Genomic DNA, 72,089 nt, shown 5'->3' with positions numbered 1-72,089 from the left:
CTTCTACCGCAAGGGACTTGCCTAACACTGTGTGCGAGCCATAGATGGCTCCAAGCACGCAACTAGCCTAAACTAGTAAGCTCAAAGATGACAATTGTGTGTCACTCACCGCTCTACGCTTGATGTCATGGAGGATTCCTCGCTACGAAGAAGAGGGAGCCGCTGCTGCACCGTGCTCAACCGCCTAGCCGTCGTCGTGCCGCCGCAATCCTCGATCACTCTCTCTCTCTCTCTCTCTCAAGCACACACACACACACACTAGTACACAAAGGAGACGAAGAAGGAGATGGAGCAAGAGCACTCTTCTTGCATTGCACAAATGAGAGAATGAGGTATTTTAGGTTTAGATTGACTTTTATATGGGCTTGGCCGTTCACATTTGGACGCCACACTTAGCCAATCTTACCCAAAAATTATAGGTTCTATTTTTAGAGTGCGCCTCTCATCGGTGATCACTCTTAACCATTCCTATCTGACCGACAAGCCCGGCCAATAACATATACACTACTAGCGGGTCAGACAAGCCCGGCCCATGGCTACATAAAAGGTGGTCGCTTGGTGGTAACAGTTTGTTTGGCCCATTTCAGACTCACTTCCCCTAGAAAGGTGGTCCATGCCAATCTCTTGGTCAAAGGCAAAATCCTTTGTGCCATGAACAATTCAAATTTGCATCTATAGTCATCTACATTGTGCTAGGAACATTTGTGTGACCTTCGGGTCTTGGACTAACTTGACTAAGTGTTGCAGGAACCGATCGAGAGGCCTAAAGACTACTAGTGAAGAAGACACAAAATAATTCCCAACTTTTAAAGATCTGTCAAGAGACCTAAAATATTAAAAGACACACATACACATAAAACATTGCATAAAAGACTGATGATGTGGCAGCTATACGGACGCTTGCAATTTGCGCTAACTACCACGTGATGATGCTCTATGGATTTTGCATATTGTACTTGCAATCTTGGACAGATTTTACATGAGCTTGTAGGTGCATATGATTTCTGGATTCAACTTCTTTTAGGGCTAAATCTTCTAGGGCTATGCTTTTGGGCATCCCTTGAACATTTGTAAGTGCCCAAAGGGCCACTCTTTCGTAGAGCATATGGACGTAGAGTCTAGGAGAGAGTTGAGACCCTCGTGAGTTGTACTTTGCAAAGTGTAATAATAAAGAAATACCGAAAGGGATTCCACTCATTGAGCCAGTGCATCTTGTCTTGGAACTCCGTCATGCCGCGTCAACTATTTTCTCTCTCTTCTCATTTACGAGTTGTTTTGAAGTACTAAAAGTGTTGCCAAGTGCATGTAGATGTACTTATCTCTGTGTTTTCATCCTATCCTTTGTCAGACGTGACTACATGGTATCAGAGCATAGCTTGCTTCCTTGCCCTTTGCAAATCGATCCTATCAGCATGGACGGAGCCACACTATCGAAGGAGGAAGTCCAGCTAGCCCATCCACTCAAAGGCAACTTGAGGAGACACATGCCCAATATGTGGTTTGACAATTGGTATATTAGGTGAACAACAAAAACAGAGGCCGACGGATGACAAAATCGACTTGGAAGCTTTGCACAACTATTTGGGTACCTTGAATCCTTGTGCTAACATTGTTATTCCTCCCCAAACTTCTCAGATATATTCTTATCTTCCCCCGACCCTTCTCAAAATCCCCCTTTTACCTCTTCACGACAGAGCTCTTGAGATGTCTCTTAATTTCTAGGGGGCATTTTCAAGCACATGGCTTCAGGAAAACGACCACATGTAGTTTCGTAAGCACCACTACCTCACCTTCTGCACGTTCACCCTATTTCCCACCACCACCTATTGCACCCTCCTATTCATTAAATGGGCACCATCACCATTACTATTATTACTCAACACCACCAGTGGCAAATTCTCGTCCAAAACCCTTTAAGGATGGTGGTGCTACAGGGTAAATTTTTCCCTTCTAAGGCGTTCAAGATTCTCATAATTCTCTCAAAGTCCTCCAGCAATTCAATGTCATGTTCAGTACGAGAACTCACATAAGAATGCAAGTTGCTACTAGTCACCTCTTTCTTCAAAGATAGTGCATTGACATGGTGGGCTGCCCTAACCAAGAAACCTTCCAGTCGCAAAACTTGGCATGATTTTAAACTCTCTTTCTACCCAAGCTTCCTTGATGAAACCTGCGAAATAGACATACTTGCAGCTTGGCCTATCCTTAGGATGTACCCCTCATATACTCTTCTAACATACAACCAAAAACTTTGGGACACTTATCTACCAGTTTCCACTTTTTGAGACATTACTTTTGCAGAACAAATTGGGAAGTACATTGTGGGTCTACCTTTTCCATTGCGAGATTATTGTATAGGGAAATGGTCTCAAATATGCGTCAACTTATGTCACATGCAAGAGTGGGTTATTATGAAGAAAGAGAACTAGTATTCACTGACATTACTACTCCTTCCTTGAAGAGAAACCCAAGTTCTCAATCCTCCGCCCAAGATACCCCACAACCGCGAACTAGTGCACACTTCTATCCAACGGCTGACTTTCGAAGTGATGGCTTAGTAGCGATTAGAAGGAACATGTTACAAATGTTGCCTTCACAACCATAGTTGTTGGGACTGCCCGCCAAACCCCAAGAACAAGAGATCACTCCCATATGAAAACTTAGAAAACAAGAAACCCTGACCCTTAGTTGGATTGACCGTCAGCACATCCAATGAACCATGTAAACCTATGAAAAAAATTAAATATCAAGATGCCCTTGTCCACTTTGATTCAGGTTCCATGCAAAACTTCATCTCCCCAAATTAGGTGCAAGTTTAGGTATTAAGGAATATGCCAAGGGATGCAGATTGAAGCACAAATGGCTAATGAAACTAACATAACACAACGACAGTACCAATGAGTGGATCACTTTGACTTCAAGTTCAGACATTTGCAAATCCAATTGGCTTTTACATTATGGATTTGGGAGGATGTGATGTTCTACTTGGCATGCCTTGGTTCTACAAGTATCATGCCCAATTTGACGCGAGAGAACGAACAATCCAATTGAAGCACAAGAACAAATAGTTATTGTTGGACTTGAATATTCCACCTACTCGAGGAGCGACAGCAAGCTAGAAATCAAAAATTGAAGGAGAGAACCATGAATTCCAAAATTTGTATGAATTTATGAATGGCTAATGATTATGATTAAGATCCAATGACCTTTTAAGGGCATTCACTAAGACAGATTTTCAGGTGCAACAGAGGTGTTTGCAGCTAACTTCTCTCTTTTATGTGCACGACCATCATGACACAAGAATGAATGACTGAGTGATCAATTGTAAGACTTTAAGTTGCATGAATGTATTGTAAGTTGCATGAATGTTATAATTGTGGACATTTTCTTGTATATTGCAATCGAGGATGATTGCTTTGACTTTAGAAGACGATATGTGACGGATTTTAATGTTAGGGTTTTGTATAACGAGGTCATAGATGCATCGAATCAATGTGTTCATTTGGCCCGGCCTAGACTCACTTTCCCTAGAAAGGTGGTCCATGCCAATCTCTTGGTCAAAGCCAGAATCCTCTGTGCCATGAACAATTTTCTCTATGTGCTAGAAAATTTGTGTGACCTTTGGGTCTTGGAATTACCTGACTGAGTTTTGTTGGAACTGGACAATAGGCCTAAAGACTACTAGCAAAGAAGATGCAAAAGAATTCCCAATTGGTAAAGATCCGTTAAGGGGTCTAAAATATTAAAAGGCACACACACACATAAAAATTTGCATAAAATATTGATGACGTGGTAGTTGTACGAATGTCCGCAATTTGCGTTCATTTCCATGTTGCATTGCTGTATGGATTTTTTCATTTTGCATCAGTAGGCTTGGACAAATTTTGCATGAGCTTTTACATGTAGATGCTTTTTGGATACAAGTGCTTTTATGACTAAAGCTTTTGGGGCTCTGCTTTTGGACATCCCTTGTACATTTATAAGTGCCCAGAGGGTCACTCTTCCGTAGAGCACCTAGACGTAGAGATTAGGAGAGGGTCGGACCCTCAAGATATGTAGTTTGCGAAGTGGAATACTAAAAAAATACAAAAAGGTGCACCACTCTTTGGGGCCAATGCGTCTTGGCCCCAGGGGATTCACTCTATATACAAAATGGGATGCCACCTGCGAGCGGACAACTTTGATAAAACCCCTATATACAACTCATATTAGGGAATAACCCCCCTTTCTACACTTATACAACAACCAATGAAGAAAACTATCATACCCCTATCTTACATATAAAATTTAGGTCTCACATGATCTAATTGAGTAAAACTAGTCAAAGAGTGTGTAGCATAGTGACTGGCAATGTACTAAGGAACCACTTATGTTGATAACTAGATGTAACCTTAATGTATCTTAGTTTGACTTTCAATCTATATGCCCGATCAACCTGCATTCTGGATACTCGTCCAATTTTGACCCATCCAAAGCTGGTGTAAATCAATCCTCGACCTGCTCCAAATCAGTCCTTATCTATGACCGACTTGATGCAAAATTTGATGTGTGACCTGAAAAAAAACTTTCCCTAAATTCATCTAAGTTATAGTGCATACCGGGGACCAATTGTTACAAGTAATCAACCCGGGTCAAGTTCCCCCCCCCGCTCTAAATATGATATCCCCCTCCCTTATTTTTAAGCTTGGGAGATAAATTATTAGGGGGCTGTCCCAAACTTATACGCTTATGCAACTTGTAAAAAAACCCCCTCCCCTACACTTACGTGGTGCAGTAAGTTTTCCATGGTGAATCCCCCGAGGTCTTGGCTCAAAACTCCACCATGCAGTGTCAACAATTTTCTTTCTTCTCTTTTACAAGTTGTTTTGAAGTACTAAAAGTGTTTTCAATTGTGTATATTGCAGTTATCTCTGTGTTTCCATCTGATCCCTTGTTGGAAGCGATTACATCTTGCTAAGGGGAGGTCATGGGTTCAAGATGGTGGAGTGCCACATGAGCCAAATTTAGAGCCTACTTGAATTTACATTTAGCCCCAACTTTACAAATGTGCATCGGTCGGACAGCCAACATCCTCCCAGTCGTAGATCCCATTTGAACGTGCTCGTGTGATATAGTGTGTGTGTGTGTGTGTGTGTGTGTGTGTGTGTGTGTGTGTGTGAGCAAAGAATATTACAATGACTACATTAATCAAGAATCAAGACATTGGGTTAGGAAAATTGATGCGTTCATGAAAGGCCATTGAGTACAATAAATAAGAAAATTCTGTAATTCCTTTTGCTTTTATCCATAACTTCAACTTATGCAAGTATTGATCCTTGTACCAGCACTCATCATAAACCCAAAAAAACATTAGTTTCTTAGTCTATAAACTGCAGATGTCATAAGATTTGTCCACACAAAGAGATAGATGATATGCAGGGACCTGGTTGGCCATGGTTGGAGAGACTTTTGTGGCAGCATAGGGGCCAAGGAGAATTTCCTCCAACCTGAGTGTTTGAGGATTCCATGTAGATGCTCTTAAGTAGCATAGAATGGGTGGGTCCATAGGAGAGCAGCTTGGCAATTTCTTCTCTGTTATGGGCAAGTGGGGTGATGGGGGTAGAAAAGAGAGGTTTGGGCACACCTTGCAAGGAGTGGGTACTTTATGCATGCGTCAGCATACTATTATATTCTCCATTTGATCCTATGATTTTTTTCTTTGGGTTTAATCAAAGCATTTTAAGGATTATTACTCCCAAGTAAATAAGGTAATGGTCCCATATGTAATGTCTTCTATGCTATCTTGTGTGTAAAGATGGCCCTCCTTCCTTCTCGCACTAGGATGTCCAGAGGGGGCACTAGGCCCCCAAAGGGACCTAGTGCCCACCATTGAGCATGTGCCAAATTGTTGGTATGTTGTGAAACTCGAATGTGGATTTGGCTAGATAGTTCTTCACTAATCTCCAAAGTCTGATTCTTTCAAATCCATTGGCACAAAAATCATGTACAAACCTTCTAATGTCTTGGGTTGTTGACTGAGGTGAAGAGTTGGAGAAGAGGATGGGTTTTATTTGGGATAATATTACTTTGTGTGCCCATCCAAATGGTCTATTACTACCTCTGTGGATGTATTTGAACACATGAATTGAAGAGCTATTGTCCTTGTGTATCTTGGTTATGTTTATCCTGCTATTTGTAATTTCAAGTTGCATGCTGAGAAAAGTAGCTAATCCATCTTTGAAGGACGTAGCACTATGATCGATTATCAAACGGGGGGGTAAATTGGGTTTTGGTTGAGGAAGAATGAATGGTGATGGCTGTTGACCCATAACATATCATCAAAATATCTGAATGCATTCTATAATGATGCTAATTTTGTTTATCGTGTGGGTCTTGTAGTGTGTTTGAGGTATACTCATATTCAAGGGAATGTAGATAAAGGTTGCACCATATTGGGGAACATGCCAATCCCATGGGTATGCCATTTATTTGTTTATAGGTGCCCCCATTGCATTGTGCAATCATGTTGTCTATGAGCCATAAGAGCTTGTTGCTTGGTGATGGATATGCCTTTCTTGTATTCTTGATTGGACCAATTACCCAATATAAAAGTGGATGGGAACCTATTGAAGGATATGTAACGCTTATGTGCTTGTTCATAAGCATATGAAATGAGTTGAGCTATCCTAGTATTTAGGCCATCAATTCCTTCATGGGGGATGTTTTCATAGCATTTCTTGATGTCAACCGAGAAAATGGTGGTAGCATCAGCTGGTAGGTTGATTACCACACCATATAGTGAGTCTACTATCCACCATGACTGGGTTTTAATATTGTGGCATAGTAATGCCTTTTGGTTTAGGTAAAAATATCTCTTCTTAATGAGAGGGATGCATGTTTTCAAGGTGCATGCCATGAGTAAGGATAGATCTGAAAAATAGCAATTTGCTCCATTAGTGATCCATCTAAAAGCTTATTTATGAGCCTTATAGTTGGCCATGAGGTAAGGGAGAGGGGAATGTTCTTAATGTGGAATCTCTCACAGGTAAGGTGTATTCTTTATAGAGCTTTTTCTTGGGTTTCATTGCGAGTGATGAAATCCGTTTCTACCAGCCTTTGTTTAGCTTGAGACACCATATATGCTTTACATACCAAGACTCAGTTATTAAGTGCTTTGTCTAAGCATGTAACAAAAAAGTTTTCTTTTATGTGTTTTGTTCCCAGTACTAGGTCTTGAATGTTTTTTACAGACCTTTGTCTCGCTATGTTGATGTGACAATAATCCCAAAATAATTTGATGGTATCTATGGGGTAGTCAATAGAAATTACCTTTTTAGCTAGCAAGGTGAGTACTAGATTCCATAGGCTTTCATAGGCAGCATAAGTACATAAGGGTTGGGTAGGTATGTGATTTAACCCCTTATGTAGGATTTTTTGAATGTATGGATTAAAGTCAATCAAATCATATCTAACACATGGTTGACTTCTTCAAAGAATCCCATAATCCCAGTGTACAAAAGCATGTGTGTTGTGATTCAAGACAAAAAAATTCTTTTGCATTGCATACCATGTCCTTGATGGATTCCAAAAAAGACCATCAAAAACATACTTGGTCAAGGTTACAATTACCTTTCATTTCCATTCCATAGACAAACAGACCAATGAAGCCTCTAATAGAAGGCACATCTAAATAGGCATTCACATATTTCAGTTGATATATTAGGTGGGGATTGATAGGTGGTTGTGGGGATAGCTGCTTTCTTCCGACTTCATCTTTGGTGATGACCTCCTGTCATTCAAAAACACAAAAAGTTTTTAATTGATTGGGCACATCCTAGAGTATATGTATTTTCTGCTACAAGCATTAGGTGGGTTTGATGTTGTGGTATGTATGGTAGATGTAGAGGGTGGGGTTTTGTTAGGAGTCAAGGAGGTTTGGTTGATTGTAGAGTAGCTGCCAGAAGATTCCAGTGGTGAGGCAATAGGGGTCCAAGAGGGAGTTGGGTTAGATATTTGGAGTTCTAACGGCGTGGTTCCCCACTTCTCCCTTGGGTGCATGTATCCAGCCTAGCCCTTTTTCCACCTCTATTATCTTGCCCTGTGGGAAGCACTGCCTTGGCTAAGAAAATTTCCAATTCTCCTCCTGGTGAGTTTGGTGGAGGTTGGCGGAAGAGAGCAGTGTGTTTGATGTAGAGTTTTAGACTTTCTCTATACATTACATGGATGAGGAGAGCCTTGATAGCTTCATAGCCTTCTGTGGAGACCCACTTTAGGAATTTGAGTGTTGATTTCTTTAAGAGTCAGCTGGGAAGAAGGCTTGTACCTTATGTATCATGATCCATAAGGCGTGGTCGAACAAGAGAACATTACCGTCCTTGCATGATTCCCGTATGAAATCTCACCCACATTTTATGAAGGGTCTGTGTATATTCCACAATTGGTTAGTGAAATACTGATTTCGACCAATTAGAGCGATCACTCCCATCACACGAAGTACACACCTTAAAATTTGTGAACATCTTTGGGTTTCAAAATTAGACATTGTGAATGGGCAGCCCATCAAGAAAGGTTCCAAAATATTGGAGGAGTTGGTGGTCAGGATTTCGTTTAACCCAAGTTTTGAACAGTTTTGTCTTTGTCATTCAGTAGAGTAAGCAAAAAACCTTCATTGATCCCCCGGGGGCTAACAAGGCAAAATTACCAAAGGCCCATACCTTTTGATTTGTGTCTTAAAGAATTACCTCCAGCAGGCGATCCGGTATGAAAAGGTCGGTGTATGTGTCTTTAGGGGGCGTGATCTTTTCCATAAGGGTATTATTGACAGCGAATTCATGCCTTATGACTTCGGATTCATCCGCATCAAGCTCCTCAGGGATTAGGTTGCTTTTAGTATTCATAGGGGGGGACAATGGGAATTCTGGAGCGCCTTGTAGCATGCTCCGCCTCAAGAGAGGGCCGTTCCTTAGCTTTTCTCCCATGCATCTCCATACCGCATGACAGAGGGGGAGTGCTCCCACCATTCTTTCCGTTCCCTGTGGTATCTTTCTCAAGAATAGTGTTGATGTTAGCTATCAACTCATGCAATCTAGAAACAGCAGCATGTGGATTTTCTTTTGCTATGGCATATAATCTAAGCCAAGAGGGGATATCCAAGACGGCTAGTAACATCATCTCACAGTACTCATCATTTTCTAAGTTATGCAGATCATGCTCCATAACCCAAGGATTGTAATGTTATATCCCATGTTTGCACAATTTCTTGCATGTCATAGGGGCTCATTAATGGAGTATAAACAAAGGGTTGTTGATGGTACAATTACCACAATAACCATTAGTATGTGTAAGCAAAGAATATTACAATGACAACATTAATCAAGACTCAAGACATTGGGTTAGGAAAATTGATGCATTCATGAAAGGACATTGAGTACAATAAATAAGAAAATTGACTAAGAAACTACTAGTTTTTTTGGGTATCTGCATAAATCATAAACAAAAAAAAACCCAATAGTTTCTTAGTCTATGGACTGCAGGTGTCATAAGGTTAATACACGTGTTATAGATATCCTAGAGGATATACAGGGACCTGGTTGCCCATGGTTGGAGAGACTTTTGTGGCGGAGTAGGGGCCAAGGAGAATTTCCTCCAACAAGAGTGTTTGAGGATTCCATGAAGATGCTCTTAAGTAGCATAGAATGTGGGTCCATGGGAGAGTAGCTTGGCGGTTTCTTCTCTGTCATGGGCAAGTGCGGTGATGGGGGTAGAAAAGAAGAGGTTTGGGCGCACCATGCAGGGAGTGGGTACCTTATGCACCCATCATCTCGTACTATTATATTCTCCATTTGATCCTATGTGGTTTGCTTTGGGTTTGGGTTTAATCAAAGCATTTTTAGGATTATTACTCCCAAAGTAATAAGGTGATGGTCCCACATGTAATGTCTTCTATGCTATCTTGTGTGCCTAGCACTATAGCCTATGGGTGTGTGTTTGTATGTGTGGAAGTGTAGCATGTGTGTGTGTGTGTGTGTGTGTGTGTGTGTGTGTGTGTGTGTGTGTGTGTGTGTGTGTGTGTGTGTGTGTGTGTGTGTTTTGGGGGGGTGTGGGGCAATTGTAGCTTGGCATGACCCAAATTTATGAGCCTACCTCAATTTACTTTTAGCCCCGAATTTACAAATGTGCGACGGACCCACATCCTCCCATTTGAATACGCCTCTATGATATTTTGTGTGTGTGTGTGTGTGTGTGTGTGTGTGTGTGTGTGTGTGTGTGTGTGTGTCACTCGCCTTTGTGAGTGTGGTGTTGTAGCGTGTGTGTGTGTGTGTGTGTGTGTGTGTGTGTGTGTGTGTGTGTGTGTGTGTGTGTGTGTGTGTGTGTGTTCCGTTTTTGTGTGAGTTGCCATGCAAGACCATTGCCTTAATATTCCCTAATGATGAAGAACAGCAAGATGGTAGAAGGCCACTAATGCGTCAAGATCATTTGCATGATGAGGATGTTGTAGCCAATACATGCGTAATTTGCCCACTACTCTTGCTCTCCTTGTTCGTACGGCGAGTAACAAAACTAAACGATCTACAATTTGGCGATATAAGCACGTGGAAATCACTCTTTATTATGCACTAGTGAATATAAGCTTTGACCAATTGCCCAAGGAATAGGGCTCTGATACCAATTGATGGTGCTGATAAGTAAAGTGATGAAGCTCCATAAGAGTTAGCACTAAGAGAGTTACTTGGTGATTATACATGCCTTTTGCCTTTCTTCTAGAACAACCTTTTGTCTATCTTATGGAATAAAGTTAGAGCTGAGTTCTGTGGGTCATGTGGCGAATAAGGAATCTTTGAGATACCTCACCAGACTCCTAGCCTGAGAATGTTCTTTGTTGATATTCATTTCCAAGATATTGCTATGCCAAAGGAGAAGCAATGTGGGATGAAATGCCTTTCTGGAGTTGAAAGAAAAATAATTTGATCTAATGTTCAAATCCAAAATTAGCCAAATAGTGTGTGATGTGCAACATAAATATCCACATGCTAGACTCCTAAATACTACGTTTCTCTAGTTTTTCCTTTGCATTTTCAAAACGAAACGCCTCGAAACGACATCTTGTTACTTTGGGACCCTCTTGTGAATACAAGCACCTAGCGGCACTCAATTTGCTCTCTTCTTCTGCCGGCCCATTTGAACCCAGCCTAAGATATGCAAGTGTCCTCTCTCTCTCTCTCTCTCTCTCTCTCTCTCTCTCTCTCTCATGTATTGGGCACCCATTGTATTAGTGAACACACATACCCCACACTTATCCAACTAGTAGCACTTCTCCAACTAGTAGCACTTCTGGATTCATTTCTCTCTTTTTTTGGTACTCAGACATGGCATAAAAATCACCCGTTTGTAACAGATTGGTGTCATGTGTCATTTTGGCCTTTTGACGACATTAATATATCATTTCATTTCACCCCCCTCTCTCTCTCTCTCTAGAGAGAGCCAGTCCCAAAGACAGATTATAGATTTCTTTTCACTAGATATGGGACAGCCAGAGGAGCAGCCATCACTACAGAGCTCAGCCCACACTCATTCGACCATTACCGGCACTCTCATCGACCGAGCACTCGAGCTACAGAGATCCGAACGGCCATGATTGAAGAGAGGGGCTACACAGCATCAACGAAGACTACAGTAGAGGATTCGAGCCATACTCTCTCGACATCCAGAGTGCAGATGAGGATGGATTCTAGTAGTAGTATCTTTGTTCTAGCTCTTTTGTACCCAAACATGATATTAGATTCACCATTTTGTAACAGACTGGTCTCATAGGTCATTTTGGCCTTTTGAAGACGTTAATATAACATTTCATTTCTCTCTCTCTGCTCATTTCTCTCTCTCTGCGCACGCGATATAGGTTGAAAGGAGTTCCTAATTTTAGTAAAGCCAACAAAAATTAGGCATGCCTCATGATTTTATCACTTGCTTTCCTTGTCATGTAAAAGCTTTCCATTTGCACGCATGCTTCATTGTGACAACATTGTCCATTTCACTTCAGCCTTGTTTTAGCAGCTGTCAAGCTTACAATCTGTTTTCCTTGTACCTGATGTCCCATGTTTTTTACATGCTTCGAAGAAAATTTGTCATAGTACTAAAATTTAATTTCAGGACAAGTGTTGGAACGCATAAAAACAAAATTTTATTATTACTCTTCCACATCTACTTCATGCTCCTCCACTACTATTTCCTTTTGTCATCAACTCCATGTTTTCATTTTACTTTAGTAATCATAAAAGAAATAGGACACAAACACATGCCAAAAATACTCAACAAGGGTTGACAACAAAGTTGGAAGATTCCCTCCATGCCTTCGACATTGTGCATTCTTCTATTGGAAATTGAATTAGTAGTTCAGTACGACTTTCAAAGGTTTAAGGTACCCGCAAGCCTAGAAGGACAAACCAAATTGTCCTCTGGACAATGATACACATTCACTTTCAATGCGGGTAGGTGAGGTCTACGAGGCTAAGGGCTGAATCTGTAAACTCCTCTTTGGAGATAACTTCTCTATGGGCTATTTCCTAACCTTCAAGAGGCACAACCAATGGAAAACCTATTCGATAAAGAAAAAACCTTATACAGTACTTTTGTGTTCATATACGCCTGGATCTTGTAAGCTCTTGAATGCAAGTATGGACTTGTAGCAGTGCAAGGGGTGCAGCTGCAATGCCTCTCAAAAGTCCCTGAAACAATGACAGGATAAAATCACCTTACAATCTCATCATATTCAATGCAACCCAAAAAACGCTTCCCTAATGTCTTGCAAAAGAACATCCTATTCAGAAAGGGCCAAAATTGCACTTTTACTCACAGCTGTGTAGTCTTGTGCATGCATGGTGAAGTTTGACAAATGTGGAACTTGCATATCAGCTTGTTTTGTTTCGTTTCCTTCTTCAACTGGCTCGCTTGACTCCACACTATTGTCAAGTAAAACAATGTGAAAAAGAGGCGTAAGTCTAAGAAAAAGAACCAGACTCCTTCAAAGCATGACAATGTGCCTGGTACCAAGAACTACCATGAAACAGGCCCAAAATACATATTTCTTAAAAAAGAATTTACAGTAGAACAAATGGTACATGCAACTACAGGGAGAATCGGCTCCCACTCAACACAGAAGAAAAGCACATTCCAATTTGATTGAACATGCTAATGTCATAGCTTCCAAGCTTTAACTTTTTGAAAATGATGTGAAATACATCAAGAAAAGTCTAGGAATATCGGCATTTAGCTGACACTGTTCACCTAGCAATGATCTGGAAAGCTACAGACAGATCAAACATTGTAACGGTTGAAATTCAGACAGGTCTTCACTTCAGCTTGGCTTACAGAAGAGTATGAAGAGGATGTCATCACGGCTTGGCACCATCTGAGGATGACAAAAGAAGATACCTTGGGCGCTTATTGCCAGAGCTTTTTAGGATACTTTTCTACCAGTCTCTTCTTTTAAGAAGATCACCTTTTGTTGCAGCCTACCCAAAGAGATTCAGCAATATTGCCTAAAACAAAAGTCTGACTCATTCCAAGACTTGCTCTCCACAACCATAACACTTGCCCCCTTTATAGTACTATGCACACTACTCTACTAACTTTGGGCCAGTAGGTTTCTTCTTTTGCTGCTTGCCCTTCTTCTTGTTACCATTACAAGAATGTTGTCCTATTGCAGTGGCCACTGGCTTGTCTAAAGCGTACGTTGGCATGCATACCAAAGCCTTCCTTGGCATGCCCAATGTGTCTTTGAATGGAGTCAGACTACTGTTTCAAGCAATATCACCGAATCTCTTAGGCCAAGGAGGGCCCCATATGTCTTTGAATGGAGTCGGACTTCTGTTTCAAGCAATATCACCCAATCTCTTAGGCCAAGGAGGGCCCCATATGTCTTTGAATGGAGTCAGACTTCTGTTTCAAGAAACATCACGGAATCTCTAAGGCCGCAACAAAACTGCTCAACCTGTTGCTTGAAGGTGATATTCTTAAAAGAAGAGACTCGTAGAAAAGTATCCAAAAACCTCTGGCAATAATTGCCCAAGGTACCTTCTTTTGTCATCCTCAGATGATACCAAGCTGTGATGACATCCTTGTCATACTCTTTTGTAAGCCAAGCTGAAGTGAAGACGCGTTTGAATTTCAACCATTTTGTAGGTGCTTCCTTGCGCAACAGTAGCGTAGACCACCATGTTTGGGCGTTATCTTTCAGATAGGACGGCTCCCTTCATACCTTGGAGGCCTCTGAGAAACGTCCTTTGAAAAGGAGATATCAAACTGTTGCAAGGGCCTGATGGGTAACCTTGGCATTCCTTCTAGCCAGATCACTATCAAACTTGATAGCTTGCCCTCCCTCCTTGAACTCTTCGGTCTTCTTGCCCCTTTTCTCGAGATGGTCGTACTAAGTCAGACGGTGTAAGGGTCTTCTCTTCTTCCCATGATATCCTCATCAGAACTGTCAGAGACTGCTTGAAGTGCTTTTTAAACTTTTTGTGGGATCTGCTTTTCTTGGTTTTCTAGCTTTTCTTGCTCTTCTTGTTCTTTTTCCACTTCCGGTGCTTCTGGTCCTCCTAGGTGGAGTCAGAGCTCTCTGAACTTGTCACAAGACAAAGACGATGAGGTAGGATCATCCTCAAAGTGAACACGCTTCTTGGATTTTCTTGCTTCCTCGAAAGTAGAGTTCTGACCCAAATAGCCAGGACAATCTGCTGAACGGGTCTTCTTCCGAGGACTCTCGATAGTCTTCATCTTTGCCAACCCTGTGCTCAAGGGCATCATCAAACTCTTCTTGCGAGTACAACTTCTGCTTTTCTGAACTCGGATGTGCTTTCGTTTTCATAGACGACTTGAGAGGTGAAAGGGTGGCATCACACCATCGTAAATGGACCTCATCAAGCAGGTGATACTTCAAGTACTTCACGTACTTCGGGTCCTTGGATTACTTGATCATTCTTCTGGCACAAGTGTCAACCTGCAGTTGACGCCGGTACTCCATCCCGTCAAGACCTCCGTGCAGGAACAGGCCAATCACAAGTTGGTAACGTGACATACCCAAACAAAGGAAATAGCCGAGACGAGGAGGGGTTAAGAGTTAAAACTCTAACCTAGAAGATTTGAACTTAGTGCATCTAGACATTTGTTAGAGATCAACGAGATCTGGATGTGATGGCTATGTGAATGTGACATAAATGTAATTCTAGTGCATCTATGATTCCTATCCAGATGAGATGACTGGATATTGTTGTGAGTGCATCAAACCTTACCCTAAATCAACTTACATATATTGGCCGAGGGGCCTAAAGCCTTATAAAGAAAGTAGCACCCATTGCGTAGAAAGTGGTGGCAAAACCGTAGGGACTGTCTGAAAATTGCGGAAAAATGCTGATGTGGCCGAGCTGTACGGACAGGCCTAGGATTTGCGCTGGCAGTTTTTGGGTGCAGAGCTTTTCAAGCAGCAATTTTTGGGAGTAAGAGCTTTTGAGGGTGCTTGTTTTTTGGGCCCCTTGTATCTTTAAATACAGATCCAGGGCCTTTCTCTACTAGATTAGCTTAGGAGCACCGCGGAGAGAGGACCCTCGGACATTGTACCTTTATGAAGCAATAATAAAGAAATATCAGAAAGGATGCCAATCTTTGGGGCAAGTGCATCTGCAAGCGGAACTCCGCTGCTTCTTGTGGACTCTCTCTCTCTCTCTCTCTCTCTCTCTCTCTCTCTCTCTCTCTCTCTCTCTCTCTCTCTCTCTCTCTCTCTCTCGTTCAAGTTCAGTTTAGTTTAGTTGTTTGCAATTTTCTCAAGCGTGTTGTTGTAGATCTTTGACTTGAGTTGTCCAAGTCTAGTACACCGGTATCAAAGCTTTGACGATTCCTCGTTTACCCCCTCCTCTAGCGACGAGTTCCACGAGGAGCAGTGGTGTTCCTTGAGTTGGGCTTCCATGGATGTTGATGGAACTCTTGGACTTTGAGAGATGCATGCTGTAGATTGTGTGCTTGTTCCCAAGTTCGTTCACTAACATCATAGCCTTTCCAATGCACCAAGTACTGTAACCTGCCACGCGAAACTCGAGAATCTAGGCTTTCTCGACCTCATATTCGTTATGTCCTTGAATCTCAACCGAAGGAGGTGGTTGTAGGGCTCTTCCTGGGATCTTAGATGTGTGACAAGGTTCTAGGACTGAGACATGAAAGACCGGATGGATTTTCATGGATGAGGCCAATCAAAGTCGATATGTGATTGGATTGACTTGACGGATAATTTTAAACGGGCCAAGCCTTCGATAATCAAGCTATTGACAGGGACGAGATGAACGCAGATCACGTCGGAGGAGCCACACTTCATCTCCTTCTTTGTATTTTGGATGTTGTATGCGATAGAGATCTGCACTTTCCTTATACTTGAATTGAGCTTCTTTGATATGAATTGTAAGTTCTTTGTGAATTGCAGATAATTGTTGTGTAAGATGAATACAGCTGGATTCTTGACTTGATAGTGTCTGTGGATATCCTGTTTGGGATGTTGACCATAATTAGCAAAGAATGGAGTGAGACGGGTGGAGGCATGAAAACTGTTATTATAGGAGAATTCTGCTAGCGGTAGGAGCTCGATCCAATTATCCTGGTGATAATTGATAGTACAGCGGAGATACTGTTCCAAAACTTGATTTACTCTCTCTGTTTGTCCATCACTTTGTGGGTGATTGGCCGAGGAGAGGTTGATTTGTACTCCGAGTAGCTTGAATAAGCTTTTCCAAAAGCTACAGATGAATTGTGGGCCTCAATCAGAAACTATGTCATCCGGTAATCCGTGATAACGATAGATATGCTGTAGAAAGAGTTTGGTCGTACCTTCGTTGGTGATGGTTTTAGTGATTGGAATAAAGTGTGTCATTTTTGTAAACCGATCCACGACTACTAAAATGGAGTCAAATCCTTGTGACAAGGGTAGCTCTACAATGAAATCCATGGAGATGGATGACCATGGTTTGGTTGGAATGGGCAAGGGATGGAGTAACCCATGAGGACGATGACAAGGAGCCTTTGATCTATTGCAAGTGTCACAAGTGCCGACATACTCCTTGACAAGCTTCCACATTTGAGGCCACCAAAAGTCATGAGATAGAAGCTCAATTGTCTTATTAACCCCAAAATGCCCTGCTGATAGAAGATCATGCCGTTGTTGAAGTACCTTCAAGCGTGTTGGTCTTGGCGGAATATAGAGATGACCCTTGTAGTAAATTAGTCCATCAATTTCTTGAAAGTCCTCATTAACCTCTTGTCCTTGTAGTTGTTGCAATTTGCGTCTTCACCTTAGAAAGAAAAGTAGAATCTTCAGGAGCTTGGCTCATGGTGGCGTTTAGCTTAAGCTGCTCAGGTTTCAACATCACTCACTCTTGTTGATCAAATGCTGCGTCGCCTTCTCTAGGTGCAAGGTAGGATCTTCTTGATAAGGCATCTGGCTTAGCTTGTTGACGGCCAGGTCTATAAGAGATAAGAAAATCAAACCTTGATAGGATACCACTCCACCTGGCTTGGCGACGATTCAAGACGCGGGATGTCATGAAGTATTCCAAATTCTTGTGATCTGTATAGACAGTGATATTATGAGGAGCTCCTTCAAGTAGGTGACTCCAAGTGTCGAAGGAGTCGATGATCGCTAAGAGCTCTTTGTCATGGATTTCATAATTGATTTCTGCAGCTGAGAACTTGCGGGAATGAAAAGCCACTGGATGTACTCAACCATCTTCTCCTACTTGGGATAGAATAGCGCCAAGGGCAAAATCTGAAGCGTCTGTTTCTAGGATGGAAGGCTTTGTAGGATCTGCGTGAATTAGAATGGGTGCGGTCGTGAAAGCTTGCTTGAGAGTCTGAAATGCTTTCGCGGCCTCTGAGTCCCAGACAAACTTATTATGGCCTGTCAACCTTGTGAGTGCTGTAACCACCTTGGAGTATCCCTGTATAAAGATACGATAAAAATTTGCAAATCCGAAGAAACATTGAAAATCTCTTACCGAGGTGGGTGTCTCCCAATCAAGGATGGTTTGAACCTTCTTCGGATCCATAGAGATTCACTTTTCAAAAATTACATAACCAAGAAATTCCACCTTAGATTGATGAAAAGAACACTTCTCCAACTTTGCATATAACCCTGATGCACGAAGCTTTTCAAGCAATAATCGTACATGGTGCTCATGCTCTTCTTGATCCTTGGAAAATATCAAGATATCATCCAAATATATTACCACAAAATAATTCATATACTCCCGAAAGATATCGTTCATTAAATGTTGAAAAACAGCTGAGGCATTTGTGAGACCAAATGGCATGACAGTATATTCAAAGTGGCCATACCTTGTCCGAAAGGTTGTCTTCCATTCATCACCTTCTTTGATACTGACTAGGTTGTAAGCACCACGAAGATCTATTTTTGTAAATATTATTGCCTTGCCAAGGCGCTCAAGAAGCTCTGGGATCAAGGGAAGGGGATAGCGATTCTTGCCAATATTCTTGCCAAGGCGCTCAAGAAGCTCTGGGATCAAGGGAAGGGGACAGCGATTCTTGACGGTGATCTTGTTTAGGCCCCTATAATCCACGCACATCCGGAGAGTTCCGTTTTTTTTTACAAAGAGTATTGGAGCTCCTGCTCGAGACTTTGAATACATTATGAACCCCTTTGCAAGATTCTCATCAATATTTTTCCGTAATTCTACCAATTCATCTTGAGATAGCTTGTATATTGGGCCAAAAGGGGGTTGGGTTCCCTCCTGAAGCTCTATAGCACAATCATAGGGTCGATGCTCCGGTAAGAGGTCTGCATTCTTCTTCTCAAAAACATCATTGTAATCTTGATATCGACGTGGCAATGCCTCCATGATTTTTGTTATCAACGTGTCGATTGGTGTTGCAAATATCAGGAAAGTTGGATATTTTTTGGCGGCACGCATGCAGACCTTGGCTCCAAGATATATAGGCCTATTATGACTTCCCTTCTTTTGGACTTTTCATGGTTCAATTCTTCGAGCCCTCCAATCGATGTCAGGATTATGTAATTCAAGCCACGGTAGCCCAATAACAATTGGACGCTTGGGCTTTGTATAATATTGAACGCTATTCTTGAAACATGCTCCTGCAATGTTACTTCTATGGGACGAGTTTCATACCTGACATCCCCTGAAGCAAGGGGACGACCATCAATGACTTCTACAGTTGCTGGATTAGACTTCTCCACAAGTGATATGCCTTGTTCTTTTGCAATTCTTTGTCCATGAAGCACGCCGTTGCACCTGAATCTAGTAATACTTCACAATCCATGTGCCTACCCGGCATATGGATCTTGACTGGTAGCATAAAACTTGGAAGTGGAATCAGCGGGAAGAAAGAGACCTTTTTTTGCTTGTCTTTTGTCCAACCGGTCGGTCTCTATTGGGGTTGGACGTCCATGTTTTCCGAACACGTTGAGGCCATTGCACCATGAACCTTCATCCTTCTCTTCCTTGGACACTGTTGAACTATGTGCCCCTGCTCTCCACAATACATACATAAGCCATTAATGCGTCGCCTTTGCTTCTCTTGGGCTGAGAGAGGTCGAAACTGTGCTGAATCAATTTGCATGGGCTCAATGCTTGATTCATGGCCCTGTTGACGTGTGTAGCCATTATGTGTTACTTCTGTTTGGGGTCGCAATGGTGCCCCAAGACGCCTCTCTTGTCTCCTCTCAAATAGTCGATTATCACATTCTATTGCTTGAGAGATGAACTTGCTTAGTGTGTGAACCTTTGGCATAGTCAATAAACGATCTTTTACGTCATCCTTTAATCCCCACCGAAATTGGCTAATGAAATATTCCTCATGCCAAGTCAGATCACAAGTGAGCTGTTGAAATTCGGATGTATAGACGGATGCAGGTCTTGATCCTTGGCGGAGATTTCTAAGTTTGGTTTCAGCAACCCTTGCTCTATCAGTATCCCCAAAGGTTGCAGAGAACTCCCGCACAAAAGCTTCAAAGTCATGAAGAAGAGATTCTTTTTCAAGTAAGGGAGCAAACCAAGAGAGAGTCGTACCCGAGAGGAGGGTCCCAATAAGGCCTACTTGAGAGGCATCATCTGGATAACGCTCTCGTTGCATTCGAATGAAGAGACGCACTTGTTGGAGAATACCTCTAAACTTTGATCTAGTCCCATCAAATTTTTCAGGCATGCTGACCTTCGGCTCCTTCTTATGTTGAATAGCTAGATCTTGCAGCTTGTGCTTGATGTGTGCTTGTCTCTTGAAGCTCTTGAATTTGACGTTGAAGATTTTGCAACGCCGGTCCCAAGATTAGGGGTTGCCCTGCTTGAAGTTGAGCGTTACTCTCACGAAGTTCTTATAACTGAGCTTGGATGCTTTGCAATGCGTTGATGACACCTTCCATCGTCGGCTCGGCTCCATGATGGCTTGAGAAGATTAAGAGATGGTAGTCTTGCCAAACTGTTATGAGTGCGTATAGAGCTAGAAGAGAGCAAGAGGTGGAGGATCCGATCCCTTTTCCAGCATCGCACATGGATTCTCGTAGTGAATCCGTGTGAAGAGAGAGTTGTTCCTCCAACTACCCTACTTCATGAAGATGAAGTCGGCCCCGACCCTAATGAGGGATCAATAGATACCAATGGATTCTCGCAGTGAATCCGATGAAGAAAGAGCTGTTCCACCAACTACCCAACTTCGTGAAGATGAAGTCAACCCAACCCTAACGGGGGATCAACAAATACAAACAGAACTTCCGACGGGAGGAAAGCGCATGTTACAAGCTTGGACACTCCAAGCAAGAAATCAATAGCAACACATAAACAAAATCTGCAAATAACTAAGCTTGGCACGGAACGGCGGAGTCCCATCCGAGAATGCACTGGCGACTGGCGTCCCTTATGGTATTTCTTTATTATTGATTTGCAAAGGTACAACTCCCGCTGGTCCAGTTCTCTCTGAGGCTTTGCGTCGAGATGCTCTCTAGAGACTGGCCCTTGGGCACTTACAAGGTATGCCCAAAAGCAGAGCCCTAAAAGCACTTGATTCAAAAGCTCTCACTCCCAAAAACAACTGCTCCCAAAACTGGCAGAAAAACCCAATGCAAAACGCATAAATTTGTACAACATGGTATGCGGAAATCAGCTTCAACCTTCACGCTTTTGTCAGTTTAGGCTTTAAGCCCCTCGACCGGTGCTCCGCAAGTTCTTCAAATTAGTAGGGGTTAGGTTGTTAAACGCTAACCCCTTAGGCCTCTCGGCCACATCTTTTGGGTTCAAATCTTCTGGTTTTTAAACTCTTAACCCCTTGTCCTCTTAGCCATTTCCTCACGCTGGGTACACCACGTCACCAACTTGTGACACTCCCCCCTTCTGAGAGAATTACAATTGCCCTCGATTACGCTTGCAAAATAGCTAAAGGACATAACTTTCTTCAATAGACACTGACTCTATATACCCATGCACTAGACTCCACAAATCCAGCACTTCTACAAAGACATCAATCACTGATCAATTACATTTCTGTCGAGGGTCTTAGATACAAATCATGATCATTGTAACCCATTTAGCAATCACATGCAGACCACGCTGATCTTTTCACGGATGACTTGTTCTATTGAATCTCATTGTTTACTATCATATTCATATCCTTTTTTTTCACATTCAAGCAAACCATGCCTCTGACCATCTCCACAAGACAGTTTATTTACAGGCATACAATTCACAAAATCACACACTGAGTTCACATTGAACATTGTGTTTTAAACATTCAATCTAGCCAGCTCATCTAGTTCATGCACCTAGACCTTTGTATGGCTGTCTCATCCTTCCAGAACTCGATGCGCCCAAATCACTGTGTAGCCATCTCATCCTTTCGGAACTCTTGCTGCACTCACAACAGTATCTAGTAATCTCATCAAGGTAGAGATCTTGATGCACTAGAATTTCATTCACTTAGGCATCACATCTAGATCTCACCGATCTCTAACAGATGTCAAGATGCACTAAGTTCAAAGCACATTCATTCTTCATCCACTGAGCCATCACATCCAGATTTCATCGATCTTTAACAAATGTCTAGATGCACTAACTTCCAATCATTCATCAAACAAAATGCTGCAGACATTTCATCTTTCTTTACATGTCTCTAACAACACACACATGAAAGAGCACATGTTTTTAGTTCAGTCAAGGAAATGTCCAATTTAGTGCACACAGTTCATAAAGTCATTCCGCAAAATAATGTCAGCTCGTTAGTACCCTAAAATCTCAAAGAGAGATTAGTGACTTTATTCATGTCACGTGACACATCCAACCCTATGTGTCCGTGGACAAGCTACAGCATGACCAGGGTTCAGTTCAGTCAAGTCAGTCTAGAATAGGAAGTGATCTGGCACTTTTGTGAGTCTGTTCACAGACCGTGCATGTCCAGGCCCTTAGATTAGATGCATATCCTCTGGTTGCACACATCATGACCATCAAATTTCCATCAGAACTCATCAAGAGCATTTTTACAGTGCATAGACCTATTTTTCCTATTTTTGACATTTTTCACTTATTATTTTTAAGTGACTTTTGTTGGGAACTAGGAAGGGCAATTTTGATAGCCAAGTATATAAGAAAACCTAGCGCTAGCACTTTTTGGCAGAAAAGGCAACAAGAACCCGGTGTTCATCAGGCAACTTCTCAGCAAGACTCCCCCCCCCCGGCGACAACTCTAGCGTTTTCACTCACTAGAAGGCCTAGCGTTTTTCATCAGATCAGCCAGCGTTTTTGCACTTGCAGATTCCCGGCGCCAATAGACAGCAGATCAGCCCTATCGTTAGCAAATTCCCCAGAGACAGCAGATTCCGAGGGTTAGCAGATTTCCACCCATGAAGCAGAATTCAGCCTAGCGTTTTTTGTTTGCAGATCAGCCCCAACGTTTGCAATTCCATCGCGACAAATTCAACCCTAGACTCCGCGAAGTTTGTAGTTTCAGCCCGGAAAACGCAGATTTCAGCATCTGCATTTTCAGCGCATCATCGCCATCGACATAGTCATCGACATAGAGTCAGAATTCAGCAGATAAAGATTTGCAGATTTCAGCCATTAGCATTCTCACATTTCAGCCTGTCTCGTCGTCGTCCTCATCGTCGTTGACATCGTCGGCAAATCCAAGCATTGTAGAGATTTGTGCAATCATAAGTAGACCGCTCTTTGCCATAGAGAGTGGGGCCTTCGGAGGGTTTGACAACGTTCTGGTGTCGTGTTCTTCTCTCTCTATCTCTCAGTCTCATGCACCTTCATTCACAGTGTTCACCACTTTGTTTGTGTCCAATGCAGTCTCTCACTAAAGGAACGGAAGGGTCTCCCTTCTGTAAGTAAAAGGAACCCTTGAGCACAGTTCGGAGCACTCATCTTGAGCAAAGTTCAACATTCACTTCCGCTGCACCTAGCAATTCAATCTAGGAAATCTGTGACAAGGGAGTGGAGTGACTCCCCTATTGTGCAGTCCACACCACACCAGATCCAACCTTGCTGATTCATCGCTAACTTTTGGCATAGACATTGCTAATAGCCCAAAAGCTTCAAGGTACAGCTCTCTCTGAAGAGAATTTGCGAGGTTCTCTTCCTCCATCCACTTTGCATCGAGGGCCAAAAAGTGCCCTTGACCAAATTATTCGGTGGACCTAGCTTACCTTTTTGTTCTTTTCTTGTGCCCATTGACCTGTTGGTAGCCCCTGTCCATGGCACCTCAATCTCGATGTGTGGAATTCTTTGATCTTCCAGCTGATTCCCTTTCCTTTCTTTCCTTGTGCCCTGGGACCTGTGGGTAGCCTCACTGTCCATTGACACGTCAGTCTCAATCGTCGAAACCCTGAGACGCACTATCATTTAATTTCTGTTCTTCTCTGGAATCCTCTAATGAACTTGCATCTGGTTCCCTTAATTCGTCAGAACCCTCGGACGCGCTACCATCTAATTCTCTAATTGCTCCAAAATCCTATGATGAGCTTTCATCTAGTTCCTCTCATTCATTCTCTTCACTAGAAGACTCTTGCCCTGGTGAGGTGGATACTATCCTGTCCATAGGATAAGTCAATGAGCCGGCATGCATTCCAAATCCTTGCTTAGCATGTTCCACAAGTCTCTGGAAAGAGTGTGACTTCTGGTTTAAACAATACTCTCGAATCTCTTTCGGCAAACCACAACAAAACCGCTCAATCTTGTCCCTCAAAGTAATTTTCGAAACGAAGACATTGGCAAATAAGTATCCCAAAACCTCTGGCAAGAGTCATCCAAGTCATCCAATGCATCTTTCTTAGTCATTCTACAGTGATGCCAAGCCATGATGACATCTCTTTCATATTCGTCTGATATCCAAGTTGACGTGAAAATTTTCTTGAATTTTACCCACGCGGCAAGTGCTTCTCTACGTAACAATCGAGTAGACCATCACGTCTGTACAGTTCCTTTCAAGTAATATGCAGCCCTTTGCACCTTGGAGTGTTCCATGAACCAACCTCCAAAGAAGGCGACGTCAAATTACTGTATAAACTCAAGGGCTCGATGGATGTCCTAGTAGCCTGAAAACATCTCAAACCTGATGGCCTAACCCCCTTCCTTGAACTCCTTGATCTTCTTACTAATCTGCTCATAGTCAAAGAGGACGAGCTCTCCTCCTTTGAACTGCTAGATGTCCTTCCATGCCTTCTAGGCTTTTTCAAAAATCTACTTTTCTTGCTTTTTCTCTGTTTCTTCCACCTTTCCTGATCCTCACTAGAGCTATAAGATGACAAACTGTCGGAACTCTCTCGTTCAAAAGAAAAATCTGAGTCATCCTAGAAACGAGCATGCTTCTTGGATCTGCTTGCCACCTTGAAACTCGACTTCCAGCCCAAATAATCAGGGAAATCCACCGATTTTCTCTTCTTTTGAGAGTGCTTCAAACCTTTCATTATCTGGTTCCTCTTCTTGTCAAGAGCTCTGTCCAGCTCTGCGAGTACAGTTTCCACTTTTCTACACTCGTTTGTCCTTTCAGCTTTCTTCCTGACCTGAGAGGATGTCACAAAACGATGACGTGGCATGTTCACCCGGGAAATTGAATATCCCAACTTATGGGGTCCCGCCCGATGGGACCCAAAGGACAATAAGACTTAAAAAATAAAGATTTTGCGTGGGGACTATTGACCTCTCGGTGGCGAGGCAAAGAAGTTGAAATCCAGCCCGGGAATTGAAGAGAATTGGGCATTGCCAAATTGGAGTCCAAACGTCAACTGCAAGTTGACACGCGTGTGAAATGATTGATGAAGTACTTCAGATGCCCGAGATTTGAGACACACCTAAACAATTATCCGACTCATAAGATTCACTCTTGATAACGAGAGGCCATTGATTCTCCTCTCGGGTCGGGAGGAAAGCTGAAAGGACAGATGAGTGTAGAAAAGCGGAAGCTACACTCGCAGAAAGAGCCGGATAGAGCTCTGGACCAAAAGACAAAGCCAGAGACTTCTATAGCAGTTGAAGAGCGTGGAAGAAACGGAAAGACGAAAGCAGAGCTCGTACCAGACTGTGTGGGGACCGATCCTGATCAGATGGATGAAAGTACTGAACTTTGCAGGGCATGGGGCAAAGTGCGAGACCAAGAAGCCCTTATTTTCTTTGATGGAGGAGCCAAGGCCAACTTTATTTCAACTGAATTGGCAGCTCGACTTGGAATTACGCCCGAAGAAATGGGGCCACAGGCCAAGGCTGTTCTAGCCGCACCCGGACGGGATGTGCCATTACACCTGTCATTTGCAAACTACGTTTGCATTCTCAAGGGTATTTAGGGCACAAGGACTTTTACATCATGCCTTTGGAAGGGTGTGACGTCCTCCTAGGACGTCCCTTGGTTCCACAAGAACAATGCCGTGATCGATTATAGGGCAAGGAAGGTCATCTTGAAGAATGAGAAGGGAAAAGAGATTGTACTTGATGTAAGCTAAGAGGCGAGTCCCTCCCACTTGATGAAATCAAGTCTTTCATCTTCTTGAAAGAATTGAACGATGATCAAAGGTCAAATATGTCTGACCTCGAAAAGGAACGACAAGAATTTTTGCAAGCTCAAGCTCATTGTTTCCTTCAAGGCTTACCAAGAGAGTTACCTCCTGTACGTCTGAAAGATCATACGATTGATTTGATTCCAGGCAGCACACCACCGAACCGGCCACCCTATCGAGTTTCGCCGAGACCTTCAATTTGTACAGCAGTTTGACCTCACCTTCTCTGGAGGATGGTTCACGAAACACTCCAAGATGCGAAGGGCGGCATCTTACTTGCAAGGAATTGCACAGACATGGTGGTCTAATCTGTTGTTACGTAGAGAAGCACCTGTGTAAGAAAATTTTCACGTCAACTCGGATATCAAATGAATATGAAAGAGATGTCATCACGGATTGGCATCACTTGAAAATGACTGAGAAAGATACATTGGATGACTACTGCTAGAGGTGTTGGGGATACTTATTTGCCAGTGTCTTTGTTTCAAAAGATTATTTGAGAGACCAGAATAGAGCGGTTCTTGCTCCATTCGAAGAATTATGGGACATGTTAAGCAAGGATTGGGGATGCATGCCGGCTCATGGACAAGACAGTATCCATCTCATTAGCGCAAGAGTCTTCCAATTAAGAGAACAAATCGAAGAAGCCAGTTAACAGATCATCATCGGGTTCCGGAGCAGTTCGAGAATCAGATGGTAGTGCATCCGAGTGTTCTGAAGCACTAAGGGAACCTGATGCAAGATCCTCAAAGGATTTCAGAAAAGAAAGAGGAAAACTATGAAAGAGCTTTGTCTCACTCAGCCCAACACACTACCTTATTGTCGCCAGTGCTGTTGGTTTTGAAGAAAGATGGATCTTGGAGAATGTGCATTGATTATAGAGCTCTCAATAAAATCACCATCAAGAACAGATTCCCTATCCCAAGAATCGATGATATACTCGACAAACTTCAAGGGTTTACTTGCTTTAGCATAATCGATCTGAAGAGTGGATATCATCATTGTCCGAATTGCTCTTGGAGATGTCTACAAGACAGTTTTCAGGACTAATTTCGTTTTGTATGAATATTTGGTGATGCCATTTGGCCTTACGGATGTTCCGGCTACATTCAACCGTATGATAGATAGGATTTTCAGAGAGTACCGATCATTTGTGGGCATTTTCTTTGATGACGACATCGTCTTCTCCAAGAGTGAGATAGAGCACAGACACCATCGGTTACAAGTTTCCAAGCGCACGGCAACATAAACTCGTTGTAAATGCTAAAAAGTGCGAGTTTTTCTTGCGAGAGAGACACTTTTTGGGACACATCGTCTCAGCAGAAGGTGTAAAGATGGACTCGGTCAAAGTTGAGTGTAACAAACTTGGACACCCCTAGTCTAGATTCTGTTGCGACACAAGAGAGAATCACTTTAAATACTTCACAACTTTAGAATCACGGTTCAATTTGGTCGACACGGCCCGGTGTAGTTCCATGCCCAGAGAGATTGGCCCCAAAGACTGACGCCCTTTCGGTATTCCTTTTATAATAATCTTTGAGCAAAGCACAACTCCCGTAGGGTCCTCGCTCTCAGACTCTGCGTCCAGATGCCCTGAGAAATGAGGCCCTTAGGGCTCTTTTATTCTTACAAGGGATGCCCCAAAAGCAGAGCCCCAAAAGCTTCCAACTCAAAAGCAGTTAAACTCAAAAATCTTTCCAAAAAGCAAGTAGCACAAATTACGGAAATATGTATTGCTACCATGTCACCCTGTCAACGCATTATGCAGAAATCCATATTGTTGTCGTACAGTCTGCCACCTCATCATCTGTCGGCATAATTTGTGGACAATCCGTACTATCTGTCCATGTCAACACATTTGCATGCCACGTCAGCACGTGTGTTTGTTCGGGTGGCTCTGCCACGTCACCAGTTTGTGACATTGAGACCATTCGTGATTGGCCCAATTTGAAGAATGTTCATGAAGTTCAAAGCTTTCTGGGCTTGTGCTCCTATCGGCAGTTCATTCGAAAATTTGTAGAGATAGCTTCTCCTTTGCATGTGCTCACTCAAAAAGGGGTTCCCTTTACTTGGGGACCGTTAGAGATTGCAGCCTTTAAAACTCTCAAGAAAAAGTTGACAATCAAACCAGTATTGGCCTCGATGACGAAAACTTTTATGCGAACAAGAAGAATTTTTACAAAGCTAACCAATATGACTTTCTCGAAGATAAAAGCAAGAAAGTCCGAGAGTTTAAGGAAGGTGGCCACTCGATCAAGTTTGATACTTTTTCAGGATACTCACATGCTTCGAAGGCTTTCTTTTATACAGCAGTTTGACATCGCTTTCGCAGGAGGACGCTATTCAGAGCACTCCAAGAATCGGAGAGCTGCCTCTTACTTTAAGGGGAATGCTCGTACTTGGTGGTCCACGCTTCTTTTAAACAAGACTGGGCCAGTTAAATGGCTGAAATTTAAAAAGCTTTTTATTTCTTCTTGGTTGACGCAAGAATATGAACGAGATATACGAGCTGCTTGGAACCATCTTCGAATGACCAAGAAAGATACAATCAATGCTTACTATGAAAGATTCTGGAGCTCTTTTCTACCCGCCTCTTCATTCAAGAAGATCTCATTCAAAGAATAGATTGAGCAGTTTACCTTGGGTCTACCTACAGAGATCCGAGATCACCGCTTGGAACAGAAGTCAGCTTCTATTCAGGAGTTGATGAGTCATGCGAAGCGGGGCTTTGCCATTCACTCTGGCAGTCTGACCTACCCCACATCGAGCTGAACAGACTTCTGGGAATGAAAGTAGAAAGAAAAAGAGCAACCCAGAGAAAAAGGATGCACGACCCAAGCTTACTCCTGAGGAGAGAGCTCGCTTCATCAGAGAGGGGAAGTGCTTTGGATGCAGGGAAATGGACATATCTCCGCGAAGTGCCCTAAAAAGGCACAGAAAGAACAGAATGATAAAGACGATGATAGGCCTGAGAGTTCAAGAGCAACTGAGGAACGTGGTAGAAAAGGCAGATAGAAAAGCACAACTGGTACCACATGGCGTGGGACCTGCACCGAATCTAATGAATGAAAGTACAAACTTTGCAGAATCAGGAAGCTCTTTTGAAGGAGCCAAGGCCAACTTCTTTTCACTTGGAATTGGCGGCTCGATTTGGAATTACGCCCGACAGACTGACGCCACAGGCGGAGGTAGTTCGACTGGCACCCGGATGGGATGTTTCCATTACACCGAGCATTGGCAAACTTCGTTTGAAATGACAGGGGTGTTCAGGGCACACGAGTGACGTTCTACTCAGGATCCCTTGGTACCACAAGAACTATGCGGTGGTTGACTACCGGGCCGAGAAAGCGACTTTGATAAATGAAGGGCTTAGAGATTGTACTCGATGAACTTCATATTCTTACTCATTCTTTTGGGAGAGAACTGAACGATGGATAAAGGTTGAATATGTTTTGACATGATCAAAAGAACGCCAAGATTTTTCTCCACACTCATGCCGATTGCTTTTCAGAGGGCCTGAAGATCAAACCATTGATCTGATACCTGGAAGCACGCCACCGAACCGGCCACCTTACCGTGTGAGCCGAGTACAGAATGAAAAGATTATGAACCCAGTGAAAGACCTCTTGGAAAAGGGTCTTGTCCAGCATAGTACTTCACCGTATTGCTCTCCACGTAGTTGGATTTGAAAAAAGACGGATCTTGGAGAATGTGTATCGATTATGGCGCTCTCAACGAAATCACCATCAAGAACACATTTCCGATTCCTAGGATCGATGATATACTCGACAGGTTACAGGGATCCTCGTGCTTTAGCAGGATTGACTTGAAGAGTGGATATCATCAGATCCAAATCGCGCCGGGAGACGTCTACAAGACAGCCTTTCGGACGACTTTTGGGTTATTTGAGTTTTTGGTGATGCCTTTTGGCTTACCCAATGCTCTTGCGACATTTAACCGGATGATGGATAGGATTTTTCGAGAGTACAGGCTATTCATTGGCACTTTCTTTCATGATATCATTGTTTTCTCCAAGGATGAGGCAGAACACAGAGATCATCTACTTTAAGTCTTTCACGCATTACGAGATCACAAGTTAGTGATTAATGCAAAGAAAAGTGAATTTTTCCTACCAGATATACACTTTTTGGGACACGTTGTCTCAGCAGGGACACGTTGTCTTAGCTGGAGTGCAACTGGACCCGGCCAAGATAGAGACTATCCGTGATTGGCCCGATTTGAAGAATGTCCATGAAGTTAGAAGCTTCCTGGGACTGTGTTCGTACTACAGGCGGTTCATACGAAAGTTTGCAGAGGTTGCTTCCCCTTTGCATATCTTGACACAGAAAGGAGTCCCTTTCTCGTGGGGGTCCACAAAGGTGACTGCCTTTCGGACCTTGAAAGAGAAATTGACTACGGGACCAGATTTGACTTTGCCTGCAGAAGTCATTTGAAGTATTTTGTGATGCTTATGGTCGTAGTCTGGGTGCGGTCTTGATGCAAGAAGGCCATGTCATTGCTTACGAGAGCCGATTGTTCTCTAGGCCGGAGATGACAGCACAGATTTATGAGAAAGAGCTTTTAGTGGTTATCCATGCTCTTACTCAGTGGCGGCATTACCTACTCGGAGCGGATTTTCCTGTCTTTACAGACCATCAGAGTTTGCGCTACCTTTTGCCACAGAAGCAGCTTTTGGAAAAGCAGATGCGGTGGGCGAACATCTTGTCACAGTTTCACTTCCAGATTGTCCACGTGCAGAGACAGAAGAATGTGGTGACAGATGCTTTGTCTCGGAAGCCGTTGGTTCTGGCTACATCATAGGAGCTTCGAGGATATGGTCGACCAGTATGCCACAGTTACAGATTTTGCAGATATTTTCACACGAATACGAGATGGGGAGACAGCTGGATACTCCCTTCGGGAAGGCTACTTGATCAGAAAGACTATGTTGTGCGTTACACAGCCGTTGCGAGAAAAGGTTATGACTAAATGCCATTGTCCACCTTTTACGGGTCACCGCGGCATTGCTACCACCATGAAGGGGTAGAGAGATACTTCTTTTGGTCGAGACTCAAAAAGGATGTGGAAGAGTTTGTGCGCAGTATGACAGAAGGTCAAGTTTGACAGGCATAAGGCACAGGAATTGTTACAGCCTTTACCCATACCCACCCGCCCCTGGGAAAATATTGAAATGGATTTCATTTTTGATCTCCCGAGAACACAGAATGATCACGATGATTTTCCGATTACATGGCACGTCTGAGACGATTCTCTCAGACAGAGACCCCAGATTTATGAGTTTGTTTTGGAAGGCAATTTGGGAGAATATTGGCATGCGCTTGCAGTTCTCGTCATCGTTCCACTTGCAAACTGACGGGCAATCTGAGATTGCCAATTCAGTGGTTTTAGATTTATTTAAGTCTTGTATCTCGGATCAGAAGACTCAATGGGAAAAGAACTTACCTTTGGTGGAATTTGCCTACAATAACAAGATACACTCTTCGACGAGAAAGACGCCATTTGAGATTGTTGAAAGTGTTGCGAAGGTTCCATCCTTCTCGAGCACGAAAGATTAGATATTGAAGCGGATGAATATTCGCGAGATTTGAATACGGATTTTGCCAAGGTTCACGAGACTTTGCAGAAGTCTCAAGAACGAGAGAAAAAGGCAGCGGATCGCCATCGTCGCGACTTCAAACTGAAGGAGGATGATTGGGTGCTCTTACGTTTTGAGAAGGCACGCCTAAGAAAGAAAAAGGGAAAGGAGAGGCTTTTTCCAAAGCTTAGTATGCGATACTACGGACCTTTCCAGATTATTGAAAAGATAAATGATGTCTCCTTCCAAGTTCCGATTGAAACTGCCAGATACTTGAAGGATTCACAATGCATTGCATGTGAGTCTCTTGAAACCTGTTAAGGGTGATGTGTCTGATGATGGGGAGCCTGATGAGCAACCCGCAGTGGAAGAAAACGAGGAGTGTCACAAAGTGATCACGTGGCTACGTGGCTACGGACAGCAGAAACCCTAATTTCTGCCAAAACCCTAAAATTCTTGCAAACCCTAATTTTTGCCAAAAACCCTAATTTCCGGAAATCGCGGAGGCTATTAAAAAAATTAAATTAAATTTTTTTAAAAAAATGAAAATAATGAGCGACGCAAATTTTGCTTTTTCTCTACAATATGAGAAAGACAGAGAGAATGCTTTTGCTTTCAAGTTTTGACTCTCTGTGAGAGAGAGAGAGAGAGAGCAATTGCTTTTGATTTGAAGCTTTTGGGGCTCTGCTTTTGAGCATCCCTTGTAACCTTTAAATTAGTGGTGAGGGCCTCACTTCTCAGAGCATCTGGACGCAGAGTCTGAGAGTGAAACCCTAGCCACTCTCTTGTACTTTGATTTGATTAATATAAAACGAAATACCGAAAGGGGTGCCAGTCTTTGGGGCCAATATCTCTAGGCACGGAACTCCGCCGGGCCAGTGTACATCTATTGTGATCTGTGACTTGTTTTGAAGTGGTTATTTGGTGCTGTCGCAGTTGATTCTTGACTTGGAGTGTCCAAGTCTGTTACAGTGGTATCAGAGCACGGCCGATTTCTCTTCTACAGGAAATCCGATCCCCGAAAAAAAAATTTCCGCGGCACCTATGGCTTTAGGCAATGATCAATCGACTCCCTCTGCATCTGGAGATGCGGGTTGGGATCAAAACGAAGATTCAGACAGAATATGGCCCGGCTCGGCCTACTCATGCGGAGCAAAGAGAGATGGAGCGTCGTCAATTGATTGGCGATGCAACAAAGATGATGCTCAATTTTGCCAAGGACCCGAAAATGGTAAAATATATAAACCAGATCTCTTTGCAAGAGGTACAGATGGAGTGGCAAAGAACCACAACACCACTCCCGAAACCCGCTCTCAAGAAACCTTCTGCCGCCAAGAAATATACGGAGAAGGAACTGGAGAACGTGGTTGATGCACGGATTGCTCAGCTTTTTGACGCGCAAAAGAAAGCCAAAAAGCACCGCAAAAAAGCAGAAGAAAAGCGCTGACTGCCGGGATATTTGGGTCGTCAATCGACTTTTGACAAGGCAAAGAAACAGAAGAAGCGTGTTCGATTTGAAGGAGTACCCAGTTCTTCTTCTTCTTCTTCTTTTGACAGTTCTTCTAGCTCTTCAAATTTGAGCGAAGAAGACAGAAAAGGTAAAAAGAGAAGCAAGAAACAAAGCTTTCGGAAGGGCAAGAAAAAGGCAAAGAAGGCTATATCTCGCCCAGAGACTGACAGGTCTACTGAGGACTCGTCTACAGACAGCTCAGATTCCGATAACGGAAACTTTTATGCGAACAAGAAGAATTTTTACAAAGCTAACCAGTATGACTTTCTCGAAGATAAAAGCAAGAAAGTCCGAGAGTTTAAGGAAGGTGGCCACTCGATCAAGTTTGATACTTTTTCAGGATACTCACATGCTTCGAAGGCTTTGTCTTTTATACAACAGTTTGACATCGCTTTCGCAGGAGGACGCTATTCAGAGCACTCCAAGAATCGGAGAGTTGCCTCTTACTGTAAGGGGAATGCTCGTACTTGGTGGTCCACGCTTCTTTTAAACAAGACTGCGCCAGTTAAATGGCTGAAATTTAAAAAGCTTTTTATTTCTTCTTGGTTGACGCAAGAATATGAACGAGATATACGAGCTGCTTGGAACCATCTTCGAATGACCAAGAAAGATACAATCAATGCTTACTGTGAAAGATTCTGAAGCTCTTTTCTACCCGCCTCTTCATTCAAGAAGATCTCGTTCAAAGAACAGATAGAGCGGTTTACCTTGGGTCTACCTACAGAGATCCAAGATCACTGCTTGGAATAGAAGTTAGCTTCTATTTAGGAGTTGATCAGTCATGCGAAGCGGGGCTTTGCCATTCACTCTGGCAGTTTGATCTACCCCACAGATAAGGCCATGACACAACGAGCCGAACAGACTTCTGGGAATGAAAGTAGAAAGAAATAAGAGCAACCCAGAGAAAAAGGATGCACGACCCTAGCTTACTCTTGAGGAGAGAGCTCGCTTCATCAAAGAGGAGAAGTGCTTTGGATGCGGGGAACATGGACATATCTCCGCGAAGTGTCCTAAAAAGGCACAGAAAGAACAAAATGATAAAGACGATGACAGGCCTGAGAGTTCGAGAGCAGCTGAGGAACGTGGCAGAAAAGGCAGATAGAAAAGCAGAACTGGTACCACATGGCGTGGGACTTGCACCGAATCAAATGAATGAAGGTACAAACTTTGCCGCTTTTGGGGGCAAAGTGAAGGATCGGGAAGCTCTTTTAAAGGAGCAAGGGCCAAATTCTTTTCACTTGGAATTGGCGGCTCGATTTGGAATTACGTCCGACAGACTCACACCACAGACGGAGGTAGTTCGACTGGCACCCGGATGGGATGTTGCCATTACACCGAGCATTGCAAACTTCGTTTGCAATGACAGGGGTGTTCAGGGCACGCGAGTGACGTTCTACTTAGGATCCCTTGGTACCACAAGAACTACGGCGTGGTTGACTACCGGGCCGAGAAAGCGACTTTGATAAATGAAGGGCTTAGAGATTGTATGTAACCGGCCTGTTAACTTCAAAAAGGACGGTAGACTTTACTTCAAACCTTGATTTAGCTTTCACCCATTATTAGTCGTCTATTCTACCTGTGCTATAATGACACAAGAAAGGGGAATGGGATATAGATGCTAGAATGCATCTGTATGCGAGTCAGACACCAGATTGGCCCCTAAATAGGCACCCCTTTCGGTATTTCTTTATTCTTTAAAAGAGGGAATAAAAGCTGTGGTTCCCTACAAGCTGCCCCGCACAACCTTGGCTGAATTTCAACTATTCTGGCCCGATTTCGGCAACATAACTGTACTAGAACCCTTCACAGTCAGTATTCCCACGCATTGGATGACTTTCCCGACGCATACGAACACTTTGCAAAACCTGGCGAGACTCTGCAGCACGCTGAATTCTCTATTTTCTGCCCCGAAAATGCGCCAAATCACCTGTGCAGCGGTCCCCTTGCGTCCCCGAACCTCCTGGGGGTATGAGGGTCCGTTTAGGGCCAAAACCCTAAACCTGCAAAAATACACAGCAGGCTGTAATTCACTGTTTCGGGCTCCGTTTCGCGTGCCGGTCCCATCCGTAGCAAGTCCTCGAGCTCCCGCACCTGTAGGGCTAGTTGCCCTTTGAATCGGACGAGATTTCGCACGTGAAACCTCTTCGAATCACCTGTATCTGCGGGGGATTAGCCGCTAGCTAATCCAGTACCTGTGCAAGAGACTCTTGCCTCGGCAATCGCGCATGAACCCACACAACTGTACATGGTCAATCTGATGAGCCCACTAGAGGGGCATAACCATAAAGAATAGGGGAGAGAGAGAGCAGTGAGAGGTATGTTGGTCATGACATCCTGCACCGCACTGTACATAGAGGGTAAGCAAGCACTCCATTGAAGCTCTCCCACTTGTGACAGCACTCAAAAACGAGCTCACAACTGAAAATCACGTTTTTGCCTTCTCTTCAAGTAGTAAACCGACCTCAGAGTGCCAAGTGTCACTCATTTGTGCATTTTCTCGCTCTAGACCCTCGAGTCTAAAAATATCTCACCTGCAGCCTCTGTTGACTTGGCCACAAAGTAACCAAATGATCCCCATGTCAAACTGCACATAATGACGCGAAGACATTTTGCCGTCCAAAAATAGTAGTCCCTAAAATTTAGGAGTTTCTGCCATTACATTCTTCTAGGTCATATGACCCTCTTTGTACACTGCAGCCACACCCAGAACTGAAATGTAGCCTATGTAGCAAAGATTCCGCTTTGGCTGGCTAATGACCCCACTTTGGCTAACCATAGTCCTTGTCCAACCTTAGTGCTCTTTAGCCCTCACGCCTAGACTCTCTCTGAACAGTTCCACACTGGCTATGCAATGCAGGGCAGTTAGATTTCCAGAGGGGTGTTTCCAAAAGGTAAAACAAACGAAATTCCCCAAAGAAAGAGAAAATAAACAAAAATGGAATTGCCACTGGCTGGTGACATTGTACTTGATGAACTTCAGTTTCTTACTCATTCTTTTAAGAGAGAACTGAACGATCAATAAAAGTTGAATATGTTTTGACCTTATCAAAAGAATGCCAAGATTTTTCTCCACACTCATGCCGATTGCTTTTCAGAGGGCCTGAAGATCAAACCATTGATCTGATACCTAGAAGCACGCCACCGAATCGGCCACCTTACCGTGTGAGCCGAGTACAGAATGAAAATATTATGAACCCAGTGAAAGACCTCTTGGAAAAGGGTCTTGTCCAGCCTAGTACTTCACCGTATTGCTCTCTAGTGTTGTTGGTTTTGAAGAAAGACGGATCTTGGAGAATGTGCATCGATTATTGCAATCTCAACGAAATCACGATCAAGAACAGATTTCCGATTCCTAGCATCGATGATATACTCGACAGGTTACAGGGATCCTCGTGCTTTAGCAAGATTGACTTGAAGAGTGGATATCATCAGATCAGGATAGCGCCAGGAGATGTCTACAAGACAGCTTTGTGGACGACTTTTGGGTTATTTGAGTTTTTGGTGATGCCTTTTGGCTTAACCAATGCTCCTGCGACATTTAACCGGATGATGGACAGGATTTTTTGAGAGTACAGGCTATTTGTTGGCACTTTCTTTGACGACATCATTGTTTTCTCCAAGAATGAGGCAGAACACAGAGATCATCTGCTTCAAGTCTTTCAGGCATTACGTTATCACACGTTAGTGATTAAAGCAATGAAAAGTGAATTTTTCCTACCAGAGATACACTTTTTGGGACACATTGTGTCAGCAGAACAGGAGTGCAAATGGAACCGGCCAAGATTAGAGACTATCCGTGATTGGCCCGACTTGAGGAATGTTCATGAAGTTGGAAGCTTCTTGGGACAGTGTTTGTACTACAGGCGGTTCATACGGAAGTTTGCAGAGGTTGCTTCCCCTTTGCATATCTTGACACAGAAAGGAGTACCTTTCTCGTGGGGACCCACAGAGGTGACTGCCTTTCAGACATTGAAAGAGAAATTGACTACGGGACCTATTTTGACTTTGTCGGACTTGCAGAAGTCATTCGAAGTATATTGTGATGCTTGTGGTCGTAGTCTGGGTGCGGTCTTGATGCAAGAAGGCCATGTCATAGCTTACGAGAGCCGTTTGTTCTCTAGGCCGGAGATGAGAGCACAGATTTATGAGAAAGAGCTTTTGGCGGTTATCCATGCTCTTACTCAGTGGCGGCATTACCTACTCGGAGCGGATTTTACTGTCTTTACAGACCATCAGAGTTTGCGCTACTTCTTGTCACAGAAGCAGCTTTCGGAAAAGCAGATGCGGTGAGCGAACATCTTGTCACAGTTCCACTTCCAGATTGTCCATGTATAGGGACAGAAGAATGTGGTGGCAGATGCTTTGTCTCGGAAACCGTTGGTTCCAGCTATTTCCACGATTCATCATAGGAGCTTCGTGGATATGGTCGATCGGTATGCCACAGATACAGATTTTGCAGATATTTTTCACATGGATACGGGATGGGGAGACAGTAGCTCGATACTCCCTTCGGGAAGGCTACTTGATGAGAAAGACTATGTTATGCGTTACACAGCCGTTGAGGGAAAAGGTTATAACTGAATGCCACTGTCCACCTTTTATGGGTCACCGCGGCATTGCTACCACCATGAAGGGGGTAGAGAGATACTTCTTTTGGCCGAGACTCCAAAAGGATGTGGAAGAGTTGTGCGCAGTATGCCAGAAGGTCACGTTTGACAGGCATAAGGCACAGGGATTGTTACACCCTTTACCCATACCCACCCGGCCCTGGGAAAGTATTGAAATGGATTTCATTTTTGATCTCCCGATTACACAGAGTGATCACGATGATTTTCTGATTACATGGCACGTCTGAGACGATTGTCTCCGACAGAGACCCCAGATTTATGAGTTTGTTTTGGAAGGCAATTTGGGAGAACATTGGCACGAGATTGCAATTCTCGTCATCGTTCCACTTGCAGACTGACGGGCAATCTGAGATTGCCAACTCAGTGGTTTTAGATTTATTGAAGTCTTGTATCTCGGATCAAAAGACTCAATGGGAAAAAAACTTACCTTTGGTGGAATTTGCCTACAATAACACGATACACTCGTCGACGGGGAAGGCGCCATTTGAGATTGTTGAAGGTGCTGCGAAGATTCCACCCTTCCTAAGCACGAAGATTAGATATTTGAAGCGGATGAATATTCGCAAGATTTGGATACGGCTTTTGTCAAGGTTCGCGAGACTTTGCAGGAGTCTCAAGAACGACAGAAAAAGACAGCGGATCGCCATCGTCGCGACTTGAATTGAAGGAGGATGATTGGGTGCTCTTACGTTTTGAGAAGGCACGCCTACGAAAGAAAAAGGGAAAGGAGAGGCTTTTTCCAAAGCTTAGTATGCGATACTACGGACCTTTCCAGATCACTGAAAAGATAAATGATGTCTCCTTCCGATTGAAACTGCCAGATACTTGGAGGATTCACAATGCATTGCATGTGAGTCTCTTGAAACCTGTTAAGGGTGATGTGCCTGATGATGGGGAGCCTGATGAGCAACCCGAAGTGGAAGAAAACGAGGGGATCCTTGTTCCTGAACAGATTTTGGCACATAACGATACGAAGAAAGGTAAAGTCCGAAGGCGGGTTCTTGGTTAAGTTCAAGAACTTTCCTGCATTTGATGCGAAGTGGATGGAGGAGGAGGACCTAGCAGATACTCCTCGGATTGTGAAACTTTACCTCGATGTTTTGGTTTAGCATAGTCTACTCCAAACGGAACCCAGAATTCAGCTTGGCCGGAGATCTGGTGCAGTGGGATGCACAAGAGGGGAGTCACTCCGCTCCTTTGTCAACAGATGCCTCGATTTTGATACTAAAGTCACTGATGTCTCTTTGAGCTTCAGGGATACTGAGAGCTGACAGTATTCTGCTGGATGACTTTATGAAATGGACTTCCTGATAATGATACTGATTTGTTCTTGACTTCTTGTGAGTGCAGAAACTGATAGACGAAATGACTGCAGCATTTTGGTCTGATTGATCTCGAATAGACATGGTTGCAATAGGGGTTAGTCAATCGGACATCGATGAGGTCCCGATTGGACCTAGATGTGATTGCTAGCTACATTGCCGATAAATCATGGTCTAAGATCCGAATGAATGTTGAATGTCATGTGATGTCCTCTGATGTCTGGTGATGTCCTGTGATGTTGTGTGATGTGACTGTCGATTTTGTACATGTGCTAGATGTGTGTTCCTAGTCCGTAGGTACTAACAGTCAGTGTCTGCTAAGACGGTTTATGGCTTTTGTCGGTTTTGCACGCGTAATCGTGGTCGATTACAATGCTTTCAAGAGGGGGGTATGTCACAAAGTGATCACGTGGCTACGGATAGCAAAGACCCTAAAATTCCTGCAAACCCAAAAACCCTAATTTCCGAAAATCGCGAAGGCCTTTGATTTGATTAATATAAAAAGAAATACCGAAAGGGGCGCCAGTCTTTGGGGCCAATATCTCTAGGCACGGAACTCCGCCGGGCCAGTGTACATCTATTGTGATCTGTGACTTGTTTTGAAGTGGTTATTTGGTGCTGTCGCGGTTGATTCTTGACTTAGAGTGTCCAAGTCTGTTACAAGGAGATCCTTGTTCCTGAACAGATTATGGCACATAACGATACGAAGAAAGGTAAAGTCCGAAGGCGGGTTCTTGGTTAAGTTCAAGAACTTTCCTGCATTTGATGCGAAGTGGATGGAGGAGGAGGACCTAGCAGATACTCCTCGGATTGTGAAACTTTACCTCGATGTTTTGGTTTAGCATAGTCTACTCCAAACGGAACCCAGCATTCAGCTTGGCCGGAGATCTGGTGCAGTGGGATGCACAAGAGGGGAGTCACTCCGCTCCTTTGTCAACAGATGCCTCGATTTTGATACTAAAGTCACTGATGTCTCTTTGAGCTTCAGGGATACTGAGAGCTGACAGTATTCTGCTTTATGACTTTATGAAATGGAATTCTTGATAATGATACTGATTTGTTCTTGACTTCTTTTGAGTGCACGAACTGATAGCCGAAATGACTGCAGCATTTTGGTCTATTGATCTTGAATAGACATGGTTGCAATAGGGGTTAGTCAATCGGACATCGATGAGGTCCCAATTGGACCTAGATGTGATTGCTAGCTACATTGCCGATAAATCATGGTCTAAGATCCGAATGAATGTTGGATGTCTAGTGATGTCCTGTGATGTGATTGTCGATTTTGTACATGTGCTAGATGTGTGTTCCTAGTACGTAGGTACTAACAGTCAGTGTCTGCTAAGACGGTTGATGGCTTTTGTTGGTTTTGCAAGCGTAATCGCAGTCAATTACAATGCTTTCAAGAGGGGGGTATGTCACAAAGTGATAACGTGGCGGACAGCAAAAACCCTGATTTCTGCCAGAAACCCTAAAATTCCTGCAAACCCTAATTTTCGAAAATCGCGGAGGCGGAAAAAAAAAATTTTAATGATGAGCGACGCAAATTTTGCTTTTGCTCTACGCAATGAGAAAGAGAGAGAGAATGCTTTTGCTTTCAAGTTTTGACTCTCTGTGAGAGAGAGAGAGAGAGAGAGAGAGAGCAATTGCTTTTGATTTGAAGCTTTTGGGGCTCTGCTTTTGGGCATCCCTTGTAACCTTTAAATTAGTGGTGAGGGCCTTACTTCTCAGGGCATCTGGACACAGAGTCTAAGAGTGAATCCCAACCCACTCTCTTGTACTTTGAACTGATTAATATAAAAAGAAATACCGAAAGCGGCGTCAGTCTTTGGGGCCAATATCTCTAGGCACGGAACTCTGTCGGGCCAGTGCAAATCTATTGTGATCTATGACTTGTTTTGAAGTGGTTATTTGGTGTTGTCGCGGTTGATTCTTAACTTGGAGTATCCAAGTCTCTTACAATTTGAATGACAATGATAAGCATGATGATTTCGATGTTAATGATGAACATGATGATTTGCATGATCAAAATGTGATTTCTCACGAGCATGATGATTTGCATGATCAAGATGTGATTTCTCACAAGCATGATGAGTTGCATGAAGATGATGTGATTGTTCACAAGGATGATGTGTTAGTTGATACTTTCTCTAGTGAAGCTAACCTCATTGCAGAGACGATCAATCACGAAGACCCGATCTTGGCTCTCGAGCCTAGGTCCAAAGAACCCCCTCAGGAAGAATCGATCTTGGCTCTCGAGCCTAGCTTCAAAGAACCCTCACAGGAAGTACCATGTGTTCGAATGATTCATCAACACGCATTGATCGAGTGTTTCATTCGTGATCGTTTCCTGTATTTTAGTCAGCGTTGTCAAGAAGTAGGCGGTCTTGCCAACCGGGCCTCTTACTGTGAGAGTTTGTGAGGAAGCTCAAGGGTTATGAGAAGGAGCTAAGATGTAGCTCAAGGGTTATGAGAAGGAGCTAAGATGTAGATAACATAGCTTCTAAAGCTAAAGAAGAAATGTAGCCAAAGAAGCCGCTCACTTTTCCTTACAAACACACACGTGATGGAGAGAACTCATGAAAGATAGTCAGAACAAAACAAAAATGAAAACATCGAGATTATGATCATATCGTATCATGGGTAGGATAAAAGGGTTAATGGATGAGTTAATGATATTTAATCTTTGTTGTCCAAATAAGCTGCGGATTGCTCTTTTGAACTGTAGCTTTGTGCTTACTATAATGTATATGTTTTGTCTAGCGATTGGGATTAGTTGTGAGTACAAATCCTCTTGATTCATAATAAAATAACCACATTCACATCAAAAGAGAAGTCAGAGTATGATGGGATCTGGTGAGAGAAGTATTTCATTGAGCCTTTCAGGACCAAATTGAAACACTATGCGTTGTTGAAAGTGAATCTTTCGACTAATCCAAATGTTGACCCTAATAGATTGCACTGAATGGAATTGAAAGAAATTACCTCTATGTTGATTATGGTTATTCATCAATGATATACTTAGTATGTTCAAAGATAAAGGTGTGAAAGAAGTGAAAGGAGAAGAAGAAGAGAGTTTCTCTCCCAAGCCCTATTGTTGCCCTTAGGCAATAAGGATACTGCGGGGAGAGAAGTACCTATAGCAAGGAGATTCTAGAGTTTGTGGAAGAGAATGAGAACCTTAAGAGAGAGAAATGCTTGTGTAAGATGAAGATATGGTTACTAACCTTGTGTACATAATTGTTTCCCGCAAGAAGGTTGTACCCATTACATTGACAAGGTTGCTGCTTGAATACCTTCCAATGAAACAATTAGGACACAACAAGAGAGATCGAAGGAGGAGTAAGATAGAATTAGAGATAGATCAAAGTGTGGTGGTGGTATTAAAGATAGATAATGAGAGATAGAGATAGAGTTAGAGACAAGTATTGGACTAGATATGCGAATGAAAGTAAAACTAGCAACATATATTTTACATGAGAGCAATCGCCACCACCTTAATGGAGAGAGAAGATGAGGCAAGACTTCAGCCTTTCTTCAAGAGAAAGTGTGGCACTAAGATGAGTGTGTCACTATGGAATTGAGCTATTCTCACTCACTCATAACTTGCCTCAATGAAGAGAAGGTTGCCCTTTTTATAGGTGAGGGAGCCATGTTTTACATAATCACTTGATTAGGCTAAAGAGTTAGCCCAAATCAAATGTTCTTTGGATATTTCTTAAAATGGGCAATATTAGGACTCAAAATATCATGAAATTCAACATTTTTGGTCGTCGAGGCTCCATGTGGGTGCATGATGTATGTGGGCCTCACCTAGGCATCTTCTGTGTGGCTATAGCAGGGAGTCCTAACTTGTGTGTCTTGTCCTTCAAGGCATCTTTGAGGTGTCACATTCACATGCTTATGTCTTTTATCCTCCAAATATCTTATTTTATGGAAAAAGACCAAGATTACCTCTTTTCACTTGATTCACCTGTTTACCATCTCTTCTTGCAGTGTAGTTGTGAGAGGGTTTTTCACTGGTTTCCCTATAACTTTTGACCTGTAACTCGGATTGGCATGCTTCAAAAGGAAAAATTGGCCTACTAAAAGAGCTTGACTTGGTTTTGGCCTTTTCTCCACGCCCTTAGGTCGGGATTTTCAAATTGGGATGGTCCAAGAAGCTTTGGATCCTCCTTTTCATAAAGTCTTCTAGTAGGCCATTCCCTCTTGTATGTATCCAAGAAGGTATGCATTATTGAAGGGTTACATTATTAAATAAATGTGAAAAGAAAAAAATAATTTATATATGGTAGGGTATAGCTTAGATATTAGAAGAAATATACAAATGCTTTTCCCCTAGACAAAATGAGACACAATCATTGATACTTCTCTTGCAGTACTTTCTAATAGTAATGTACGTTTATATTACTTTAAAGGTAATACTAAGGTATGGTAGAAAGCTTTTAGTTATGCTTATGAGCATTATATGAAGTATACTTATGCGTCAAAAAGTCACAAGATAAATCGTTTAATGCCCATTCCCACTATATACGTGCCACAGCACGACAGCGTCTCTATGTGATCCTTTTTCCTAGGCATGACATATTGTACGTTGAGCACGTTTCACTCATGAAGGAGCACGAATGTATGCGAATCGTTCATGAAAAGCTGAAAAGTATGCATTCAAGGAAGTCACATTCCATGTCTCTTCCTTGGCATGACACAGTTGTAGAAAGAGGACATGAAAGTATGAGCACCAAGCATGGGCATTTCCATTGTGAATTGCTACAGTTGATTGCTCTAGATCATAAGAGAAAGATTCTATCTCATTGTTTGCGTGTATGTGGTGAACAATTTAGCACTCTGTTTATTTGTTCATCTACATTGCATGCACTGTGCAGAGTCTATTAGCACGACACGATTTTTTCCACTCACTTTACATGGAATAGGTATGTTTATGGTTTTGTGTTGGAAATGGTTTTAGGAATTTTCAGCCATGGAGATTCTTGAAGAAGAACGAAGCATGACTCTCGACGAAGTTGAAGCATTAAAAGAGCCACAGAAGACTTTGTGTCGCTTTCGACGCGGCCCAAAGAAGCAAGCGTTGCAGACCTTTATGAAGTTCAAGTACCGCTCGACCTACACATCAGAGTGGGCCGGCGAAGAGCCCCTTCCAAGAGTCCGGATGCTATTGGCGATCTCCCTCGACGCCATATAGTTCGGTACCAGTACCTCACTTTGAAAAGGAGGGGATGTCACGTGACACATCCAACCCTATGTGTCCGTGGACAAAAGCTAAAGCGTGATCAAGGTTCAGTTCAGTCAAGTCAGTCTAGAATAGGAAGTGATCTGGCACTTTTGTGAGTCTGTTCGAAGACCGTGCATGTCCAGACACTTTATTTAGATACATATCCTCTGGTTGCACACAGCATGACTATCAGATTCCACTCAGATTCCATCAGGATCGTTTTGCAGTGCATTAAACCCATTTTTTACATTTTTCACTTATTATTTTTAAGTGACTTTTGTTGGAAAGTAGATACAGCAATTTTGCTAAGTTAATATATAAGCAAACCAGAGTTAGCACTTTCTGGCAAAAGAGACAGCAGTAGCACCTTGCTCAACAGGCAACTTCTCGCAAGACCAACCCCTGCGACAACTCTGGCGTTTTCTCTCAACAGAAGGCCTAGCATTTTTGCACCAGATCGGCCAACGTTTTTGCACTTGCAGATTCCCGACGACTATAGACGGCAGATCAGTCCTAGCGTTAGCAGATTCTCGTCGCAACATAGCAGAATTCCTAGCGTTAGCAGATTTCTCCGCAAGGTCAGTTTTCAGCCCTAGTGTTTTTTGTTTGCAGATCAACCTCAGCGTTTTTGTAGATCTTTGCGACAGAATCAGCCATAGGACCAGCGTTTTCAGTTTTCAACCTTTAGACACCGCAGATCAAGTCTCAAACCTCGCAGATCTCACCTTCCCGCAGCAGTTCCTCGCCGCACGGTGGGATCCATTACAGTTTGCAGTTTCAGCCCGGAAAACGCAGGTTTCAGCATCTGTGTTTTCAGTGCGTCGTCGTCGCATCGTTGCCATCGACATCGTCACCGACATAGAGTCAGAATTCAACAGATAAGATTTGCAGATTTCAGCCCTTAGAGTTTCCAGATTCAGCCCGTCTCGTCGTCGTCCTCATCGTCGTCGACATCGTCGGCAAGTCCAAGCATTGTAGAGATTTGTGCAATCATAAGTAGACCGCTCTCGCCATAGAGAGTGGAGCCTTCGAAGGAGGGTTTTACAACGTCTCTAGTGTCGTATTCTCTTCTCTCTCTATCTCTCAGTTTCATACACTTGCACACACAATGTCCATTCACTTGTTTGTGATCATTGCACTCTCTCATTAAGAATTGAAGGCTCTACCTTCCATAAGAACAATAAGGAATCTTGAGCAAAGTTCAGAACACTCATCCTGAGCAAAGTTCAAACATTCATTCCGCTGCACCTCTCTCTCTCTCTCTCTCTCTCTCTCTCTCTCTCTCTCTACACGCCTCTGTGAAGCGAAGCTTCACGTCTCGCCTTGTTTCAAAAGAGCAATCAGTTAATCCTGCCCGTCAGCACATGAAAATTGGCACAAAAATATGCCACTTCTACAAAGTATCTTCTCTAGACCCGGATGCAATTTACACCTTCAATCACTCATTGAGCAGGAGGCGTGCTCTGTTTGAACTTGCAAACAGTGCAAAAGGATGCAAGCATTTTTTTGAAACTCTGTCGAGCTCAGATAGCTTGTCATCTCACCGACAAAAAAATAGCTTCCAAAAACATCTGCAAACCTTAATGCTGGGCCCCAATGAAGCAACCCGCAAAGATTTACAGCTCAAGTGTGTGCAAAATCTCTCTCTCTCTCTCTCTCTCTCTCTCTCTCTCTCTCTCTCTCTCTCTCTGCGTCTGTGTGTGTGTGTGCGCGCGCACGCGCGCAGAAAAGAAAATAGAAGTTTGCACCTGCAACTTGCGTTGGAGGAGGAGAAGAGGGGCATGAATCCTTGCCGCTGTTTGTGCTTGGGATTGGCGGGACAGATGATATGCAGGCGCCCGCGACGCACCACAAGTCGACAAAACTGGCAAATCCGCTTCACCGAGGATTTCACCTTCATCGTCTTCTTCTTCGTGCATGCACACGACCTTAACGTGTGCTCCAAGGAATAGTTGAATAGTATGCCGGCGGTAGAGAGACCCTTTCATTTTCGGACCTGCTAAAGCATGAACGCCCTTCCTAGGTTATTAAATGAAGCCCCGGCCATGGGATCCACGGTGAGGAAGATGCGCAATGCCATCAGATTTTTGAGAGATAAACAAGGACAAAATTAGTAAACTAGGGCAGGGGAGAGTGGATGCCCGAGTTTACTTAGAAATCTTATGTTTGCCTTTGGGTGACTTGGTTACACCATGAGCCTCATTAGGCGGGGGTTTTGGGTTCGAAACACTTGGGCGCAAATAGGGGCATGTTTTTTTTGGGCCGCCCATCTACCTCGAAATTCCCATTGGAGACCAACATAGTCGATCCCACCTCTCAGACCCCGTGTTAGATAGTGTTGAGGTGCATCCCCCCCACCACCACCACCTCCCTTCTGGAGGGGGATCAATGGCTCACAATCATTGGTTGATCATGATGGCTGGATTGTCTAAGGAATGCAAAAGATTCCCAAGGGTCTCAGTGCTTGAACCCATACACTCTCCCCTCCTTGAGTTTATAACTATTTGCTAAGCTATCATGTAATTGTTGAAAGAAATGTGTGTGTTAAGTTTATAGATCAGGTTGTTGCGGATGAATTCACACTTAGTTCATGCTTAATTCACATCGAGTTTACACCAAATTTGGTGTGATTTAGATACCCTCCCAAATTTACACCAATTTTGGTGTGGTCCACACACAGTTCACGCCCTATTTAAATCAAGTTTACACTTAGTTCAAGCCTAGTTCAAAAATGTGATCCGACGGCTCAAGTTGCTCCCACCTCGTGACGCCTAGTGTGGGCCATTGATCCCACCTCCATAGGGAGGTGTCAAATAGTATCAAGCCCCCCTTCTTCCCTCCATGTCCCAAATTGAAGACACTATATACCATGGGTTTCAACGACCGAGAGCGGTGGGATCAACAATGGTCGGTCGCACTCACGGATCTTGAGACTAATGAGCAATTGGAAAAAAAGTTAAGGAGTTGACATGCAGCCTTATATCTAAGATTCAAACCCATGACCTCCCTCATAACAGCCCCATTGGATGTCTTGTCCCCCTATAAAGTGAACTCGCACATAAAAGAGAAGGGCAAAAGTAAACATCGACAAATCGGACAGCATCCACGCTTTGCAAGAATCATGCCTCATTTCAATGGCATTAATCTCATTGCTTAGACTTCATTAAATACCCCATGGTTTATAGTCTTGAGCTCCCCCCCCCCCCCTTTTTTGCCTTCTACACCTAAGCCCAAAAAAGTTCACCCACCTAGAAACTCACCGAAAGAAGCTCTTCTATGTGGCACACCTCCAGTCAAAATTTATGCCCCCCTCCTCAACTGTTTCGCCATCCTCGCATAGCTTCCTCCCACTTTTCCTTGCTCTTGTGCTCCTTCCTCTCCCCTCTCGCTCTCTATTGCCCTCATTCTCATGTATTCATAGAGCGATGGAATGAGCTGAAAACTTTAAGACAGTTATTTTAGGTTGGTAGTTAGAGCTAGTTCAGATCACCTAAGCATTTCAAATCAGACAAGTCTGGAACTGAACATGACACTAAACACTAAGACTGGAAATGAGAGTGAACACTCGAACTAGAATTTGAAATTGGAATGTATATTCAAATCAGTAGATACGAGTACAGCACTGAGTCAAGCATGCTCTAGGCTTGATCAGGATTACAAGAGCATAAAGAGCTCTAAGATATAAGATACAAAGCTCTAGCCAAAGAGTCAATCACTCAGGGATACTAAGGATCCCGAAAATGAAGTAGTGAACCCTATGTATAGCCTTTCGACTGGACTTCTGATAGACTCTTCTTTATCAACTACCACAATAACTATTCGTGGGAGTTATTGGTCCACCCGCATGTTGAGCTAGCAATAGTTCCCACCATTTACATTCCTTCTGTAACATTTAATGGCCTAATAACTTATGTGTAGCGGAAATTAGCATGAACATAGTGGGCATTTCATTAGAATAGATTCCTAATGAGAATTACAAGAGTGCTTGGGTGGAGAGAGCAACAAAAAGCATAACACCTAGTTAGATAGCATCGACAATACTTTCAAAAGAGAGAGAAATTAAGCTATTGACAACAGTTGAGGACCGGATTTGCATGGAGCCGGTCCCCCCTCCAAAAGGCTTTGTATTATGGTTTCTCCCATCAAGAGAGACATTGTACAATACAATTCTTTGTGTTCCTTCAAGACTAGCTAGTGCAATGAAGATGGAAGCTTCATGCACTAAGCAAAACACTTAATCAAACACAACTTGAATTATCCCCGTTCTCAGACCCAAGACCTCACACACCTTCGAAGATGGTGAGAGCTAGCAGGGTATGAGAGTAGATTGAGAGGAAGAAGGAGTATCTTACGAGAAAGATGTACATCTCCTCACATAATCACTCATATTAGCATAGCTTAGCTTAGTAATTAGCTTGGTAGAGAAGATGAGCATGCATTGAAGCTTGGCTCTTGGTTGGATTTGCATCCACATGCCAAGAGAGTGTTGATGTAGGCTTCTATCTCACAAGCTTGGAGTAGGTGATGAGCTCTCCATTAAAGCTTGGGAGGAGATAGAGTATTCTTTCTTCACACATGGTCAAGTGTGAGTGTGTGTGTGTCAATGCCAAGCAAAAATCAGCCCCCTCTCTCTCTTGGGCCAGCCCTTCCTGCTAAATACATATCCAATGGCTCATTGGACCTCCCCAAGTCAAGCCAATGGGTGTTAAGCAGCATAAGTGATAGCCTTCTGACATGTGTCCCCCTTTCCCCTTTTGTGAGAGCTTTAGGTAATTAAATAATTAAACTAAACTCTCATTGGACCCCTTTGCCTCCTTGGACCTCCCCAAGTCAAGCCAATGGGTGTTAAGCAGCATAAGTGATAGCCTTCTGACATGTGTCCCCCTTTCCCCTTTTGTGAGAGCTTTAGGTAATTAAATAATTAAACTAAACTCTCATTGGACCCCTTTGCCTCCTGGCCAATAGGAATCAGGCAAGCCATTGGGCTCCTGAATGCTCATTGGACCCCTTGGGAGACTGCCCAATAGTCTTCTAGGAGACTTAATTCTCATTGGTTTCTTTTCTTAAATGTTTTTAAATTAATTAAACTAGATTTACTCTAGCTTAATTCTCATTGGTCCACTTCAAGGGTCTTCCAATAGGAATTGGGCACACCTTGTGGGCATCTGGCCTAGGGAGCTGACATGTGTCCCTAATTCCCTTTGTGTAAAGGGAGCCTGTGTGTGTGTGTGTGGCTTTCTCTCTGATCCCCTACTAAATGGGCTCGCCCCCTCCTTTGTAGGCTTTGAAGAAGACTTTTGTACACACACTAAGCATCCAATTTTCCCTAGGGTTGACCTTTGGCACAACCTTTGAATTTTGGAACCTTAGCATTTTGGAAGTCTTAATGGGCTGAACCTTAGGGTCTTTTTAGCCCATTGTTGCACATGGCTCTTTTGCAGATGGCCCCCCCTTTTGATCCCTATTTTCCCTCCTTTGGATCCCTACTGTGGCCGGCCTGCTAGCTTAACCAATATTCTAGCTTTTTCTCCCCTGGTACCTCCCCACATTAAATGATCAGTTTAATATGAGAAAATCATTTAGGAGAATTAGATATTGATTATTATGACATTACCTCTCTCTTGAAATCATAGTCGTCCTCGACTATGGTGTAGAGAAGATAAATCATATTCATGAGTCCTTTTCTTAGCGGGCAGAGGATCCCTATGTTACCCTACGACATCATTCCATAATGGATGACTAGTCCATTTGGCGCTTGAGAGCCTGAGGCTGCCTGCACATCAATCCTATCTGTCTTCCATAGTAGAGTGACAAGCTCTACTTGGTGTTTGGGAGACGTCGTCTCCACAAACTTGATCTAAGCATGCATACTACTTTATTTTTGTGCACAAATAAAGAAAAAGAGAGTCTTATAAGACAAAAACTTTGTTCATTTTTAACATTTTGTACATTTGCTTACTCTTGGGAAGCATTGTAAGCATTGACAAGGTTTAGGTTATCCTTTAATTGTATGCCTTGCATCCATCTAGCATCTTCAAAAGGATAATTCTTAAACTTAATAAGATATCGTCGGATAGTCTTACCGCCTCTTAGTACCTTGTCTTCATATCGGAGAATGGACTCGGGCTACAACACCTCCTCTTGGTCCTCGATCTCCGGTGGGTCTTCAATAGTTGGTTCTTGAGGTGGCTCTCCTTTGTAAGGCTTTAATAGGCTCACATGGAAAGCATTGTGTATGAGCCAATGATTGGGCAACTTGAGTTGATAGGCCATCTCATTGATTGGCCTAAGAATCTGAAAGGGACCATAGTACCTTTTTGCTAGTTTAGCATAGTACTTTTGGTGACCCGTAGGATTCTTGCCCGTCGTGTGCCTCAATCGAGCCTTGGGAAACTTTAACAAGACCCAATCGTTTTCTTTAAAGGCTTGGGCTCTTCTATGCTTGTCAGCAGCAGCCTTTTGCCTTTGCTGTGAGATAGAGATAGCATCCTTAATCTTTTGAAAAGATTCTTGTAGGTCTCGGCTATACTCATCTGCAGCGAAGATCTTCCCATGTACCTTAAGTAGCAAGGGACTTTTTGATCTTCCCTCAATTACCTCGAAAGGTGCTTTTCCCGTGGAAGTATGTACAGTGTTATTGTAAGCATACTCCACTAAGGGTAAGTACTTCTCCCATTGGGATCTTTGATCTACTTCCGTTACATAGGCTTTTAGTAGATCGAGAATGGTTAGGTTAGCTATTTCACTTTGGCCATCAGTTTGTGGATGATAGGCCGAAGAGAAGTTTAGCCTTGTTCCTAAATTCTCAAAGAGACCCTTCCAGAAATTACTGGTCATTCTAGGATCTCTATCCGACACTATGGACATGGGCAAGCCATGGTACTTGAAAATTTGTGAAATAAAGAGGGTTGCCATTTGATGGGCTTTGATAGTCTTTTTGACAGGTATAAAATGAGCTTGTTTACTAAACCTGTCTACTATCGTCCATATTCCCGTATTCCCATGGATAGACTTAGGCAATCCAAAGATAAAATCCATGGATATGCTCTCCCATGGTGAATTAGGGATTGGCAAGGGTTGAAGCAATCCAAGTTGCTTCCCTCTATCAAATTTTGTCTTTTGGCATACCACACATTTGGAAACATACTCTTGTAGGTTCACTTTCATGGTAGGCCAATAGAAATATGTTTCAATTCCCTTTAAGGTAGACTGAATCCCTCTATGCCCCGCATAAGGTGGAGCATGAGATTCATACATTACTTTCTCACGTAGTGAGTTAGTAACGCATAGTCTATTGCCATAGAGAAGATAACCATCTTGTAAAGTAAATGGTTCTTCTTTCTTCCCTAATGCAAGGGCTGAAATCACATCTCTAAAATCGGGATTAATAGCATACTCATCTATCATTGAAGATAGATCATTGTGAGTTGCTATGGAAACCGCATTCACTCTCGGCCGTCTTGAGAGTGCATCAGCTACTTGATTATGCTTGCCAGCAATGTGAGCAATATGAAAATGAAATTGCGAAAGGAAATTTGCCCACCTCATTTGTTTGTCGGAGAGCTTGGTCTGCATCATGAAGTACTTAAGACTTTGGTGATCCGTTCGCAAAATGAAAGGAGACCCCAATAAATAGTGCTTCCATGAGTCTAAGGCATGTAGAACTGCAAGGAGTTCCTTTTCGTATATGCCTAGAGATTGCTCAATAGGGTCGAGCCTTCGACTCTCATAGCCTATGGCATGCCCTTCTTGGAGCAAAACAGCTCTAAGGCAATCACCACAAGCATCACATTGGACCTCAAATGGTTTTGAGAGATCCGGTAGTGTAAGTACAGGTTGAGAGATAAGCTTTTCTTTAAGCTTTTCGAAAGCATTGTTCTCCTTAGCAGACCATGTATACCTAACGCTTTTCTTTGTTAGGTCATGTAATGGTCCCGCAATTTGTGAGAACTTTTCTATGAAGCGTCTATAGTATGCACACATACCTATGAAGCTTCTTAGTTCATGAAGATTCCTTGGTTTAGGCCATCCTTTTATTACCTCTAACTTGGATGGATCCATTTGGATGCCATCTTGAGAGATAATGTGACCTAAATACTGAATCTCTTGCAAGAAAAATTCACTTTTCTTTCGATTAACGTAAAGTTTACTCTCTCTTAAAACTTGAAATATTACCTGGAGGTGTTGCTTGTGTTCCTCCAATGAATTAGATTAGATGATAATATCATCAAAGAACACTCCAGTGAAGGTTTGATGAGGCTTGAACAGCTTCTCCATCAAGCGGTTGAATGTGGCTGGTGCATTGGTCAAGCCAAAAGGCATGACAATGTATTCGTAAAGACCAAATGTAGTACGAAATGCAGTCTTTACAATGTCTTGATCAACTATCCTTATTTGATGATAGCCACTTTTTAGGTCAATCCTACTGAAGTAGGTCGATCCTTGTAGCTTATCAAATAGGTCTTCTACTCGTGGAACGGGAAACCTATTCTTGATAGTGATCCTATTTAGTGCTCTATAGTCGCCACACATACGATATGTGCCGTCTTTCTTTTGCACTAATAGCACAGGTGAGCAAAATGGAGATGAGCTTGGCCTAACCATACCCTTCTCAACTAACTCATGCACTTGCCGCATAATCTCCTCTTGTTGAGCTTGAGAAACTCTATAAGGAGGTTTATTAGGCAGTGAACTTCCTGGAAGAAGTTCAATTGCATGGTCATCATTACCTCGTTTAGGAGGTAGCTCACAAGGGATGTCGTCAATAAAAACATCTTGAAACCCCTTGAGAAAATTGGATAACTCTAATTCCTTTTGGTTGCTTTTATTTTCTTTTGTTAAAGCATTAGGTTCATTTTGAGAATCTTTAACAAAAATCATGTACACGGAAATAGAGCTCTTTATTGACTTGTTGAAAGCTGGTGTATGTACAATGGGGATGGTGCTACCCATTTCCTTAGCATTTATATACATGTCTTTTTCCCTGAACTTAAAGGAGATTCTCCTTTCAGGAAATTTAACATCGGAAGCCAGGCGATCAAACCATGGTGCCCCTAGGATTACATCCTCATGCTTGAGAGGAGAGATAAAGAAGTCCTCTTTGTCCACATAGCCTTGGACATGAAGCCTCAATTTCCCAATTAAGGGAGTGACTGAAGCTTCTTGCCCCTTGAAGGCACTGTCTGCGGGTAGGACATCTCCCATCTCGTAGGATTGTATGCCTAGCTTGGTGGCTAACTCCATAGATATAAAATTGTGAGTAGAACCAGGGCCAAAGAGAATAAAAGCATCATGTTCTCTTACCTTTCCCCAAGCATGGCATAGAGGAGATCCTTTGTGATGAGTTTGGTGAATTTCATCCTTTTGGATTTCAACCAAGGAAGCTCTAGGAGGATCTTGGCGGTTGTTCTTTTGGGGACAAGCGCGGTACGCATGCCCTTGTTCGCCACACTTGAAACATCGGTTATCCTTACGATAACGCTCAAGCTCTTCAGGAGAGAGTTTATTCTTACCTTTGTAAACTCCCTTCTCTTTAGCTTTGTTGGAGTTGCCCTTAGGAGACTTTTGGACATTGTCCTTCCCCTTAGGCTCATTGGAACCCTTGTTTTCCGAGGGCTTATTATTTCTTTTTGCCCCCGTTTGGAAATTGATTCGAGAGGCCACCATAGTGTGGTGTATTACTGCCGATATGGTACGTGGTCTTTGCGAGTTGACATACTCCGCCATTTCTTCGGTTAAGCCCGCACAAAATTGTTGCTTTTGCTCTCCAAAATCCAACTTTTTGAAGACAGTGGCTTTGAGTTGTAGGTCCCAAAACTTGTCTACATATTTGTGGATGGATTCATTGGGAGAGAGCTTTAAGCTTCGCCATTCGGTGAGTACTTTGTCTTTGGCATCGGTGGCCAAAAACTGCTTCATAATGGAAGCTCTTAAAGCTTTCCATGTTCGTGGAGCTTCACCGTTGGCTCGTAGGCTAGACCACCATTGTCTGGCGGACTTTTGAAAGTGCATAGCTACATGGCGTAGCTTAGAGGATTCCGTGAAGCCCTCATCTCCAAACGCCGCGTCGAATTGCTGGATAAAGGCCAAGACTTTGTCCATGGCACCAAAGGTACCATCATAGGTAAGGAAAGAGATGCTCTTCCCTCCCTCTTTGAATTTCTTCAGCTTGGACGACCTCTTCCATGCGGCATAGGATTTCCTATGGCCTCTTCTTTTTGATGGTTCAAAAGTTGCACCATCACTTTCTTCAGAAGGTCAAGAATTTGAAGAAGGTGGAGAAGAGGGTGACCTCTTTCTCGCCTTTTTCTTGTCCTGATCTTTGTCGTCTTCACCATAGATTTCATAAGAGGAAGAGGATGAAGAAGATGGAGAAGAGGGTGTCCTCTTTCTCGCCTTTTTCTTCTCTTGCTTTTTATCATCCCTCTTCGAATTGTGGTGAGGAGAAGAATACAATGGTCTTCTCCGCTTTGGTGGTGATGGAGAGCATTTAGCCTGCCGTCTTCGTGGAGCCATCTCTGCCGAGGTGGCGGGAGACTCGCTTCTTTCTCGTTCCTTTGGTGGAGGCTCTTGAGTTCTCCTTTGGGAAGGAGATGCATCGTCAAGAAGTAAATTCTTGAGCCCTTCATATGGATTCTCTTCTTCTTCCCGAATCGGAGAGAGACCTCTTTTGGTAGTCTCACAAGGAGGCTTCCTAGGTGTTCTCTCGTCATGGTGATGAGCTTGGAGAATCCCGTGAGCACGAAGCTGCCGTTGCACTTCACTTTGGAGAGATGGATTGCCCATGGCTTGTTGAAGCCTAGTAACAAGATAGTTAACAAGCATTGAAGCATCATTAGTAGCTTGCTCATGAGCAAAATCAAAGTTATCAACATTAATTTCACTCTCTTTACTATTGTCAGCCATTCTAATAACTTTTAGGTGTAAAGTTTTTAGGTGTACTTTGGCACTTCAAGCCCTAGTTGCTACTCCTCTTTACCCCTTTAGAAAAAGCACTCAAGCTACTGTACCCGCGGCTCGAATACCATTAATTGCAAGGAATAGAAGAGAGGGTCTTTCGACACCAAAACAGCACCGGCTCCTATCAAGATTCTAATAGCTCAATAGTGGTTAAGCCGTAGGCAAGCCCCGTAGGAATCCACTATTAAGACCATAGCTCTCGACGGTGATGCCCCGTTAACTGCACAAAGGCAGGCGCACTGCAAGGCTGAAAAATCCCTATTCTACTTACTCACAGGCAATTAATAATACCAACCATTTGTAGCTAGCTTGAGGACCTCCCTTCTTGAGCAAGAAAAGAGAAACCTTGAGCTCTGATACCAATGTAACATTTAATGGCCTAATAACTTATGTGTAGCGGAAATTAGCATGAACATAGTGGGCATTTCATTAGAATAGATTCCTAATGAGAATTACAAGAGTGCTTGGGTGGAGAGAGCAACAAAAAGCATAACACCTAGTTAGATAGCATTGACAATACTTTCAAAAGAGAGAGAAATTAAGCTATTGACAACAGTTGAGGACCGGATTTTCATGGAGCCGGTCCCCCCTCCAAAAGGCTTTATATTATGGTTTCTCCCATCAAGAGAGACATTGTACAATACAATTCTTTGTGTTCCTTCAAGACTAGCTAGTGCAATGAAGATGGAAGCTTCATGCACTAAGCAAAACACTTAATCAAACACAACTTGAATTATCCCCGTTCTCAGACCCAAGACCTCACACACCTTCGAAGATGGTGAGAGCTAGCAGGGTATGAGAGTAGATTGAGAGGAAGAAGGAGTATCTTACGAGAAAGATGTACATCTCCTCACATAATCACTCATATTAGCATAGCTTAGCTTAGTAATTAGCTTGGTAGAGAATATGAGCATGCATTGAAGCTTGGCTCTTGGCTGGATTTGCATCCACATGCCAAAGAGAGTGTTGATGTAGGCTTCTATCTCACAAGCTTGGAGTAGGTGATGAGCTCTCCATTAAAGCTTGGGAGGAGATAGAGTATTCTTTCTTCACACATGGTCAAGTGTGAGTGTGTGTGTGTCAATGCCAAGCAAAAATCAGCCCCCTCTCTCTCTTGGGCGAGCCCTTCCTGCTAAATACATATCCAATGGCTCATTGGACCTCCCCAAGTCAAGCCAATGGGTGTTAAGCAGCATAAGTGATAGCCTTCTGACATGTGTCCCCCTTTCCCCTTTTGTGAGAGCTTTAGGTAATTAAATAATTAAACTAAACTCTCATTGGACCCCTTTGCCTCCTGGCCAATAGGAATCAGGTAAGCCATTGGGCTCCTGAATGCTCATTGGACCCCTTGGGAGACTGCCCAATAGTCTTCTAGGAGACTTAATTCTCATTGGTTTCTTTTATTAAATGTTTTTAAATTAAATAAACTAGATTTACTCTAGCTTAATTCTCATTGGTCCACTTCAAGGGTCTTCCAATAGGAATTGGGCACACCTTGTGGGCATCTGGCCTAGGGAGCTGACATGTGTCCCTAATTCCCTTTGTGTAAAGGGAGCCTGTGTGTGTGTGTGTGTGTGTGTGGCTTTCTCTCTGATCCCCTACTAAATGGGTTCGCCCCCTCCTTTGTATGCTTTGAAGAAGACTTTTGTACACACACTAAGCATCCAATTTTCCCTAGGGTTGACCTTTGGCACAACCTTTGAATTTTGGAACCTTAGCATTTTGGAAGTCTTAATGGGCTGAACCTTAGGGTCTTTTTAGCCCATTGTTGCACATGGCTCTTTTGCAGATGGCCCCCCCTTTTGATCCCTATTTTCCCTCCTTTGGATCCCTACTGTGGCCGGTCTGCTAGCATATTGAGTTAGCGTCGTTCCCGCCATTCACAGGCGGTTCTACATCCCTTGACAAAAATTACAAACGTATCAATGGTAGGGTGAAATGTTTGAATAGGCCGCAATGTGTGTGTGTGTGTGTGTGTGTGTGTGTGTGTGTGTGTGTGTGTGTGTGTGTGTGTGTGAGAGAGAGAGAGAGAGAGAGAGAGAGAGAGAGAGAGAGAGAGAGAGAGAGAGAGAGAGAGAGAGAGAGGTATGCGAGGAGCATCATGTTTTTGGAGCACCATTATTGCATTCACTCTGTTGTTGTATGCAATGTCATAGTTGATGAATTAAGGCCAGACAAGTGGCTTATGGAGGGGTTGAGCTATGAGTTGCTACTAGTGTTGATGTAATATGATGATTTCAATGGTCCCATCAAAGATATGATGCTTAAATGTTGATAGTTCTAAGAGGATCCATGAAGATTTTTCTACAAGAGTTCTCTCAAACAAGGTCTTTGAGCGAAATATGTCAAATGATAATCAAAGAACAAGTGGATCTAGGAGAGTTACTAAGTCCTCTAGCAACATACAGTATGTAATCATCATATAAAATTTAGAAATCATCTAGATACAATCACCATTCAAGATTTCGTAAATTGAATAGAGTGATTTTGGTGGCCATCTCACATATAGGATCCAATTACATTGCGCAACATATAATCTAAGCAAACATGCTCCAAAATTCACAATTACAAAGCAACAGAGGACCCAAACTATGATGAAACGGGATCATCTTAGTAGAAACGGTTCATATAAGAAGATACGAGAAGAGAGAGCATAATGTCATTTTGTAGGATTGGGACTAAGAGCAGATATGGCACGAACAGGTGCATAAATCACATCGTGTATGTATAGTTCAAAGGTGGAGTCCACACAAGGTTTGAGGAGGCCTAAATGGCCACAAGTTGTATAGCCCAACACACCACAATTATGGGTCATGTCCAACCAAGTGTGAAAGGACAACGCTTAGTCTATTTATGCATGGGACTCCTATGGTTGGGAGGATAGGTTATTGCAATGAGAGAGAGAGAGAGAGAGAGAGAGAGAGAGAGAGAGAGAGAGAGAGAGAATCTCAAACTCATTTTCCCTCCTTGAGTGAGAGGGTTCACCTTATGCTATGCTAGAGGTAGTTACAAGGATAACTTAGGCTAAGAACACGATGCACACATTTCATTTTCTACCTTAAGGAAACTTCTTAACCTGGATTAGGTTGTGGCGCACATGTGTAAGCTAATTGATTCAAGTCCAATGCCTCTTCTAGGTTTTGTGATCTTACAAATGACTAGGTGATAAGGAATCTTGATTGTAGGGCTTGAATCTCCATGAAATAAGCATATGTGAAGCATGCCAATTAGGATGAATTGCATGATGAGCTAATGGATCACGATTGCATCCACCATGTACACCATGGAACATTTCCTAGTGTGGACCCATGAAGGAGGGCGCTATCCAAATGTGTATGGTCTACATGAGTTGTTGGTCTTGTGAAGACTGGCCTTTGTTAAGAGTGATGGAGACCTTGGACTCCACTTGTATGCGGTTGTAAGTTCTTGTGAAGGAGGGCGCTATCCAAATGTGTATGGTCTACATGAGTTGTTGGTCTTGTGAAGACTCGCCTTTGTTAAGAGTGATGGAGACCTTGGACTCCACTTGTATGCGGTTGTAAGTTCTTTGCTTATTTTGAGTGTCCATGATGTTGTTTTGGGCTAGCCTCCCATGTTCGAGCTGCTATATGTAATGTATGGGTCTATGTTCATCTCTCCCTAGAAGAGGAAGCCCATTGAGGGTGGCAGGCTTGTGGGTATTTGTGGCACCTTCTTGGGTTTACGTTTTGTGGTGGTGGGTTGATTGTCTGGTCAAGGCTCTTTGATGCCATGGCTCATTTTGAGCATGGCTTTCTATGTAATTCTTTTTGCTAATATATATATCTACTACTCACCATTGTGAGTACTAGGGAAAAAAAAGAGTGACATGCGATCAAAAGAAAACAAATAGCTTTTGCAATATGAACTCATCAACCAAAGGGGGGCTACTATGTGTCTATATTGATGCTTATCTTGAGCAAAATAAGAACCAAGCAATAAATGAAACGGAAGTGAACTACATGAATGTTTTGTCGGTTCTTCTTCATTGTGTGGGCAATATGAATCAACACCTTCTAGATCAAACCCTTAAGTGATGTCATAAAATCTAATATCTAACCAACCCAAATGATTTTCTCATATTAAACTGATCATTTAATGTGGGAGAATAAACGGCAACAAGGGTTAGAATATAGACATGTGCTTATGGATCTGTCTCAACATGGGGCCAAGGTTAAAGGGGTTCAAATGAGAGATCGTATGTTAAAGAGCAATGCTACCTAATGGAGTTTAAAGACCTTACGATTATCTTCATTAAAGACCTCCAAAAGTTAGTGTTCAAAAGTCCTTTGACCTTAGACACAAGCTATGGCTGATCTTGAGGTGGGAATCCTACCCAAGCATGAGGTGCTTGTTGGCTTGCTAAGTGTTAGTGGGAACCTTGCCCAAAAGCTTGAGGTGTTTCTCACATGCTTAAATGACTAAGGTTCTTGAAGTGTTCAATTCAAAGATAAACTCTCAAGAGGCCTCAACTTTTTCATGCTTGATTGACTAAGTGCTGGAAGAAATCAATTCAAACCAGATGAATTAATAAGCATAAAAGACACATGTTCAAATGATCCTCCACATGTGGCCCTCATGATGTGCTTGAATGCTATTGGATAGGCTTTAAAGGGATCCAATGAGAATTTAGATACATAGAAATAAATAATTAAGTTCTTTCTCTCAAAGAGGAAAAAGAGGACACATGTCCAAATGAAATAATTAAATAATACGAGAGAGAGAGAGAGAGAGAGAGGTGTGGACCAAGCATGGGAGGGGGGTATACTCTCCCACACAAACACACATATTCTCTCATTGTGTGGAGTGCAAAGTGCAAGAGCTCCATCTCCTTCTCCAAGCTTGTTGAGAAGTGGAGATCCTACACCAACACTCTTGGCTATGGAATGCAAGTCCAACCAAGAGCCATGCTTCAATGCTTAAGCTTGCCATCTTCTTCATCTTCATTACTATGCTATTATGCTATGCTAAGTAAGAAGAATGATGATACGTGAGGAACTATTTCTTTTCCTATTTATGATTCTTCTTCATCTTTCTTACCCTCATTCCCCGCTAGCTCTCTCCACCTTCGAAGGTGTTTGAGGCCTTGGGACTAAGGCTTGGGATAGTTAATGCTTTTTGCAAAGTTTATATTAAGCTCGTGATGCATAAAGCTTTCCATCTTTATGGCATCACCAAGGTCACAAGGAACACAAAGATTGTGTTGTAACAAGTCTCTTTTGATGGAAGAATTATAATACAAACGCATTTTGGAGAGGGGACCGGCTCTATGTAAATCCAGTCCTCAACTATTGTCATGTTCTCTAATACTCTCTCTCTCTCTTGCAAAAGTATTGTTCATGACAAGTTAAATAAGTACTATGTTCATGTAGCTACCATCAATTAAGTTCACCCTCTATGTTCTCAAAGTAATCTCACAAAAATGCTCACTCTAATTCTCTTGATTCCGCTATTCTCAAAGTTCATAGGCCATTTCCAGTACATTGGTATGAGAGCATTTGGTTTCTCTTTTCTTGCTTAAGAAGAGAGGTCCTTAAGTAGCCTATTAATGGTTGATTTTGTTAATTATATTAGGGTAAGTGTGATTGGGATCTATTATCGGTTTTGTTGAGCCCACTATGTGGGATATGGTGCACACCTCGGGAGCTTTAGTTTTAATAATGGGTTCTTTTTAGACTTGCCTATGGCTTTACCATTATTGCCATAATAAGTCTGAAAAGCTATCCCTCGGCAATTTTGTTATGTGAGACCCACCCCACTACTCTCTATAATTAACCAATTTGAGTCGTGGGTGTAGATACTTAAGTCCTTATTTTCAAAGGCTAAGAGGAGTAGCAATTAAGGTTTTGAATTGCCAAAGAATACACTAAGTTAACACATAAGTATAATTAGCATGGCTGACAATAACCAAGAGAGTAGAATGAACATTGGTAACTTTGATTTTTCGCTTGAAGGTGCTAATGATGATGCGCCCATGTTTATCAATTATCTTGTTACTAGGTTGCATCAAGCTATGGGAAACCCTACTTTGCAAGCCAAAGTTGCTCAACAACTTCGTGCTTATGGGATTTCCCTTCCTCTCCAAGAGGAGACAGAGCTTAAGAGGCCTCTTGATGAGACCCCCAAAAGAAGACTCTCTCCCATACGAGAGGAGGAATCCAAAGAACAAGAAAGTAATGAGTCCCTAAGTTCCTCTAAAGATGTGGCTCCACGAAGACGATGGTTTAGACGATCGCCAACTCCTCCCATGAGGAAACGTCAACACACAATCCTTCTCCTCATCACTTCGAAAGGGAAGAGAGAAAACAAAGGAAGAAAAGGTCAAGAAAGAGGTCACCCTCTTCTCCTGGAAGACATATCCTGCACAACTATATCCCCATGCTCACTGTCGAGCATAGAAAGGAATGACTGCATAATCGCTGACATCTCAGCCTCCTCTGCAATCATCCACTGCAAACATGACCACTCAATCTGTTGTGACTCACTAGAGCTCTCATGCTCTAACTCCGTATGCATAGACTCTTGCACAACGTCCTCCTGTCGTGACTCACTAGAGCAAGACCGCTCTACCTGTCTATCCTGCATAGAAGTATCTCACACAACTGACTCTCTGCTTTGCTCAGTCACTAGCAAAGCATGCATGTCTGACTCTGTCACCTCTCTGTGTGACTGCTCAAGTCGTGCCCCAACTGTGTGCACAACGAGCTCACTACTCTGCACTCCATGCAAAGCACCCTGTAACCCATGAGCAAAAGAGACTGTCCGGGTCTCTCGCTCTCTGCATGGCTGTAACAAGATTGAGACTCGACCATCTCGCACCACTACTACGTGCAATGGGTACCATGTGTCAACTCTAGCACCTCTCGCAATCACTAGCGAACCCAAATGCAACGCAAAAGATCGCTCAAGCAGCGATACCCGACAACCACTATCCCGTAAATGTTTGACTGAGATCAAATCCCGTCTTAGATCTGGCACATAACGCACATGACGCAGGGTAAATCTCATACCACTGGGCAAGGACAAACATACATCTCCTGCACCCTCAATGTCATACACAACACCATCAGCCATGTGCACACAACCAAGTCTCCCACTAGAAAACGTGTTAAACCACTCACGATGCGACATGACATGGAAAGTAGCATATGAATCTAGTAACCAATGTGAAGAAAATGTGCAATCCGATATGCAATCCGTAGACATAAGATTGTCTGAAGACAAGCTAGATGTAAATGTGACATCGCCATCACAAGCATACTCAGTAACCACCGTACTGATCTCACTAGCATCTGTCATGCCCAAATTGCATCACGCATCTGTCGCCTCCGTTGTCTCAAACGCCTGAAACATTGACGTTTAATGTGCCCTCTATGTCCACAATGCCAACATGTCAAGTCTCTATTGTAAAGAATGAGGATGCAAGAGAGCTACACAAGACAAGCACAAAGCACACAGAGATGGAAAGCTTCTTCTTCTTCTTCACAGAAAAGAGAGTACAAAATGACTAAGTGCTAAAGCTGAAAAGTAGCACATATGTACATGCGGTCACTAAGTGTGAACTTGATAGAAGCGTACTAGGCTGGCACTATATGTGTAGTCCAGCTGTAGAATCACTGGCAGAGATCCTCCGTGTCGGTCACCTAACGCGCCAGTGAGTAAATGCCGTAAGCGGCCAAGACCCGTAGTGGATGCCAGCTCAAGGTGTAGAGCTCGACATCTCAACACTCCCCCTCGAGCTCTGCATGTCGCAGAGTCCAAGCATAGTCCGAAAACGTCGAAGCTTCTCAGCTCCGAGGGCCTTGGTAAAGATATCCGCTATCTGCTCCTCTGTGCTCACGTAGACCAAGTCGATGTCGCCCGCCAACACTTGCTCTCGAACGTAGTGGTAATGGACCTCTATGTGTTTGGTCCTGGCATGGAACACTGGGTTCCTAGCCAACTGCATGTTGCTGAGGTTGTCACAATGGATGAAAATCTGTTGGTCCACTTGCACTCCCAAGTCCTCAAGTAATGTGCGTAGCCAAGCTACCTCGCACACCGCAACTGCTACACCTCTGTACTCGGCCTCTGTGCTCGATAAAGCAACCGTAGGTTGCTTTTTGCTGCTCTAAGCAACAGCAGTACTCCCAAAAGAGAACATGAAGCCACTCGTAGATCTCCTATCAACAATGCTACCTACCCAATCTGCATCTGTATACCCATACAATGCTAATGGTGCATCTGCTGCATAGAACAATGCGTAGTCAAGAGTACCTTGCACATACCTAAGTGTGCATCGTACTCCATCCAAATGTGGCTTCCTCGGAAGCTGCATGAACTGACTCTCCAAGCCTACTGTGTAGCTCAAGTCTGGCCTCGTGATAGTCAAGTAGATTAGACTACCCACAATCTTCCTGTACATGTTGACATCCTCAACAACATCACCCTTCTCTGCACTCAGCTTTGCATTCACATCCAAGGGAATAGAAATTGGCTTACAATCAGCCATACCATACTTTGACAACATGTCCAAAGCATACTATCTCTGTGATAGACATACACCCTCTGGAGTCCTGATCACCTCAATGCCAAGAAAGTAGCGCAACTCGCCTAAATCTTTCATTTCAAACTCCTGTTTGAGAAGACCCTTCACATGGTCAATCTCCATAGCATTGTCACCAACAATACTAAGGTCATCTACATATATGGTAATGACCACAATCCCCACATCACTCTCACGTACATAGAGTGAATGATCAGCATGAGCTCTCCTAAAACCAATACTGACAAGATACTTGGCAATCCTGTCATACCATGCTCTAGAGCCCTGCTTCAAACCATACAAAGCTTTGAGAAGTCTGCATACATAATCTGGGTAACCTGGATCGACATAACCAAGTGGCTGATCCATATACACTTCCTCTTGCAACTCACCATTCAAGAAGGCATTCTTTACATCCATTTGATGCATAATCCATCCTCTAGATGCAGCCACTGCTATGACAGCTCTCACAGTCGTCATCTTTGCCACTGGAGCAAAGGTCTCCTCATAGTCTATGCCATACATCTGTGCATAACCCTTTGCGACCAACCTTGCCTTGTGACGCTCAATGTTACCATCAGCCTTATGCTTGGTTTTATACACCCATTTACAGCCAATAGCTTTCTTGCCACTTGGCAATGGCACCAACTCCCATGTGTCGTTTGCTTCCAATGCAGCCAGATATCTCTTCATTCATTGCATCATCCCAATGCACATTTCCAACTGCATCCTCAAAACATGTGGGCTCCACATCCTGTATCACCTTAGCCATGTAGGCTTGGTGATGCGCTAGATACCCATCATAAGTCAATTTCTGAACTGGATTTCTGACTCTATTAGATCTGCGCGGTCCTGGGTCACTCCTTTGCCCTCTAGCATCTTCTTGTACTTTCCTTACACCAGGTGTCCTGACAGCCGGAATTCAAAATTCCTCATCAAGACTTTGTTCAGAACCATCTGAATCCATGTCTACATGTGAAAAACCTGATGATGCATCAGCCATAAAGGGAGGTTCATCAACCTTTTCCTTTCCTTTTCGTGATACATTCCCTGTACCTGTTGGTGGAGAAACCTGCGTACGTAGTCTACCATTCCATGGTTTCTCAACAGAGCCACGAGAAGAGGACTCTTGTGGTCCACTCAAAACCTGTGACTGTGGCCTCACATTTTGTACAACCACATCATCTTTTACATCAACCCCAATAGTGCCATGTGCATTACTGTACCAGTTGCTCATCTCATCAAAGACTACATCTCTGCTCACTCGTAATTCTCGTGTAGTAGGATTGTAGCACTTGTACCCCTTTTGTTCAAGGGAATATCCCACAAGAATACATTTCTCTGCTTTAGGATCCAATTTCCTACGCAACTCATCTGGTACATGCACGTAAGCTATGCAGCCAAACACTTTCAAGTATGCCAAATTAGGCTTTGTACCTGTAAACGTTTCCTCAGGTGTTACATCATGCACCGCAGCTGTAGGTGTCCTGTTCATAATGTACACAGCTGTATTTACAGCTTCAATCCAGAAATGATGAGGCATGTTCTTCTCATTCATCGATGCACGTGCAACCTCTGCAATGTGCCTGTTTTTCCTTTCTGCGACCCCATTCTGTTGTGGAGTATATCTGCATGTAAACTGCCTGCGTATACCATGCATTCACAGAAAATCTGAAAAATCATTGGAGAAGTACTCTCCCCCTCCATTTGACCTCAATGTCTTGATTTGCATATATGTCTCCTTCTCAATCATGACTTTGAAGTCTTGAAAGTGACCAAACACTTCACTTTTGTTACGCATGAAGTAGACCCATACTTTCCTTGTATGGTCATCAATGAAAGAGACATAATACCTGCAACCATGTATACTTGCAGTATCGGTTGGACCCCAAATATCTGTGTGCACCACCTCAAGTGGCTTTTTACATACATTGCGCTCATGTGGAAATGAGCCCTTTGACTGTTTTCCAAACTAGCATGCTGCACACGCTTTATGCATACCATCCACCTTGAATTTGGGCAAACCTTTTACAATATGTTTTGATTGCATGCTGCGCAATCTCTGCTCATTGACATGGCCAATGCGTTTGTGCCAAATGTCAACATCAGCCACAACACCTGTGCCCTGTGCAAATAATGCAGCTTTTACCTCAGGCATGTCTACATTCAGCGTAAACATTCTGCCCACACATTTGCCCTCTGTGATCAGCTTACAGCCATTCTGGAAATCTTCTACATAACAACCATTTGGATTGAAGCGAACCTGCAAACCCTGCTCAACCATTTGTCCAACAGAAACAAGATTCTTTGTAATGTTTGGGACATGAAGTACATCTGCTAAGTACTTTGATTTCCCACTCTTCGTATTTAGAGGTATGTTCCCTACATGAGCAATGGGGTGAGCTGTGTCATCTCCTGTCTGCACATAGCCTAACACATCTGGTTTGCGCGTATCTCTAAACCACTCTCCACGAGACGTCATGTGATTAGAGGCACCTGAATCCACATACCAAACATCATCTTGGGTGGAATTCTATGCAGTCATTGTATTCATTACATGCTGCATAACAAACATGCGCTCGTTTTTGCTGTCATCTGCATCTCTGCTAGTAGATGCATAGTTGCCCTGTTCTCTCTTTCCACTTGCTTTTCCCTTTGGACAGTCACGTGACATGTGACCTCTTTCACCACAAGTCCAACATTCTCTGCTATCTGGAGTATGTTGCTGCCTGCTTGATCCTGCACCACAACCTCTTTAACTCCCCCTGCCTTGAGACTGGTTTCCCCTGCCACCTGTATTGTTTTGATTTGATTGACCTTCTAGATATTGGCCCCTGCAACCCCTTGGGCCTCGACCACGACCTCTACCTCTACCTCTGTTGGAGTTAGAATAGAAGGCATGTTCAGAATTATTTCTGCCATGAGAAGAAGATGTGTCAAGGTTCTTCTCCTCAAGAATAAGCATAGAAATCAAATCTTGGAACACGGGGATGTCGTCTCTTGTATTCATGGAAGACCTAAAATGTACATACTCATCTCCTAGACCATCCAAGCATGCACGGACAATGTCATCGTCTTCCACTGAGACTTTAATAGATCCAAGAGCCTCAATGATACTCTTGATCTTCAAGGCATAATCATTGATTGAGAGGTTGTTCCTCTTAACCTGATTTAGCTCCGACTTTAGTTGAAGCTTCATGGCCTTGGTGTTCACCTCGAACACTCTGCCTAAGTTTCTCCATGCAATGACGGGGGTTTCAGCATCCTGTAGATAGCCCATCATGCCATCTGTGATGCTCATAGAAAGCCAATACATCACTTTGCTCTGGCCTTGTTGCCAGTCCCTCAAAGCTTTCCTTCGTTCTGCTGTTGCATTTGCCTCGGGAATCTCTGGTTCCTTTTCATTGTCTCCTTCTACATAGTCCCAATAACCTTTTCCTTTTAGGAAATTTGTTATTCTGAACTTCCATGCAGGGTAGTTATTTTTCTCAAGCTTCTTAGTAACAATCTGACTGAAACCGTCAGACATCTTGAAGCACTAAGACAAAATAGCTGCAATCTGTAAAAACCTGCAAATCTGTTGAACCTGCTATCATGGTACCTGTAACGCTTTCTACACTCAACGAGTGTCCACAATCAAGCGTACATACAACCACTGTACTTGTACAGTAAATCTCTGTATACTGCACTTTGGAGACTTGTTCAGAAACTTGTACATCTGGTCGTGGATTGCGAACGAAGGGATTGTGATGCTCTTGGTCTCTTAGCCTCTCTTGCCTGCACCAGGCTCTGATACCATGTAAAGAATGAGGATGCAAGAGAGCTACACAAGACAAGCACAAAGCACACAGAGATGGAAAGCTTCTTCTTCTTCTTCACAGAAAAGAGAGTACAAAATGACTAAGTGCTAAAGCTGAAAAGTAGCACATATGTACATGCGGTCACTAAGTGTGAACTCGCTAGAAGCGTACTAGGCTGGCACTATATGTGTAGTCCAGCTGTAGAATCACTGGTAGAGATCCTCTGTGTCGGTCACCTAATGCGCCAATGAGTAAATGCCGTAAGCGGCCAAGACCCGTAGTGGATGCCAGCTCAAGGTGTAGAGCTCGACATCTCAACATCTATGCCGTCGAGAGTTGCGTGTGGGATCAATCTCTCCCATGGACATAGAAGTGGGACTAGACTCCCCTGTAGACATGGATGTCACGTACATAGCATGTAAACTCTGCCATAAAGCATGAGTTGTAGTCTCCCTCGAGACCTACCAGTAAACAGACTCAACCAAATGCAAACAAATCGTAGACATGGATAACTCATCAAGATCCTGCCAATCATCATCACACATAGAATTGGGCTTCGCCGATAAACCACGCAAGGATTTATCCTGCCCCAAATCCGCCAATGCAACAAGCATATGCTCCTTCCAAGCAACAAAATCTACACCATGAAAGTGTGTCAGACCATAACGCTGGAAGTCAAATGAAAAATCAGCCATAATGCTCGCAAAAGAGCAACCAACAATGAGTAGCAAATGTCAACCAAATCAGCCCTAAACTGGCTCGAATCTCATCAACAAAAGTCTGCAAATATGGCTGTAAAATCTGATGCAAAGTTGCACCAATAACCGTGCAAAACTTTGCACAAAATCACAAGCCAATATGACTCGAATCCGCATAAATATCTGACAAAATCTTGGCAGAGTCTCCTTTGTAACTGGAGCAAAATCTCAACAGTAAACCTCAAAGAGACAATAATATATGCCACAATGGCCAATCCGGGAATAAACTCGACCGGAATCACCTCACAAAGTCATACATATGAGCATACCCGCTCTTGCCGGAGTACAACTCAACGGCACCTCAAATGACATACACGTGAGTGATGATTGCTGCCAAAATACCTTTCAATCGATGACCAAATGTCTGCCAGATAACGATAGAAACATTTTGCAAAACCTTGCAAGATCTGTCGCTATGCGCAATACGAAATACGGCACACAAGGGCATACACAAGTGACTCCAAACTCCAACCAAATGATGACTGAAAATCACCTGTCAAAGTGGGAGTAAACTCAACCACTAAACTGTCAAAGAGCAACCTATGAATACGTAGAAGCTATGGCAAGAACCTGGATAAAATCCAACAGAGTTCCTTCTATAAATTGAGCCAAATCTCAAATAATCTCAGCCATAAACAAATACACAAATCCATATATGGCATACATAAACCGCCAAGACCATGGCAACATAGCTCACTCTCGCATGAGTGGCTCTCTGGACAAATGCATATCCAAAAACCTGTGTACACCTATGAATTTGCTGGTTGCTGCAGAAAATGCTCCGTGTGTGTGAGATATACCAAAAACAGTGTTTTTGGGACCCGAAAGTGCACAAATAAACCTGCTGATGTACCTGCTGTAATTCAAAGCAGAATTTCAGCAAATAGACATCATCATTGCATCCGGAGCGTGCCAAAACCCTGACCTAGACTCCTAGATCATGTAGATCTGACTCTGTATGACGAAGCTACGCAAAAAACTGCGTTTTAGAGCCGAAAAATGGCAAAAACGAGTTGCACACAGTCTTGAACCTGCTCCTGCTCCACTCTGCATGATGCAATGTCCTCTCAATGCAAGCTCGAACGCAAGAGCTCTGCCACAACAGCATCCAAGCACTCGAATGTCAAGCTCTCCTCCGCCGAGCACTTCTCTAACGAGCTCCACTGAGCTCAAAAGCTCCTCTCACCAAGGAAGCCGCAACCGCCTCCTCGACCAAGCTTGACCGCACCAAGCTCCTAAGCTCCAAAGACAATGCTCCTCAAGCTAAAATCGCTCTCCGTGAAACTCCGTGATTGAACTCCACCGTCGAGAGCGAGCGAGCTATCGCCTCGAGGCTCTCAAAGCCGTCGTGCTCTCCGCGGTCACCATAGCTCTGATACCAATTGAAGGGAATCGGGGAGCACCACAGACGGAGAGTGAGAGAGAGAGAAGGAGACACATACACGATGTGGGTGGGGAGACTCCAAGAGTGAGCAGCCCCCTATACACTTATGCTATGTATAAGGTATACAAGTCAGTGGGCGCCCAAACTCTGGGCGGCCGGGCAAGGCACAGACGCCTATACCCCAACAAGGGGGACACTTGTCTCAAGGCTACCCCTACTGCTTGTAATGCCTCTGCTCATGATTGGCTAGGCCTAGAGGGGTCCAATGAGCTTCAAGCATGAGCTACAAGGGGGGGTCGACCCAAGCAAGCTAGGGGGATGCTTAGGGGGTATACTCACCCACACACACTCACAAACACTCTCATTGTGTGCTATGCAAAGTGCAAGAGCTCCCTCTCCTTCTCCAAGCAATTAGAGGTTGAGAGCCTACACCAACACTCTTGGCTATGGAGTGCAAATCCAACCAAGAGCCATGCTTCAATGCTTAAGCTTACCATCTCCTTCTTCTTCATTACTATGCTATTATGTATGCTAGCAACAAGAGTATGATAAGTGAGGAACTAATTCTTTCTCCTACGAAATGTTTCTTCTTCCTCTTCCCTACCCTCATTCCCTGCTAGCTCTCTCCACCTTCGAAGGTGTTTGAGGTCTTGGGACTGAGGCTTGGGATAGTTAAATCATAATACAAATGCCTATTGGAGGGGGGACCGGCTCCACATAAATCCGGTCCTCAACTGTTGTCATGTTCTCTAAATTCTCTCTCTTGCAAAAGTATTGTTCATGCCAAGTTAACTAATTGCTATGATTATGTTGCTATCTTCAATTATGTTCACCCGTTATGGTCACAAAGTTATTTCTCAAAAGTACTCTCATTAATTTCCGCTGCTCTCGAGTTAAATAGGCCAATTCCATTACATTTATACAACAATGACGACCTCTTTTTTGAAGCTATCTTATGGTGCCTACCCGGCACAACCCCCTTTGGGGTAAATATCTATGTGGAAAGGAGCAAGTAGGGACAAAATCATCCTTTACAGAAGAATCTAAATGCAAAGTCATGTTTTGAGACAATGAGCAAGCGTCTTATAAGCTTGTTTACAAGAAAACCCTAGCAAGAGAAGGGTCTAAGTTTTAGTGAAGAAGAGATGTACGATGTGAAGGAGAGGTATTATAGTTCATTAGCATGGTCAATATGTGTGGGATTCAATTCAAATCATGAGTATTGAGCATCACTTTTGTTGATCACTTCTCTACAAAAATCCCATGAGAGTTAGTTCCACTGGATTAATTCACCTACCTTGTACATGCCCCTAGCTAGTGATTAGATGAGGGCTAGTAGATTTATTGCCTTACACTAAGAGTTTCCTTAGAGTGCTACAACCATTCCACCAAGTTCATGATTTGTGGTAGTGCCTCCCATCTTAGTTGAAAAGGACGGGCTCTAGCGACACCATCCTAAAGAACATGAAGGTGGAGACACCGACCACTCTCGGTGTCTTGGCCAACAACACTAAGACAAACAAAACATAACATTACATACACATCATCAGAGTTGTGCATAAAGTCATCTTGACGCTAGATTGGTAATGGGGCACTTCCATATCTAGAGACACTTATATGTTCTCTTAAGTGAGCAACTTTTTAAAATTATTACAAGAGATGCAAAATGAGTTTATCCGTTTTATATCCACAATTTGTCTTATTAGTTGAGAACCTTGGTAATTTTTTGGCTGTGGATTCCATTTTTCACCTTGGACTTGCCCCAAAAAAAAAAAAACTAAACTACTTCAAAACACAAGCGTTATTTTTTGTCATTTTTCATGATATTTGCATCAATACTTTTTTAAGTAATTTTAGTGAGCTTTAGAGTTTTTTAGAACTAGGTCTATTAGTTTTCAACATGTTTCCATGTTTCTAAAGGATAGGGAATGTTTCTATTTGAAGTTATGGTGTATTAATGAAATGAGTACTTTATGAAATTTTTAGCATAATAGATACAATCTAGATGCAACTTTTCTTGTTCATATGATTTTCAAATCATATGAGCATTTATTCTTGACTTTTATGTTGGGGATAAAATGGAATGGTTAGTTCTAGATTAGGTTATTCAAACTCTATTCTTCCACCAAATTTACCGTAGCATATAACTCATGGCTATACCTTGTATAAATAGTCTCGTAGCCATTGTATTAACATAGCCTATAGATTCTATCTCTGTAGGTTCATTATGTGAGAAGACATACTTCTTTCTCGTAAGGATACTCCTTCTTCCTCTCGATCTACTCTCATACCCTGATGGCACCTAATATTCTAACATGGTATCAAAGAAGGTAACGTAAA

At 43.1% G+C, this 72,089-nt stretch overlaps 1 protein-coding gene across 1 annotated transcript; it reads right to left on the bottom strand.

The window, feature by feature from the left end:
- Positions 1 to 12,294: 12,294 nt before the first annotated feature.
- On the bottom strand, positions 12,295 to 46,343 carry LOC147447783 (uncharacterized). Its single transcript, XM_086524403.1, has 3 exons — positions 46,055 to 46,343; positions 12,830 to 12,935; positions 12,295 to 12,701 (listed from the first exon to the last, which is right to left on the bottom strand). Exons 1-3 carry the CDS (start codon positions 46,204 to 46,206, stop codon positions 12,612 to 12,614), a joined length of 348 nt encoding a protein of 115 aa, XP_086380529.1. The 5' UTR covers positions 46,207 to 46,343; the 3' UTR covers positions 12,295 to 12,611.
- Between the last annotated feature and the right edge of the window lie 25,746 nt (positions 46,344 to 72,089).

The sequence above is a fragment of the Adiantum capillus-veneris genome, chromosome 11 (assembly GCF_014529385.1).
Source record: "Adiantum capillus-veneris isolate H3 chromosome 11, ASM1452938v2, whole genome shotgun sequence".
Taxonomy (NCBI): domain Eukaryota; kingdom Viridiplantae; phylum Streptophyta; class Polypodiopsida; order Polypodiales; family Pteridaceae; genus Adiantum; species Adiantum capillus-veneris.
This window is presented reverse-complemented; position numbering and strand designations above follow the sequence as displayed.

Excerpts from the sequence above, each read along its gene's own strand:
- LOC147447783 (XM_086524403.1), bottom strand. The coding sequence starts at position 46,206 with ATGAAGGTGAAATCCTCGGTGAAGCGGATTTGCCAGTTTTGTCGACTT. Across the intron at positions 12,936-46,054 it reads TCCTCCAACGCAAGTTGCAG|TGTGGAGTCAAGCGAGCCAG; the intron begins GTGCAAACTTCT and ends ACTTGACAATAG. Across the intron at positions 12,702-12,829 it reads ATGCACAAGACTACACAGCT|GGACTTTTGAGAGGCATTGC; the intron begins GTGAGTAAAAGT and ends TCATTGTTTCAG.